A 70122-nucleotide genomic window follows, 5' to 3' on the forward strand; every position below is an offset into this window, starting at 1 on the left:
ATCTGTTTTAGTGATGTTGGTTGAGGGACAAATATTGGCCAGGACCCCGGAGGAGAACTCCCCTGCTCTTCTTTGAAATAGTGCCGCAGGATCTTTTCTGTCCACCTGAGGGGGCAGACGGGGCCTCAGTTTAACGTCTCATCCGAAAGACAGCACCTCCTACAGCGCAGCACTCCCTCAGTACTGCACTGGGAGTGTCAGCCTAGATCTTGTGCTCAAGTCTGGCGTGGGACTTGAACCCACAACCTTCTGACAGAGAGGGGAGAGTGCAAGTGCCAACTGAGCCATGGCCGACTATAGCCAGCATGAGTTCGCCCCTTCAATTATCGGAGGGAGATGTAACAGAAAATATGGTGGCAGTAAAATAGGCAAAAGATTTACACATTAAAAGGAAAAGAGGAACGTTGGCTGGAAGTAAGTGAGGTAGGTTGGGTACTTGTGGGTCTGCCACTGGGCCTGGGCAAGGTAGCCATCCACAGGTCCAGGTTGGATGCAACCCATGGGGGTAGCCCGCCTCTCTTCCGCGAACTTGTCCACGCCCAGGTGGCCCTGGAGAAGGAGCACATGGTGTCTGCCGGTACGCTTGAAGCATTCCACGACGATGGGTACTGCATGGACTGGAGGGGGCCTGGTGGCTAATGTGAATAGCATTATCATTTAAGTTCATAAGTTTCCTTTGTTTTAGCTGAACGGAGCAGATAAAGCATTTTGGACAGAAAGCAAAGAAATGGCTCCTACAGTTGTTCAACCACTGTCTGGCAACACACAAGCTACCTAATATCTGGCAGAAGGCACATGTAATAGCACTATTAAAGCCTGGAAAAGATCCCGCCGATCCTAAGAGTTTTCGGCCAATTTCACTGCTTTGCCACACCTATAAGCTGTTTGAACGTCTGATACTCAATAGGATAGCACCAACTGTAGATGAGAAGATCATTCCAGAGCAAGCAGGTTTCCGCCCCGGCAAATCAACAACAAGCCAACTGCTCAACCTCACACAACACATCGAAGATGGTTTTGAGCAAGGGATGGTAACAGGTGCTGTTTTTGTAGACCTGTCAGCAGCATACGATACAGTGAACCATAGATGTCTCCTCTGCAAGCTTCTAGAGATGACAAAAGACATTCACTTAACAGAGCTGTTAGAAAGCATACTTCAGAATCGCCGGTTCTATGTTGAACTAGGTGGGAAGCGCAGCAGGTGGCGTATTCAGAAGAATGGTCTTCCTCAGGGAAGCGTGCTTGCACCGCTGCTGTACAACATCTACACGAATAACCAACCTATAGACGGTGCCACACGCCGTTTTATATATGCTGATGACTTATGTGTCACTGCCCAAAGCACTGATTTTAACACCATGGAGAAAACGCTTTCTGAGGCCTTGGAGGGACTAAAATCCTACTATGAAGAAAACATCTTCGCGCAAATCCATCAAAGACGCAAGTTTGTGCATTCCACCTCCGAAACCGTGATGCCAAACGCCAGCTGAAAGTAACCTGGTGTGGAGCAACACTGACGCATTGCGAGCACCCTATCTACTTAGGAGTCACCCTTGACCGATGCCTCACCTTCAAGAACCACATCGAGAGGACAAAGGCAAAAGTGAGCGTACGAAACAACATCCTGAATAAGCTCACTAACACAAGATGGGGAACAAGCCCGAAAACATTGCGAACCAGTGCACTTGCTCTTTGCTATTCCACTGCCGAATATGCCTGCCCTGCATGGGAAAGGTCTACTCATGCCAAGAAGATGGATGCCGTTCTGAATGCAAGCTGCCGATTTATCACAGGTTGCTTAAAACCAACAAACACCAACAGCCTATATATCCTGGCGGGTATCGCTCCCCCTGATATAAGAACGGTAGCCAGCAAGAAAGAACGACTCCGTCAAACATCAGATGAGAGACACCCTCTGCATTGTCATACACCTACACCCAGCCGCCTAAAGTCAAGAAAGAGCTTCATGAACAGTGTTGTTCCATTACAATCAACCTCATCTGAAGCCCGCATCGCCTTGTGGAAAGACCGGCTCGCCAGTCTTGAACAACCCCCAGCGATGGAAATTTTACTTGATGAAAGCCTTCCCCCAGGAGCTAATTGCAACTGGGCAATCTGGAAGTGCCTTAACAGACTTAGGACCGGTGTAGGTTGCTCAAAGGTGTCACTAAGCAAATGGGGATATTCAACCAGCCCGACAACTTGTGAATGTGGAACTGAGGCACAGACTATGCAACATCTCCTGCAATGCCCATCGTTAGAGGAACCCTGCACTGTTGCAGATCTTGCCGAATTCAACAACAAGGCGCAAAAATGTGTCCAGTTCTGGCTGGGCTATGTATAGGCTGTCCGTGGACACGATAAGAAGAAGAAGCTGAAGTTCTTTATTGGTTGTGTCCTCCAAGGTGGTGGGGTGGGGGGGACTTTTGTTAAGTTTTTTTTTGTTTGATAGCACTGGGGTAACCCCAAGTGCCTCCAGGTAGATGGAATGGGAGGAGACACTTTTTAATTTGTTTCTGGGATGTGGGCATCGCTGGCAAGGCCAGCATTTATTGCCCATCCCTAATTGCCCTTGAGAAGGTGGTGGTGAGCCGCCGCCTTGAACCGCTGCAGTCCGTGTGGTGAAGGTACTCCCACAGTGCTGTTAGGGAGGGAGTTCCAGGATTTTGACCCAGCGACGATGAAGGAACGGCCGATATATTTTCAAGTCAGGATGATGTGTAACTTGGAGGTGGTGGTGTTCCCATGCGCCTGCTGCCCTTGTCCTTCTAGGTGGAAGAGGTCGCGGGTTTGGGAGGTGCTGCCGAAGAAGCCTTTGGCGAGTTGCTGCAGTGCATCTTGTAGATGGTGTACACACTGCAGCCACGGTACGTCGGTGGTGGAGGGAGTGAATATTTAAGGTGGTAGACCAGGCTGCCAAGAGAAGACAGGATATGCTCTCACTGCAGTCAGGGAGTAGTTGAGACAGAGATGCACTTCCTCACAGCCTGTGGAAAATATCAGGGCATCAGAGAGAATTTCTATCAAAAATTCTCACAAATATGCCCTGAATTCGGAAATCTGACTGACAACCAAAAACTCCCATTCCTACTGGGGGAGGAGAGAAGCTGTGTAACACTGGCGGCACACTATGTTACAGCTTGCCATGAACAGAGGGACAACCAGTAAACTAAGACAAGAGTATATATAAACAAGGCGAAAATATATTTATAAACTCAGGGATATACCTGTTTATACACTGTATGAATGGAACCGCGTTTATGTGTTCAACCATAAATGTATTTTGATGCTTTGGCAACATAAGATGTACCTTATCATGCCAATAAAGCGATTTGTATTGTATTATTGTATTGGATGGGGTGCCAATCAAGCCGGCTGCTTTGTCCTGGATGGTGTGGAGCTTCTTGAGTGTTGTTGGAGCTGCACTCATCCAGGCAAGTGGAGAGTATTCCATCACACTCCTGACTTGTGCCTTGTAGATGGTGGAAAGGCTTTGGGGAGTCAGGAGGTGAGACAAGCGCTGCAGATGAGGTGCCAATCAAGCAGCAGCACAGATTAGCTGGGCCGAATGGCCTGTTTCTGGCGTTGTCTGTTGGATTGTCATTGAGAAAAGGCCCACGTGGTGCCGACTCCGGATCGGCAACATTGGGAGATTGTAACCACTGAGTGACCAATGGGCGAACTCCCCGTCACCACGGCAACGCGCCACAACAATGAGCCGGCGCAGCTTCTGTGAAACAAAGGGAGGCACCGTCGGCCCATCCAACCGGGCAGAGGATCTATTATTGTTCTGGATATTACTAGTGGTGTTTAAAGTTTACAGTGTGCAGCGACTACTGTGGCGGCGGGGTGAGGGGTGCTGGAAGTGTTCAGACAGCAGGCGGGCGGCGCACCATGAGCCGGAGAGAGGAGGAGGAGACGGGCAGTAATGTCACCCAGGGCAAGGATGACCAGGAGAGTTATACCCAGGTGGAGCAGGACAGCTCAGGTAACATGGGGGTTAGTGAGGGGTGTTTGGATGGGGTGGGGGGGTTAGTGGGGTGTTTGGATGGGGTGGGGGGGGTTAGTGGGGTGTTTGGATGGGGTGGGGGGGTTAGTGGGGGGTTTGGATGGGGTGGGGGGGTTAGTGGGGGGTTTGGATGGGGCGGGGGGGTTAGTGGGGGGTTTGGATGGGGTGGGGGGTTTGGATGGGGGTGGGGGGTTTGGATGGGGGTGGGGGGTTTGGATGGGGTGGGGGGGTTAGTGGGGGGTTTGGATGGGGTGGGGGGGTTAGTGGGGGGTTTGGATGGGGTGGGGGGGTTAGTGGGGGGTTTGGATGGGGTGGGGGGGTTAGTGGGGGGTTTGGATGGGGTGGGGGCGTTAGTGGGGGGTTTGGATGGGGTGGGGGCGTTAGTGGGGGGTTTGGATGGGGTGGGGGGTTTGGATGGGGTGGGGGGGTTAGTGGGGGGTTTGGATGGGGTGGGGGGGGTTAGTGGGGGGTTTGGATGGGGCGGGGGGGTTTGGATGGGGGTGGGGGGTTTGGATGGGGTGGGGGGGTTTGGATGGGGGTGGGGGGTTTGGATGGGGTGGGGGGTTTGGATGGGGTGGGGGGTTTGGATGGGGTGGGGGGGTTAGTGGGGGGTTTGGATGGGGTGGGGGGTTAGTGGGGGTTGGATGGGGTGGGGGGGTTTGGATGGGGTGGGGGGTTTGGATGGGGGGTAGGGGGATTATTGGGGGTTTGGATGGGGTGGGGGGTTAGTGGGGGGTTTGGATGGGGTGGGGGGGTTTGGATGGGGTGGGGGGTTGGATGGGGTGGGGGGGGTTAGTGGGGGGTTTGGATGGGGTGGGGGGGTTTGGATGGGGTGGGGGGTTGGATGGGGTGGGGGGGTTAGTGGGGGGTTTGGATGGGGTGGGGGGGTTAGTGGGGGGTTTGGATGGGGTGGGGGGGGTTAGTGGGGGGTTTGGATGGGGCGGGGGGGTTAGTGGGGGGTTTGGATGGGGCGGGGGGGTTAGTGGGGGGTTTGGATGGGGTGGGGGGGTTAGTGGGGGGTTTGGATGGGGTGGGGGGGGTTAGTGGGGGGTTTGGATGGGGCGGGGGGGTTAGTGGGGGGTTTGGATGGGGTGGGGGGGGTTAGTGGGGGGTTTGGATGGGGCGGGGGGGTTAGTGGGGGGTTTGGATGGGGCGGGGGGGTTAGTGGGGGGTTTGGATGGGGTGGGGGGGTTAGTGGGGGGTTTGGATGGGGTGGGGGGGGTTAGTGGGGGGTTTGGATGGGGCGGGGGGGTTAGTGGGGGGTTTGGATGGGGCGGGGGGGTTAGTGGGGGGTTTGGATGGGGCGGGGGGGTTAGTGGGGGGTTTGGATGGGGTGGGGGGGTTAGTGGGGGGTTTGGATGGGGTGGGGGGTTTGGATGGGGTGGGGGGGTTAGTGGGGGGTTTGGATGGGGTGGGGGGGTTAGTGGGGGGTTTGGGTGGGGTGGGGGGGTTAGTGGGGGGTTTGGATGGGGTGGGGGCGTTAGTGGGGGGTTTGGATGGGGTGGGGGGGGTTAGTGGGGGGTTTGGATGGGGTGGGGGGGTTAGTGGGGGGTTTGGGTGGGGTGGGGGGGTTAGTGGGGGGTTTGGATGGGGTGGGGGGGGTTAGTGGGGGGTTTGGATGGGGTGGGGGGGGTTAGTGGGGGGTTTGGATGGGGTGGGGGGGTTAGTGGGGGGTTTGGATGGGGTGGGGGGGGTTAGTGGGGGGTTTGGATGGGGTGGGGGGGTTAGTGGGGGGTTTGGGTGGGGTGGGGGGGTTAGTGGGGGGTTTGGATGGGGTGGGGGCGTTAGTGGGGGGTTTGGATGGGGTGGGGGGGTTAGTGGGGGGTTTGGATGGGGTGGGGGGGTTAGTGGGGGGGTTGGATGGGGGGTAGGGGGATTAGTGGGGGGTTTGGATGGGGTGGGGGGTTAGTGGGGGTTGGATGGGGTGGGGGGGTTAGTGGGGGGTTTGGATGGGGTGGGGGGGTTAGTGGGGGGTTTGGATGGGGTGGGGGGTTTGGATGGGGTGGGGGGGTTAGTGGGGGGTTTGGATGGGGTGGGGGGTTTGGATGGGTGGGGGGATTAGTGGGGGGTTTGGATGGGGTGGGGGGATTAGTGGGGGGTTTGGATGGGGGGTAGGGGGATTAGTGGGGGGTTTGGATGGGGTGGGGGGGTTAGTGGGGGGGTTTGGATGGGTGGGGGGATTAGTGGGGGGTTTGGATGGGGTGGGGGGGTTAGTGGGGGGGTTTGGATGGGGTGGGGGGGTTTGGATGGGGATTGTTTAGTTTGGATGGGGGCGGTGGGGGGGCTGTTTGGATGGAGGTTGGTTGGGGGGGTTTGGATGGGGGTTGTTTGGGGGTTTGGATGGGGGTTGTTTGGGGGGGTTGGATGGGGGTTGTTTGGTTTGGGAGGGTTGGATGGGGTGGTCGGGGGTTTGGATGGGGTGGGGGGATTAGTGGGGGGTGTTGGAGTGGGGGGCAATGTCCCCTGTAATTTTTTTGGGGGGGGAGCGCGGCTCCTTTAACGGACTGCGCGGCCCATTCAAATTTCCGCCCACGTGTGTCTTTCCCATTCAAAAGCAGTCTAGTTTCTTATTGAGATTGCCCATCAGTGGCCATATCTGACCACTTTATCTACTACAGTTTTTTTTTCTTCTTCAGGTTCTTCTGGTTTTCCAAGTATATTAAAAAGCTTCACACGGGAGGGATCTACAACTTTCTGTAGTCTTGATGTTGGGTAAGAATACAAGAGCAGGAGATATTACTTTGATATTCAAATTAAATTCTAGACAGAAAATTCTGGAAATTCACAGCAGGCCAGTCAGGATCTGAAAGGGAGAAGGCAGGTTAATTCTTAATCAGTCTCCCTGCAGTATTAACTGGTAGTGTCAGCTGTGGCTCAGTGGGTACCACTCTCGCCTCTGAGTCAGAAGGTTGTGGGTTCCAAGTCCCACTCCAGAGACTTGAGCACAAAATCTGGGCTGACACTCCAGTGCAGTACTGAGGGAGTGCTGCACAGTCGGAGGTGCCGTCTCCCGGATGAGATGTTAAACCGAGGCCCTGTCTGCTCTCTCAGGTGGATGTAATAGATCCTATGGCCACTATTTCGAAGACGACCAGGGGAGTTCTCCCTGATGTCCTGGCCAATTTATCCCTCAATCAACATCACTTAAAACAGATTATCTGGTCATTATCTCATTGCTGTTTGAGGAAGCTTGCTGTGCACAAATTGGCTGCCGTGTTTCCTACATTACAACAGTGACTACACTTCAAAAAGTACTTCATTGGCTGTAAAGCGCTTTAGGATGTCCTGAGATCGTGAAAGGTGCTATAGAAGCATCCAGGAAGGCGCCGAACACTTCGAGTCCCTTCGCCGGGAGCAAGCGGAAGCCTGGATCAATGGGTCTGCTTCTGGGGAAGGTGGGACCTGTACAAGTCGGACGGGTTGTACCTGAACCAGAACGGGACCAACATCCTTGCGGGGAGGTTTGCTAGCACTGTTGTGGGTGGGGGGGGGGGTTTAAACTAACTTGGCAGGGGGATGGGCTACGGAGTGGAGCTATAGTAGGGGGTGATGCACAGCCAAATATAGAGGAAAAACCAAGTCAGCCTGGAAGGCAGAGCAAATATGTAATGGCACAAGGGAGTACGGCAAGGCTGGATGGCATTTATTTTAATGCTAGGAGTCTTGCGAGTAAGGCAGAGGAATTGAAGGTGTTGATGAGCTCATGGGAGTATGATATTGTTGCTATCACAGCGACATGGTTGAGGGCGGGGCAGGACTCGCAGCTCAATATTCCGGGGTATAGAATCTTCAGGCAAGACAGAGGGGGGTGTAAAAGAGGAGGGGGTGTCACAATATTAATCAAGGAGCCAATTACTGCTGTAAGGAGGGATGATATCTTAGCAGGTTCCTCTAATGAGGCCATATGGGTAGAACTTAAAAACAAAAAGGGGGCAAGCACTTTGCTGGGAGTGTACTATAGGCCCCCAAACAGTCAGGGGGAGATAGAGGAACCGATATGTAGGCAAATCTCAAAGAAGTGTAAAAATAATAGGGTAATAATAGTTGGGGATTTCAACTTCCCCAATATTAACTGGGATAGTCAGAGTGTGAAAGGCTTAGCGGGTGTAGAATTCTTAAAGTGCATCCAGGAAAGCTTTTTGAGCCAGCATGTAGAAAGTCCTACAAGAGAGGGGGCGGTACTGGACCTAATTCTAGGGAATGTAGCCGGGCAAGTGGTAGAAGTGTCAGTAGGAGAGCATTTTGGTGACAGTGACCATAATATAGTGAGATTTAAGGTAGTCATGGAAAAGGACAAAGATGGACCAGAAATAAAGGTTCTAAATTGAGGGAAGGCCGATTTTAATATGATAAGGCAGGATCTGCCCAAAGTGGACTGGGATCAGCTACTTGTAGGAAAATCCACATCAGAGCAGTGGGAGTCTTTCAGAAAGGAAATAGAGTACAACGCTAACATGTTCCCGTAAAAGTCAAGGGTGGGACCAACAAGCCCAGGGAACCCTGGATGTCAAGCGATATACAAGAATAGATTAGGGAAAAAAGGGAGGCTTTTGGCAGATACAAAAGACTAAAAACAGTGGAAGCCCTAGAGGAGTATAGAAAGTGCAGGGGGGTACTTAAAAAAAGAAATTAGGAGAGCGAAGAGAGGGCTTGAAAAAACACTGGCGGGCAAAATAAAGGAAAATCCCAAGGTGTTTTATAAGTATATTAAGGGCAAGAGGATAACCAGGGAAAGAGTAGGGCCCATTAGGGACCAAAGTGGCAATCTGTGTGTAGAGCCAGAAGATGTAGGTGAAGTTTTAAATGAATATTTTGCATCTGTGTTCACTATGGAGAAGGACGATGTAGGCATAGAAATCAGGCAGGGGGATTGTGATATAACTGAACAAATTAGTATTGAGAGGGAGGAGGTACTAGCGGTTTTAGCGGGCTTAAAAGTGGATAAATCCCCAGGCCCAGATGAGATGTATCCCAGGCTGCTGTGTGAGGCAAGGGAGGAGATTGCAGGGGCTCTGACACAAATTTTCAGAACCTCTCTGGCCACAGGGGAGGTGCCAGAGGACTGGAGAACAGCTAACGTAGTACCATTATTCAAGAAGGGTAGTAGGGATAAACCAGGGAATTACAGGCCAGTGAGCCTAACATCAGTGGTAGGGAAATTATTGGAAACAAATCTGAGGGACAGAATTAGTCTCCACTTGGAGAGGCAAGGCTTAATCAGGGATAGTCAGCATAGCTTTGTCAGGGGAGATCATGTCTAACTAATTTGATTGAATTTTCGAGGGGGTGACTAGGTGTGTGGATGAGGGTACTGCAGTTGATGTAGTCTACATGGACTTCAGTGAAAGGTAAGAGCCCATGGGATCCAGGGCAATTTGGCACATTGGATCCAAAATTGGCTTAGCGGCAAGAGGCAGAGGGTGATGGTCGAAGGTTGTTTTTGTGACTGGAAGCCTGTGTCCAGTGGTGTACCACAGGGATCGGTGCTGGGTCCTTTGCTGTTTGTAGTGTACATTAATGATTTAGATATGAATGTAGGAGGTATGATCAGTAAGTTCGCAGATGACACGAAAATTGGTGGAGTGGTAAATAGCGAGGAGGGAAACCTCAGGCTACAGGACGATATAGATGGGTTGGTTAGATGGGCAGAACAGTGGCAAATGGAATTTAACCCTGAAAAGTGTGAGGTGATGCATTTTGGGAGGACTAACAAGGCAAGGGAATACACAATGAATGGTAGGACCCTAGGAAGGACAGAGGATCAGAGGGACCTTGGTGTGCATGTCCATAGATCCCTGAAGGCAGCAGGACAGGTAGATAAGGTGGTTAAAAAGGCATATGGGATACTTGCCTTCATTAGCCGAGGCATAGAATATAAGAGCAGGGAGGTTATGATGGAGCTGTACAAAACGCTAGTTAGGCCACAGCTGGAATACTGTGTGCAGTTCTGGTCGCCACACTATAGGAAGGATGTGATTTCATTGGAGAGGGTGCAGAGGAGATTCACTAGGATGTTACCTGGGCTGGAGCGCTTCAGCTATGAAGAGAGACTGGACAGGCTGGGGTTGTTTTCCTTAGAGCAGAGAAGGCTGAGGGGGGACCTGATTGAGGTGTACAAAATTATGAGGGGCATAGATAGGGTAGATAGAAAGGAACTTTTCCCCTTAGTAAAGGGGTCAATAACCAGGGGGCATAGTTTCAATGTAAGGGGCAGGAGGTTTAGAGGGGATTTGAGGAAAAAAAAATTCACCCAGAGGGTGGTTGGAATCTGGAACTCACTGCCGGAAAGGGTGGTAGAGGCAGGAACCCTCAACATTCAAGAAGCATTTAGATGAGCACTTGAAACGCCATAGCATACAAGGCTACGGACCAAGTGCTGGAAAATGGGATTAGAATAGACAGGGCTTGATGGCCGGTGCAGACACGATGGGCCGAAGGGCCTCTTTCTGTGCTGTATGACTCTATGACTCTATCAGCAAGGCGCGCACGTCAACCCAAGCAACCCACCCGCCCGCCCTTTCAACCACCGTCTGCCCCACATGTGACAGAGACTGTAGGTCCCGCATTGGACTCATCAGTCACCTGCGGACTCATTTTTAGTGTGGAAGCAAGTCATCCTCGGTTCCGAGGGACTGCCTAAGAAGAAGAAGATAGACGTGCATGCTTTTTCTTTCTTTCTTTGCCCCATTCAGATGCTGACTAAATGGCCATGTCTTTCTGCTATTCTCTGTTTTTAATTTCAGACTTTCAGCATTACATTTTTTTCCTGTTTTATCTGTACAGTTGATGAATGTGGGATTGGATTGGTAATTCGTACCAACTAGGCAAACAAACAAATAATAAACAGATAATGTTTGAATTGCAGAGCAGTTCAGTCAGCATCCGTAAAGAGAAAGGCCAGGTTATGATGTTTTGGGTGTGTACGTTCTGAAGAACAGTTTTGCTGATGGGTAAACCACAACAACAATGACACCGACAAAAGAAACTTTCATTTATATAGAAGGAGATTTTAGAAGTGGTGCCTAAAAGCTTTATAGAATCATAGAATGGTTACAGCACAGGAGGAGGCCATTCGGCCCGTCGAGCTCTGCAAGAGCACTTCAGCTCATCCCACTCCCTCGCCCCTTTCCCCATAGCCCTGCAGATTTTTTTCCTTCAGGTACTTATCCAATTCCCTTTTCAAAGCCACGATTGAATCTGCCTCCACCACCCTCAGGCAGTGCATTCCAGATCCTAACCTTTTGTACTCTATGCCTCTATTTATGAAGCCCAGGATCTCAAATGCTTTTTTATTCACTTTCTCAACCTGCCCTGCCACCTTCAATGATTTGTGCACATATACCCCCAGGTCTCTCTGGTCATTCACCCCCTTTAGAATTGTACCCTTTAGTTTATATTGCCTGTCCTCGTTCTTCCTACCAAAATGTATCACTTCGCACTTTTCTGCGTTAAATTTCATCTGCCACGTGTCCGTCCATTCCACCAGCCTGTCTATGTCCTCTTGAAGTCTTATCACTGTCCTCCTCACTGTTCATTATACTTCCAAGTTTTGTGTCATCTGCAAATTTTGAAATTGTGCCCTGTACACCCACATCCAAGTCATTAATATATATCAAGAAAAGTAGTGGTCCTGGTACTGACCCCTGGGGAACACCAGTCTGAAAATCAACCACTACTCTCAGTTTCCTGTCACTTAGCCAATTTCGTATCCATGCTGCCGCTGTCCCTTTTATTCCATGGGCTTCAACTTTGCTGGCAAGCCTATTATGTGGCACTTTATCAAACGCCTGTATCAAAGAGCTGGGTTTTAAGGAGGATCTTGAAGGAAGTGAGGGAGGCGGAGATGTTTATGGAGAGAATGGCAGAGCTGACCTGCCCGAAGCCAGCCATCTGTCTCCTTCCCCCGCGCTTCGGGCAGGCAGCTGGCCGACGGCATGTACATGAGGCCCAGGCGTTAAAATAGGCCAGGCCGCAAGCCGATGACATCAGACAGGTTGGACGCTTGACCCCTCGCCTCCCCTTCCACCCGTCTGAGACTCGCTCCCTGTTAAAACCCTTCCCCTACCCCCGCATTTTGGACATTTTAATGGGGATCCCTGGGAATGTATCATTATTTGCAGGGCATTATGCCCGGCACTAAGCTCATGGTCTACAGAGCAGGAGTGACACCCACCCTGCTGTATGCCTCAGAGACATGGACCATGTACAGCAGGCACCTCAAAGCACTGGAGAGGTGCCACCAACGCTGGCTCCGCAAGATCCTGCAAATCCATTGGCAGGATAGGCGCACCGACGTCAGTGTTCTCGCACAGGCCAACATCCCCAGCATCGAAGCTTTGACCACGCTCGATCAGCTCCGATGGATGGGTCACATCGTCCGCATGCCCGATACGAGACTCCCAAAACAAGCGCTCTACTCGGAGCTCCGGCACGGCAAGAGAGCCCCAGGTGGGCAGAGGAAACGCTTCAAGGACACCCTCAAAGCCTCCTTGAAAAAGTGTAACATCCCCACCGACACCTGGGAATCCCTGGCCCAAGACCGCACAAAGTGGAGGAGAAGCATCCGGGAAGGCGCCGAACACCTCGAGTCTCTTCGCCGGGAGCAAGCGGAAGCCAAGCGCAGGCAGCGCAAGGAGCGCACGTCAACCCAAGCACCCCACCCACCCACCCCTTCAACCACCGTCTGCCCCACCTGTGACAGAGACTGTAGGTCCCGCATTGGACTCATCAGTCACCTGAGAACTCATTTTTAATGTGGAAGCAAGTCATCCTCGGTTCCGAGGGACTGCCTAAGAAGAATTCCCAGGATTGTGTCAATATTTTTAACGGGTCCCAAAGAGTGTCAATTTTTGCTGTGGGTTCCTAGAAGTGTTTGCAGTTTTTGAGTTATTAGAAACCATCAATATTTGCAAGGGGTTGGCAGATAGTTGCTATGGTTCCCCGGGAGCTTATCAATATTTCAAGGACCCTCCCCTCACACAGATACGTTTTAAAACCACCACAGCACAAGGTATTAGTCTGTGAATTCCGTACAACAGAAGATTTGCTCTTTAAGTTCCGAGTCAGTTTGCGATACGCAATTGTTAACTCACATTTTCATCAATCAGGACCGACGAAACCAGTGAGTACCTTTTGGCCCCTCCGTCTGCCGAAAGCCTTGGTATTTACGAGCCCCTACTAATGCCGGCGCTAACACAGACGGATTCCAGCTGGCTTCTTAGTCACAGTCTCAAGAAAACTGGTAAGATGCTACGCTGTTTCTGAGAGCAAAGACTGGAAAATGACAGTGAAAAGCAAACAACTGTGTTCACCTGAATTGCCGCGTTGTCCTCAATGTAACGGAGGAGTGCATCGCCCCAAAAAATACAGAGGCAAATGACAATTGAGAAACCCTGTTAAGTGAACAGATTTCCCTCCTCTGTAACATTTCGGACAAAGTGGCGATTCAGGTGAACACAGTTCTTTTGCTTTTCTCTGCTATTTTCCAATACATTCCCTTGTGTGTACTTGTAATTCCTACTGTATTCGGCACTATTATGATACACTTTTCATGTGGATCTCTCAAAAAGATAGGGTTACAAATGATGATCGGTGACAAATTGGTCTCATTATATCCCCAATTGCTTCTTTGCACATTTGTTTATAAACCTGACACAATGTCCCTGTAAGACACACCCAATCAAACTTCAACTGGCATTTATACAGCGCCTTTAACAGAGTAAAACGTTCCCAAGGCGCTTCACAGGATTGTTAATCAGACAACATTTGACACCGAGCCACAGAAGGAGATATTAAGACAGGGCTTGGTCAGAGAGGTAGGTTTTAAGAAGCGGCTTAACATAGAAACATAGAAGATAGGAGCAGGAGTAGGCCATTCGGCCCCTCGAGCCTGTTCCGCCATTTAATGAGATCATGGCTGATCATCCAAATTCAGTACCCTGTCCCTGCTTTCTCCCCATATCCCTTGATCCCTTTAGCCTTAAGAAATATATCTAACTCCTTCTTGAATATATTTAATAAGTTGGCCTCAACTGCCTTCTGTGGTAGAGAATTCCACAGGTTCACCACTCTCTGGGTGAAGAAATTCCTCCTCATCTCTGTCCTAAATGACTTACCCCTTATCCTTAGACTGTGACCCCTGGTTCTGGACTCCTCCACCATCGGGAACATCCTTCCTGCATCTAATCAGTCTAGAAGGTGGAGACAGAGGTAGAGAGGCGGAGAGGTTTAGGGAGGGAATTCCAGAGCTCAGGGTCTAGGCAGCTGAAGGCACGGCTGCCAGTGGTGGAGCAATTAACATCGGGGATGCGCAAGAGGCCAGAATTGGAGGAGCGCAGAGATCTAGTAGGGCTGGAGGAGGTTAGAGAGATAGGGAGGGGTGCGGCCATTTAAACACAAGGATGAACATTTTAAAATCCTATGTTACAGCAGTGACTGCACATCAAAAGTACTTCATTGGCTGTAAAGCGCTTTGGGATGACCTGAGGTTGTGAAAGGCGCTATATAAATGCAAGTCTTTCTTTACTGGAGTATAATTGCAGGCAGTATCAAGCTGTTGCAGGGTTTTTTTTTACAAGCACATTTTTAGAATGTATCTGCTCCCACCTGCACTCTCTCTCTACATTCACAATTTACCATCTGGGAGTGCAGCCACACAGGCATAGAGCTTTCTCACGGCAGCAGGACTGCCGTATAACATTGGTGCTGTCGGATGCAAACCACTCTCAGCTACTAGCTCCCCTGCGCCCCAAACATGGACACCAACATAAGGGAGATGCAGCGGGGGATGAGGGGATTCTCGTATTTCCCTCATCCCTGGCACGGTAATAGTGTCAGCCGTGGCTCAGTGGGCAGCACACCCTCCTCTGAGTCAGAAGGTTGTGGGTTCAAGTCCCACTCCAGGGACCTGAGCACATAAAGCTAGGCTGACACTCCAGTGCAGTACTGAGGGAGTGCTGCACTGTCGGAGGTGCCATCTTTCGGATGAGACATTAAACCGAGGCCCCGGCTGCTAGTTCAGGTGGACGTAAAAGATCCCATGGCACTATTTCGAAGAAGAACAGAGGAGTTATCCCTGGTGTCCTGGGGCCAATATTTATTCCTCAATCAACATCACTAAAACAGTTTATCTGGTTATTATCACATTGCTGTTTGTGGGAACTTGCTGTGCGCAAATTGGCTGCCACGTTTCCCACATTACAACAGTGACTCCACTTCAAAAATACTTCATTGGCTGTAAAGCGCTTTGGGACGTCCAGTGGTCATGAAAGCTATAGAAATACAAGTCTTTCTTTCTAGAGCGGCTAGCCCGTACACTGTGTGAGAGCAGGTGTAATGGCCTGCTAATCCGCATTACTGTATATGGGACCACCTGAGGGTTCGGCCCTGCCTGGGGGGGGGGCCTTAACCCTCAAAGATCTGGAAAAAAACAAAGGGGGTTATTTATTTGCCCCCTTACAAAGGGGTCAACATGAGGGTCTTTTTGTACCGGGTACTTTGTGCCGCATTTCCCACCCTCTCCCACCCAGGTGGACCCCAAGTGGCTCTGGGTCCCTGCCAGGCACACTTAAATTAGGTGATCTTCCCCTCCCCCCCCCCCCCCCCCCGACCCCACTCACTATGGCAGGGTCAGCACCTGCCACTCGCTGATGGATGGATCCTGGTACTTATACTGGGATCACTGGCCCACAGATTTTCAGCCACATATTAGCAAATACTCAAGGATATGATTGGTTTAGTGCAATTTTCTGGCATGCTTCCTCAAAGGAGCGATTTTTTTTTATGCAAAGATTTATTGCCCTTAGATAGTCTGCTTAAAATCTAAAATATGCATAGTTGGTAAAATATATGTAAGTCCCAGATCCTTTAACTAAAAGCTAGGTGTGCTCTGGTATTTTATCCTTAAATTGTATTCTGTTTCCAGAAAGGGTTTAGAGGAAACAGAGCTTGAGCTAAGCAGGGAATTTGACCTGAGTATAATGCAGTAATTACTTCCTACAGAATCTGTTTTCTGGCCTCTTAATATAGTTTGACGTATTGTTCACTTGAATCTCATCCATGTTTTATCATCACGCCTCAAGAAGGAGGCGAACCTGCACAAGGATTAGAGAGGAAAGTCCAAAGCCAGCTATCGACAAGCTCGGGGGCCTCAGGTACTTCTATTGATATAAGTTAATATTTCGGCTGGGGTTGACCGATTAAATGGGGCTGTGATACAACCCTCCCTAGCACCCCATCCGCCAGCCCCGCAACCGCATCCCCCCCATCCCCCCCACCCTCCAATGTGGCGTTATACAGCATCAGCTATCACCCAGCATCAAATCGGGGTCACTACAGTACACACCTGGCTGTTTATGTACCCTCTAAGACTGTCTGCAGCGTGATGATCACTAACCTAACCATCTATATTATATTACATGTTTACAGCACAGAAACAGGCCATTCGGCCCAACTGGTCTGTGCCGGTGTTTATGCTCCACACGAGCCTCCTCCCGCCCTACTTCACCTCACCGTATCGGAATAGCCTTCTATTCCTTTCTCCCTCATGTGCTTATCTAGCTCCCCCTTAAATGCATCTATGCTATTCGCCGCAACCACTCCCCGTGGTAGCGAGTTCCACATTCTCACCACTCTCTGGGTAAAGAAGTTTATCCTAAATGCCTTATTAGATTTATTAATGACCCCTTACATTTCTATTTGTGACTCCTAGTTTTGGATTCCCCCACAAGTGGAAACATCTTCTCTGTATCTACCCTACCAAAGCCCTTCATAATTTTAATGACCTCTATTCGGTCACTCCGCAGCCTTCTCTTTTCCAGAGAACAGAGGCCCAGCCTGTTCAGCCTTTCCTGATAGTTATAACCTCTCGGTTCTGGCCTCATCCTTGTAAATCATTTTTATAAATTCTCTAGTGCCGCTATATCCATTTTTTTGTTATATGGAGACCAGAACTGACCTTAAATTGGCAATGTACGTTGCACAGTCCTTATTTGGGCATCACTGTTCTGTGACACACAGTCACACCTGCAGTGGCACGCACCTACCACTACAGGAAACTCTTTCTTATCCGGCACCGACGGGACCGTCGTGCTGCTGGTTGATCAAAAAGTCCGGATTACAGAGGGGTATACTTACTAAGGTATGAGAGCCCCGTACACGGCCACAGATCCAGGCATCCCTGTTGCATGGCAACAGGCGCAGGAACCCCGGTTACATGGCCACAGATCCAGGCGTCCCTGTTGCATGGCAACAGGTGCAGGAACCCCGGTTACACGGCCACAGATCCAGGCGTCCCTGTTGCATGGCAACAGGTGCAGGAACCCCGGTTACACGGCCACAGATCCAGGCGTCCCTGTTGCATGGCAACAGGTGCAGGAACCCCGGTTACACAGCCACAGATCCAGGCGTCCCTGTTGCATGGCAACAGGTGCAGGAACCCCGGTTACACGGCCACAGATCCAGGCGTCCCTGTTGCATGGCAACAGGTGCAGGAACCCCGGTTACACGGCCACAGATCCAGGAACCCCGGTTACACGGCCACTAATATGAAGTAAAACTTAACTGAACCTACTCCTGAATTTTGCCAGTTAAGAGAGATTTCTGGTTATTTAGGTGCCGGTAAAAAGAGAGTTTCCTGTAGTTGGCGTTTCACTGGCTCGCAGAAGCTGCAGATCTCCATATCTGTGCCTGCAGCATCGCTAATGCACTCTGAGGGAAATCTGCTTTTTGTCCTGAATTTCCATGGGCAAAGCCTATCTGGTAGTTGCACCCAATTTGCCCAAATGGTTAGTGCCACTGGCACGGTAACCGGTCCATTCTTTGTGGGTGAGCATCGAACAAAAGCACAGACACATTTTCCAATAACAAAATAGTGTTAAATAGATTTGTACTAGTGATTCAGATGTGCACACTACAGTGGCACTTGCATACCTAAGGGCGCTGCCGTATTTCCAGACCCGTCATTAATCTCAACTGGGTGTGTAAAGAGGAGAAACATAGAAACATAGAAGATAGGAGCAGGAGTAGGCCATTCGGCCCCGCGAGCCTGCTCCGCCATTCAATGTGATCATGGCTGATCATCCAAATTCAGTACCCTGTCCCTGCCTTCTCCCCATATCCCTTGATCCCTTTAGGCTTAAGAAATATATCTAACTCCTTCTTGAATATAGTTAATGAATTGGCCTCAACTGCCTTCTGTGGTAGAGAATTCCACAGGCTCACCACTCTCTGGGTGAAGAAATTCCTCCTCATCTCTGTCCTAAATGGCTTACCTCTTATCCTTAGACTGTGACCCCTGGTTCTGGACTCCCCGGCCATCGGGAACATCCTTCCTGCATCTAGTCCGTCTAGTCCTGTTAGAATTTTATAAGTTTCAATGAGATCCCCTCTCATTCTTCTAAACTCCAGCGAGTATAAGCCCAATCGACCCAATCTCTCCTCATACGACATTCCTGCCATCCCAGGTATTAGTCTGGTGAACCTTCGCTGCACTCCCTCCATGACAAGAACATCCTTCCTCAGATAAGGCGACCAAAACTGCACACAATACTCAAGATGTGGTCTCACCAAGGCCCTGTACAACTGCAGCAAGACATCCTTGTTCCTGTACTCGAACCCTCTCGCTACGAAGGCCAACATACCATTTGCCTTCTTAACCGCCTGCTGCACCTGCATGCTTACCTTCAGCGACTGGTGCACAAGGACACCCAGGTCTCGTTGCACTTCCCCTTCTCCCAATCTATTGCCGTTCAGATAATAATCTGCCTTCCTGTTTTTGCCACCAAAGTGGATAACCTCGCATTTATCCACATTATACTGCATCTGCCATGCATCTGCCCAATCACCCAACCTATCCAGATCATACTGGAGTTTCTCGGAGGGAGGGAGCGTTGCTCCTGTTAGCTTGTGTGGTGATTACTGCAGTCGCAAACAGATTTTTAAAACACTTCTGCTTTTAGGTTTATACATAAATTAACTGAAGATTCAAGTGCAGCCGGACAGCCTCATTGAATTACGCTGCTCAAGATGTCGAATGCTAGTAAAACATATCCCAGGTCGGAGAGAAAAACGTTCCCTGGGAAACAGAGGTTGGACCACTTATTGTTCTGTATTGATTTCAGATAAAGAGACTGATTCAATCCTGGGAGATGACAGCAGTGACTCTACCTCAAAAGGGAGCCTTGGGGACCACATTGTTCGTTCTGAGGTATGGAATGTGACTGACTGCTGCTCGGCGCTTCAGGGTGTTTGCATAAAACTCTTGCAGAATAAAGGGATTTTGGATCCTTCTATCCTCAGTATAGTCCAGACTGCATCTGTGATGCACTCCTTCAGATTGATGCATCGATCCTCAGTATAGCGCAGGTTTTCACATGCTGTGCGCTCCTTCAGATCAACACATCTGACCTCCAATATAGTGCAGGCTGTCCACATTGTGCCCTTCAAATTAAGACATCTATCATCAGTATAGTGCAGGTTTTCACATGCTGTGCGCTCCTTCAGATCATTCCCTGACAGATTACAGAGTGCCAAAGCCATGAACTCCCTCAGATCAACCAGTCTTTCAATGCAACCTAGGCTCTATGTAGCATGAACTGATTCAGATATGCTCAATCCTCCCCCCGATACACTACAGGCTGCACATTCTATGGAGGGAGTTCTTGCCATGGAGGGAGTGCAGCGAAGATTCACCAGACTGATACCTGGGATGGCAGGAATGACGTATGAAGAGAGATTGGGTCGATTAGGCTTTTATTCGCTAGAGTTTAGAAGAATGAGAGGGGATCTCATTGAAACTTATAAAATTCTAACAGGACTGGACAGACTAGATGCAGGAAGGATGTTCCTGATGGTGGGGGAGTCCAGAACCAGGGGTCACAGTCTAAGGATAAGGGGTAAGTGTGGTGAAATAAGTCTTATAAGTATATACCTTATTCTACCTGTGTATAGTTTCCTATTGTAATCTATTGTAACCCTGCTGTTTTCTTGGTTGGCCAGGAATGCTGATGTACTGTATACCACTCTGCTGTGCCATTGATTGTCCTGATCTGATTTCGCCCCTGGCTCCGCCTCCTAGTTCACTTCTGAGAAGCTGGTCAGAAGGCTAACATGTGTGTTCTGTTCTGTCCAGTTCTAAGCTATTAAAAGCCAACTGTTTGAGTTATAACTACCAGTCTCTGTAGCTATTTAAGGTATATCAGTAAGCCATTTAGGACTGAGATGAGGAGGAATTTCTTCACCCAGAGAGTTGTGAACCTGTGGAATTCTCTACCACAGAAGGCAGTTGAGGCCAATTCATTAAATATATTCAAGAAGGCATTAGATATATTTCTTAAGGCTAAAGGGATCAAGGGATATGGGGAGACAGCAGGGACAGGGTACTGAATTTGGATGATCAGCCATGATCTCATTGAATGGCGGAGCAGGCTCGAGGGGCCGAATGGCCTACTCCTGCTCCTATCTTCTATGTTTCTATTACCTTTTTTCAGAATGGCCCATCTACCCTCAAATACCTACAGAGTGCTGTGGTAAACCACTTTTATCGTTCACTATCGTTACACTATGGTTATCACTGTTTACACTGTTGTGTCACTACACAAGGTCACCTCTTGTCACGCTGTTATACCTGGGCTGACCACAGCTGACTCCGCCCATGGCTCCGCCTGCTTGCCCAGGTATAAAGGTGGTCGACTGGCTGGTATTCCTCCTTGTTGGACCCGATCACCCACGTGGGTGGGCTCTGTTATTTAGCCAATAAAAACCTATAGTTACTATCTTAACTCGTCGCTTTTCATTGGATGAATTGATAGGTATATCAAGTGCCTACTACACGGTCCCCGCATTCAGATCTATCCACGTAGCCCCAGTTCCGTGACACGGGATTTCATCATTTTGTACTTAAAGATGCTCCAGAACTATGTCAGCAAAAAAAGGAAAAAAAACAACTGCTGGTCACTTTCCTTGTAATGAGATTTTCTGCAACATCTTCACTTGGCATCATTGGTCAAACGCCACCACCTCATTAATTATTCTCTGTGATCTGATTTTCTATCCAGGCCGACAGCCACGTTGAGCTGGTTAAATTTGAACTCCCCCCCACCCCCCCAGTGGCTCAGCCATACTGACCAGGAAGGCCGCAGGTTTAGTCCCTGGTCCGTGTTGAGTTAGCCTTTCCCAGCTGGGGCAGTGGAAGAGGTGTTACGGTTAGCACAAGCGCTCTCCGAGTAGGGAGGAGAAAGTCTTCCAAGGGTTTACATTACATTCCGAATCACTATCCGGCATTTCCAACAACAACAAACAAACAACAGCTTGTATTTTTTATAGCGCCTTTAACGTAGTAAAACGTCCAAAGGCGCTGCACAGGAGCGTTATCGAACAGAATTTGACGCTGAGCCACATTTTAAAAAATTCGTATTTGGGCGTCGCTGGCATTTATTGCCCATCCCTAATTGCCCTCGAGAAGGTGGTGGTGAGCCGCCTTCTTGAAGCGCTGCAGTCCGTGTGGTGAAGGTACTCCCACAGTGCTGTTAGGTAGGGAGTTCCAGGATTTTGACCCAGCGACGATGAAGGATCGGCGATATACTTCCAAGTCAGGACGGTGTGTGACTTGGAGGGGAACTTGGAGGTGATGGTGTTCCCATGCGCCTGCTGCTCTTGTCCTTCTAGGTGGAAGAGTTCGCGGGTTTGGGAGGTGCTGCCGAAGAACCTTTGGCGAGTTGCTGCAGTGCAACATAAGCAGATATTAGGGCAGATGACCAAAAGCTTGGTCAAAGAGTTAGGTTTTAAGGAGCGTCTTAAAAGAGGAAAGAGAGATAGCGAGGCGGAGAGGTTCAGGGAGGGAATTCCAGAGCTTAGGGCCCAGGCAACAGAAGGCACGGCCGCCAATGGTGGAACGATTAAAATCGGGGATGCTCAAGAGGCCAGAATTGGAGGAGCGCAGAGATCTCGGGGGGTTGTAGGGCTGGAGGAGGCTACAGAGATAGGGAGGGGAGAGGCGAGGCCATGGAGGGATTTGAAAACAAGGATGAGAATTTTAAAATCGAGGCGTTGCTTAACCGGGAGCCAATGTAGGTGAAGGGCCTACTCCTGCTCCTATCTTCTATGTTTCTATGTAACAGTACACACAGGGTTAATTGCAGTTTCTATGGGCAGTTTCTGCAGGGAAAATATGTATTTTGCTCTGGCTGGCAAAGGTCAATTAATGTGTGGCTGACTCTTAGGGGGCAAATTTACACTAACCTGCCTGTCGGGGAACGAAGAGATCGGGTACAATGCCAGTTTCACACCCCACCCAACTTTACTCTCCATAAAGTCAATGGGGAGCAATATTGGGCGGGGTGTAAAACCAGCGTTCCACCCGATCCCATGGGATTCCCGCCCAATGTGCTCGGTTAAAATTGCTCCCTTAGTTTCTGTCAGACAAAGGGAGGATAATATGCTAATGTTGATTGATTGTAGAGTCACTGGTAGGGATCTATAATCCTATTTTGAAAGGCCCTTGCAAATTTAACCCTTTTCCCACGTAAAACACTCCTGGTGGGAAACACGAATGTGAAACCTGGCGGGAGCACTATTGGATTGCCGACTATCAACTGCAGGTCAACCATTAAAGAGGAGATTTGATCAGCCATCATTTGCAGGTGGCAGGACTTAGTGGTCTCAGGTCTGGGGCAACTTTTAGAAGACTTAACCACACCTGTGGAAGGTTGGAGCCTCACACCCATCTCCAGTGTGGCTTCCTGGGAAACCCCTCTCGCCACCTTCACTCAGCGCTTCCTCAACTGAGGCATATACCAGAAGCATGGGAGCCATTTACTTCCTTCCCATCTGGGCATTAGAGGAGCTCAAGCACCAGCCGCGGCACCAGCAGAACCAGGAACAGCAGCAGCACCAGCAACAGCAGCAGGAGCGCCAGGCTGCTGCTCACTCACCTGAGGCTGCACAGGCCAGAAGGGGCCGGCGCCTGGAAGCCCGTCGGCGCAGGAGATACCCCCCAAACAGGGTCTACAGACGCAGGGTCACCTATCTCAACATGTTTGAGCAGCAGTGCCAAAGGCGGCTCCGACTTTTGCGAGAGGCAGTGACTGACATTTGCGCAATGCCACAGCAAGACCTGCTGCCCAGAGGACCAGGTGGACAAGCATTACCAGTGGCCGTCAAAGTCACCACCGCACTCAACTTTTTTGCCTCAGGCTCATTCCAGGGATCAGAAGCAGACATCAGCGGCATCTCCCAGGCGGCCGCACACAGTTGCATCACGTAGGTAACCGATGCCCTCTTTGCCCTCGCGCACAATCACATCCATTTCGCCAAGGATCGAGCAAGTGTCATGGTGCGAGCAGTTGGATTAGCTCATCTGGCAGGCTTTCCAAGGGTGCAGGGCGTCGTTGACTGCACACATATGGCCCTTACGGCACCCCATCGCAATCCAGGTATTTTTGTCAACCGCAAGGGCTTCCACTCCCTTAACGTTCAGCTGGTGTGTGACCACAAGAAGGAAATTTTGCATGTTTGTGCCATGTACCCTGGCAGTTGCCATGACTTCTTCATACTGCGCCAGTCTAGTGTGCCTCCACTATTCAGTCCGCCAGACCAACTTAACGGATGGCTACTTGGAGACAAGGGCTATCCCCTTAGGACGTGGCTGATGACGCCATTGAGGAGACCATCCAACGAAGCTGAGGAGAGCTACAACTCCAGCCACATGTCCACCAGAGCCATAATCGAGCAAACCATCGGTTTGCTGAAGATGCGCTTCAGATACCTGGATAGATCAGGTGGAGCCCTGCAGTAATCAGCAGCCAGGGTCTCCAGAATCGTCGTGGTTTGCTGTGCACTTCACAACATGGCACAGCGTCGTGGCTTGCAGATTCCTGAGGACCAAATGGCTCCTCACATATCCTCCTCAGATGAGGAGGAGGAGGAGGAGGGCGAAAACGAACATCCTGCAGAGGCCCATCAACCAGCGGCAGCATTACGCGAGAACATTGCTGCCCGGGATGCAAGGAACGCACTCATCCTGGCCAGATTTGCTTAGCCTAGTCAATCAAACACTTTTGCCTCGCAGCTTCTTACCAGAGCATTGACAATGTCCAAGAACCAGAGGATTCCTAGCACCCCGACCACCATACTGACAGTTGCAAGTATTCCTAAGGCCTCAATGTGGAAGTCCCAATAGCGAAATGACAGACGCCACAACTGCAACATTTGCCATCAGAATTTTTATGTACAATTATGACGTGATGGCATTTTTACACTAAACACAAAATTTTACCCAAGTGACTACCCTTGTGACTACTTGTGCTTTATCTTCCTCTTACGCGTGCTCCTACGTAGTGCTTCCCCTGTGGCTTCAGCAGATGTGGAGGCCCCTTGCTCACTTTCCTGCTGCTCCTGTCTCGACACCTTTGGCAGGCGTCCTCTGGGGTTGCGAGCCTGTGAGGGCTTGTCAACAGTCTGCTGCTCGTGCGGCTGTGCAGGGGTTGAGACGTCTATCTCACTTGGGTGTGGACTCCGGTGGGGCTCTGTCCGAGAGCTCTGCAGTGGCTTGGAGAGGAGCTCCCACTTCCTTGAGGTATGCCACCAACCTCCCTCTCATGGGTCATAAGAACATAAGAACATAAGAAATAGGAGCAGGAGTAGGCCAATCGGCCCCTCGAGCCTGCTCCGCCATTCAATAAGATCATGGCTGATCTGATCCTAACCGCCAATCCACTATCACAGAGCCATCTCCTGAATCTAACAGAATTAGACACACGAAATAGGAGCAGGATCAGGCTACACGGCCCCTGGGCCCGCTCCGCTACCCACAGGGCCATGACCGATCCGAACCTAGACTCATGTCCAAATTCCTGCCCGCTCCCCGTAACCCTTAATTCCCTTTACTTCTAGGAAACTGTCTATTTCTGTTTTAAATTTATGTAATGATGTAGCTTCTACAGCTTTTTGGGGCAGCATATTCCATGGACCTACCACCCTCTGAGTGAAGTAGTTCCTCCTCATCTCAGTTTTGAAAGAGCAGCCCCTTATTCTAAGACTATGCCCCCTAGTTCTAGTTTCACCCATCATCGGGAACATCTTCCCTGCATCCACCCGATCCAACCCCTTCACAATCTTATATGTTTCAATAAGATCGCCTCTCATTCTTCTGAACTCCAATGAGTAGAGTCCCAATCTACTCAACCTCTCCTCATATGTCCATCCCCTCATCCCCGAGATTAACCGAGTGAACCTTCTTTGTACTGACTCGAGAGCAAGTATGTCCTTTCTCAAGTATGGATACCAAAACTGTACGCAGTATTCCAGGTGCGGTCTCACCAATACCTTGTACAACTGAAGCAATACCTCCCTATTTTTATATTCTATCCCCCTAGCAATGAAAGCCAACATTCCATTGGCCTTCTTAATCACTTGCTGCACCTGCATACTAACCTTTTGAGTTTCGTGCACCAGGACCCCCAGATCCCTTTGTACTTCAGTACTTTCAATGACCATGTTTTCCATACCCTGGCGACTAAGCTCCTCCATGGCCGTAGCCCTCCTCTCCTCTACTGTAGCCATCCTCTCCTGTACGGTAGCCAGCCTTACCACGGAGGTAGCAATCGTTTCCACAGAGGTAGCCATCCTTTCCGCGGTGATGCGTTCATGCGCCAATGACTCCACAAAGGATCTGCTCATGTTCGCTATGGACTCCTCCGTTCGCTCCACACTCGCCGCGACCCTAGAGACAAAACCTGCCAGAGACTCCTGCATCTGTGCCTGGATTCCATCACCTCTGATCTTATGGATGGACCCAGAGGCAGAGGGTCGACATGCTGCTGAGCCAAGCTGGCAGAGTCCTGCGCCCTCCGACTAGGACTCTTCACTGCTGCCCCTGTCTCCACAATCTGCTGATGCTCACTTGTGAGCTGTGATATACCAGGTGACAACACTACTCTATGTCCCGAAGGTCCCACCGAGGTGTGAATGTCTGCGCTGGTGCTGGGTGCGCTGAATTCTGGTGACGCTGCGCCCTCAGAGGTTGCAGCTTCCTCTGAGGAGTCTGGCTGCTCAGCCTCTTCTTCCTGGCTAGGGGGGACGGATGCTTGTGATGGTCCTGTGGGGGAGTAAAGGAAGGAGTCAGAGATGTGATGCAAAGGCTACATACACATAACCTTTTGCAGATGCTCATAAGTCCATCTGTTACAGCTTCACAATCATTATCAGCGACTCATGCAATGTCAAAGAGAGAGATGGGAAACTTTTCTGTCACCAGCTTGCTGTGTTGCACCCGTCTGTCCGTCCCCCATGCGCGAATCATCCTCAATGCCCATAATTTCCAGGACAGCCTCCTCCCAGGGGGTGAGGTGGGCTAATGAGGCTGTCCCTCCTCCTGTCCTGGCTCGCTCTCTTTTGTTGTGAGCTCTCTTTTCCTGCAATGAGGGAGACAAGTGGAGGTTGAGTGAGAATGAAGGAGTGAGTGTAGAGATTGCATAGCACAGATACTTAGAAGGAGACAAAGATGGCGTGAGGTTGCAAGACCAAGGGCCCTCCCTGTGTGTTGTCAGTTGTGTTCCAAGCATCAGAGTGATAGGGAGTGTGAGGGCTGCATGGTGGAATAGTTATGTGAATGTGAGCATAGAGAGAGAGGGAATGGGTAAGGGTGCATGGATGTCAGTGTCAAGTGGGATGTGGAGGAAGAGATTGCTAAAGCTGAGTGCTGGTGAGGAAAGGCAATGGAGATCAGATTGAGGGTGATGGGAAATTTATACTCACTTTTCCAGTGCGCTGAAGGTCATGAAATCTTTTCCTGCACTGTATCCAGGTTCTGCGGGTGACTCCCAAGGAGTTGACCTTCTCAGCCATCTGCATCCACACTGCCTTGGTCTGAGTGGGAGGCCACTTCCTCCCTGATGAAGGGAACAGCACCTCCCTGTTGGCCCTAGCCCCATCCACTAATGCCTGCAGTGCCGCCTCGTCAAAGCGAGGAGCTGATCTTGCCCTCCCGCTTGTCATTTTTGCTGCAGCTCCCTCACACTGCACAGTCAAGAAGCTTGTCAGTCTGCAGAAGAAGCAAGGCTTGCTGTAGACCTTAAATGCAGCAGCAATGATGATGTCATCGGAGGGGACTTTCAGTCATGAAAAACCCATTTGCAAAGGCATCCCACACGCTGGAAATCAATTGGCCAATTGAGTTAAAATTGCATCAATCTCCCACATCCATTTAGATTCGTGTGGGAAACATGAAATTCGGATAACACGACACCATCCCACACCTGAGTTAAAATCCAGCCCACAGTCTCTGTCGCAGGTGGGGCAGATGGTGGTTGGGTTGAAGGGGTAGGTGGGTGGGTGCTTGGGTTGACGTGCGCTCCTTGCGCTGCTTGCTCCCGGCGAAGAGACTCGAGGTGTTTTGTGCCTTCCCGGATGCTTCTCCTCCACTTTGTACGGTCTTGGGCCAGGGATTCCCAGGTGTCGGTGCGGATGTTGCACTTTTTCAAGGAGGCTTTGAGGGTGTCCTTGAAGCGTTTCCTCTGCCCACCTGGGGCTCTCTTGCTGTGTCAGAGCTCCGAGTAGAGCGCTTGTTTTGGGAGTCTTGTATCGAGCATGCGGACAATGTGACCCGTCCATCGGAGCTGATCGAGCGTGGTCAAAGCTTCAATGCTGGGGATATTGGCCTGAGCGAGAACACTGACGTTGGTGCGCCTATCCTGCCAATGGATTTGCAGGATCTTGCGGAGGCAAGATCAAGTTTTACAGTGACATAAAGTCATGCCTATTTATTATTATGCATTGGCCAAAGACATGAGCTGTTAATTTGCTTTGTAGTCTCTTTGTGTGCTTTTTCCTGATAGTAACTGTTGTCTCTTTATTTAAGTTTACAGACGATATGAAATCTGGGAAGTTGTTTGGATCTACCCTTTACACGCTGCCCAGTGTTGGACCACCTACTATTCTGGCTTATAAACAAGAGTCCAAAGAGAAACCGGTTAACTACAAAGCTATGAGTCCAAAGGTACTTTCTTTATGATCTTTCATGATCGTCCCGGCAATACATTCTGCATTGAATTATACTTTGGGATTATGATGTTCCCTAGCGCCTGAGGCTATAGCCGATGAACCGAATGCGAGAAATTTAATTCCTTATATGTAAAAGAAAGAAAGACTTGAATTTTATATAGTCAGGACGTCCCAAGGCGCTTTACAACCAATTTTTTTGGAGTGTAGTCACTGTTGTCATGTAGGAAACGCAGCAGCCAATGTGCGCACAGCAAGATCCCACAAACAGCAACCAGATAATGACCAGATCATTTGTTTTTAGTGATGTTGATTGAGGGATAACTATTAGGGACACAGGGGAGAACACCCCTGCTCTTCTTCGACTTTTTTATTCATGTCCGCCTGAGGGCACTTCCTTAGTTCTACACTGGAGCATCAGCCTAGACTTTGCTCTCAAGTGGGACTTGAACCCACAACCTTCTTGACTCAGAGGCGAGAGTGCTACCTCCGAGCCATGACTGACACCTGTTATAATATTGGCCCAGAAATTCGGGTCCCCACGGGTGAGTACACACGGGGTACTCACGCGTAGGCCCAACGAAAGTGCCGGTTCCGTGCATGCACTGCGCATGCGCGGGAAACCGACACTTCCGTTCCCCTGAAAGAAGGGGTTCAGTGGTCGAACGCGTGCGCCGGAGAGGCAGCGCGTGCGCATCGAACTCCCAGTTTTTTTGCAGGTTTCTCCGGGAGGGTAAGTCTCCAGGAGTTACACTTTTAAAAAGCAGGCGCAAGGCCTGCTTTTAGCAAGGTAAGTGGTGAATTAATTAAAATTAAAACATTTTTTCTACAGGTTTATTATTTTTAAATAAATACTTTAAAGAAAGGTAAGTTTATTTTTAGCCCCGTTAGAAAATGTAATTAATTTTTTCACAAATTTAAATTATTGTTTAAAATAATTACTTAATGTAATTTATAATTTATTTTAAAAATGTGATTTTTTTTAAAAATTATTTGCGGTTTTAGTGATGTTTTGGGGCTTATAGTATTTATAGGTTTGACAGCTCTTCCTGTCAAACTTATGAATGAAGCATTCCCTGCTACCATTGGCTCTCCATGGCCCACGTGATCCCAGGGGATGCATCGAACTAACTGCGCCCCTGGGATACGCAAGCACTGCACACCGGCAGCTGGAGCAGGCCCAGGATCGGAATCCCACGCGGGCCCACAGCTCAACAGCCGGCGCGGTAGGTAAGTGCAGGTCGGGGGCTTGCACACCCGCGGGAAGCCTCCGACCCGAATTTCTGGGCCATTTATCGTTGTATAACGCGCACAAAGCTGAACTGCTGCTTCCAATACCATTTGTGAATCACCTCCCCCAAACCCTAGGCAAATTTATTAGACAAGTGATCTTGTTTTTTTTGCACCACCTTGGCCATCTGAGATACTTTGTAGTTGTTGCTTTCTGACAGGGGAACACCAAGCACAGTTTCCCTCTGGACAGAGAATATAATAGGTAATAAAGTATTCACGGGTCCTATTCATGGGCACTGATGGGGCATAATTGATGTGAGTATGAAGCTCCAAAAACATCTCGCTTCCTTGCCCAGGTGAAACTGGCAATTTCTGCGTCTTAAATATTGCCGGGTAGAGTTTCTGCTGCAGGTGCACTCAGCCACCCGGGTGCAAATTGCATTCAAAATTGCGCTAGTTACATAGAAACATAGAAGATAGGAGCAGGAGTAGGCCATTCGGCCCTTCGAGCCTGCTCCGCCATTCAACGAGATCATGGCTGATCATCCAAATTCTCGCACCCGGTCCCTACACCGACAGCCATCCCACCCAAGCCCTATCCCTGTAACCCCACGTATTTAATCCCCCCTAACACTAAGGGTCAATTTTTATCATGGCCAATCAACCTAACCCGCACATCTTTGGACTGTGGGAGGAAACCGGAGCACCCGGAGAAAACCCACGCAAACACGGGGAGAATGTGCAAACTCCACACAGACAGTCACCCGAGGCCGGATTCGAACCCAGGTCCCTGGCGCTGTGAGACAACAGTGCTAACCACTATGCCACCGTGCTGTGAGAACCGAAAGTTGTGAGAACTTTCTTTTTCTCAAGTTTCCGCTCAAAAGCATTTGCATATCGCCGAAGGTAAAAATCTGCCACAAACCAGTGCAACCGGGCAGTGCTTTAGAACGTAATTTAGAAAAAAAAATGTTTTGCTTTAAAAAATATTCCTTGATATATTTAAGCGTGGTAACTTGGTGCAGTTTGATTAATGCAGCTGAAAATGGGTTTATCGCAAAAAAATCAGCATTTTCAATCAGAGTGTCTAGCCCAACACCTGCGAGTAACCCGATTTTAAACAACTGAAAATGACTTTAAAAACTATACAGAACCATTTGCTAGTTATATTGGGGTACAGTAGCCAGTTTCTTAGTAAATTTTAAATAAACATATATTCAAAAGCTTTTAAAAGGTGCCTATTAGTGTCCTTGTGCCCAAAAAGAGCCTCCTCGAAGGCCCGCAAATGGGCGCAATGAGCGGAAACGCAGCATGGTGATTAACTCGATCTGGGGGGCGTGGCCAGTTTTGTGGGCGGGGCCGGCTTCTAGCCCGATGATTTATAAACTAGCGCCAAAGATCGCGGAAACTCGATTCGTGCTGGACGTAATTGCCGCTTAAAATTCCACGTCTCTCGCGCTGGTTTGGCCGATTCTGGGCGAATTGCGCCGAAGGAAAACAGCGCCACCTAGCGGAAACTCACAGGTCGCATTTCACACCCAGACAATAAAAAGGAATGCGACTCCTGAAAGTCCCAAGGGATGACTTGCTTCCTTCGATCTAAAACAGCGGAATTTCGAAGCCATTTACAATGTGTATTATTACTCACACCATTTCAGAGAATATTGTCAGAAATGGTCGAGGAACCACTGCTCCGAGTAGAACATGATCCAGAATCCGATACACTCGGCCCGGAGTTATCTAACGTTGGGGGACTGGACATTTTCAGCTGCATTGAATTAGTTGCAACTTTGCCAGGTGTCAGTTTATAAAATACAGAAACAATGTTAAAAAAACCCACAATTTAAAAGAATTTCCAAACTTACCAAAGAAACAAAATAGTGCTGTAAAAAGGTTATGAGGGGTTGAAAGCATTTAATAGTTTCACTGATGTCAGCCTTCCCGAACCAGCGCAATCGGCCGAAAACTTGCAATTTTGATCTGGGGGCGTGGCCAGTTTTGTGGGTTGCCTGATTCAGGATGTTCTTGCCATGGGGGGAGTGCAGCGAAGATCCACCAAGGAACGCCCCAGTTTAAACACGTGATGGGGCAACGTTTCAAATTGCATCGTACTACACATGAGGGGCAATTGCATGACCCCGCGCTCCCAGCAGTGGGGGGGAGCCGTACTCACATGGAGCGCGGGGCGGAAACTAAGGGCGACAACGCTCTAATCCCAATTCTCCCACCTGCGCTCTCTGCGAGGATGGTCCCTTCCAGGATCGCTGAATCGCCCTGTGCAGTTATTGAACACAGGCTCAGCCACCCACCTTTCTCCCATCGCTCGTGGTTTGGCTGTCAAACGAGGCCCCAGTCGAGGTTAGGCACTTGGCCAGGGAGGGAAAGTTGGCGACTAAGTTACTGAGCCCACTTTTGGATTGTGTACCTCCTAGCAGCTAGGGATAACGGACTCGCAATAAGTTACTTAGTCCAGGAATACTGCCTTAGTCTAAGCAGGGGGAGAAAATAACACACAGGGAACTGGCAATTTAAAACAAAAACCACAATGTTTATTTAAATTCATAATAATATCATGTCCCTGTCTTAAATTTAGGTAAACAATGTCTGGTTTCAAAATCTTAGGGAACTTCATGATGTTAAGGAGTATTGGCAGTGGACCACGAACAGAGCAGTAAGTATGGTGGCTCCTGATCCTAACACTGAATGCAACTGTTTCACTACAAGCTCATCTCAGCACTGGCTCATCTCCGCACTGGCTCATCTCAGCACTGGCTCAGCTCAGCACTGGCTCATCTCCGCACTGGCTCATCTCCGCACCTGAGTACCAGCATATCCCACTACCAGCATATCCCACTACCAGCATATCCCACTACCAGCATGTCCCACTACCAGCATATCCCACTACCAGCATGTCCCACTACCAGCATGTCCCACTACCAGCATGTCCCACTACCAGCATATCCCACTACCAGCATGTCCCACTACCAGCATGTCCCACTACCAGCATGTCCCACTACCAGCATGTCCCACTACCAGCATGTCCCACTACCAGCATATCCCACTACCAGCATATCCCACTACCAGCATATCCCACTACCAGCATGTCCCACTACCAGCATGTCCCACTACCAGCATGTCCCACTACCAGCATGTCCCACTACCAGCATGTCCCACTACCAGCATGTCCCACTACCAGCATGTCCCACTACCAGTATGTTCCACTACCAGCATATCCCACTACCAGTATGTTCCACTACCAGCATATCCCACTGCCAGCATATCCCACTACCAGCATATCCCACTACCAGCATATCCCACTACCAGCATATCCCACTACCAGCATATCTCACTACCAGCATATCCCACTACCAGCATGTCCCACTACCAGCATGTCCCACTACCAGCATGTCCCACTACCAGCATATCCCATTACCAGCATGTCCCACTACCAGCATATCCCACTACCAGTATGTCCCACTACCAGCATATCCCACTATCAGTATTTCCCACTACCAGCATATCCCATTACCAGCATATCCCACTACCAGCATGTCCCACTACCAGCATGTCCCACTACCAGCATGTCCCACTACCAGCATGTCCCACTACCAGCATATTCCACTACCAGCATATCCCACTACCAGCATGTCCCACTACCAGCATATTCCACTACCAGCATATCCCACTACCAGCATGTCCCACTACCAGCATGTCCCACTACCAGCATATTCCACTACCAGCACGTCCCACTACCAGCACGTCCCACTACCAGCACGTCCCACTACCAGCACGTCCCACTACCAGCATGTCCCACTACCAGCATATTCCACTACCAGCATGTCCCACTACCAGCATGTCCCACTACCAGCACGTCCCACTGCCAGCACGTCCCACTACCAGCACGTCCCACTACCAGCACGTCCCACTACCAGCATGTCCCACTACCAGTTCATCCCACTACCAGCATGTCCCACTACCAGTTCATCCCACTACCAGCACGTCCCACTACCAGCATATTTCAGTACTAGTTAACATTGCTCCCAGTCAGGAGTGGATATTGAAAGCTATTATCCCACTAAGTAGGGATGGAACTCTTAAGGATTCCCACTTTGAAGTTTGAACTCTGTGTGTTTGCCAAGGTATTTGAAGACAACAGCTGGCCTCACATTTCATGACAGAATGTTTAGTCCAGCTCAGAGAAAGTGCACGAGGGAGGCAGGTGTGGGAGATGGAACGATCACATTGCCCGGGACGGGCTTGTCTTCTGTTGTAAGGGTAGAGGAGGTTTATTGGAGGGAATGGACGCACGAATGTTCCATTCTCCAGTAGTGACAATCCTCACAGTGACATTAAACCCCCTGCTCTCCCCCCCCCCCCCCCCCACCCCCCACAGAATAAAGTGATTAAAATGCCGCTGAGTTGGCATGTGCGCTGTTTTGTATATTGTGCAACAGGACAGAGTGTTTGAACTGGGTTCATGCTCATCATTTCCTTACAGGGTGAGATCCTCATCTCAGTCAAAGGAAGGTGTAAGCGGAGGCAAGCCTTAGGGCGGGGGGGGGGGGCAATTTTAATCTAACCCGCCATCGGGAAACTGACGCGATCGGGTGCAACGCTGGTTTTACATTCCGCTCGATTTTACCCTCTATTGACTCCAACGAAGATTAATATTGCGGGGTGGGTGGGGGTGGAGGGGGAGGAGTGGTAAATCTGGCGTTCCATGGGATTCCCGATGGCCGGGTTAGGGTAAAATGTCCCCCTTTCCTGCAGGCTGCTCTTGTGCGCCCCCCTGGTGGCCGCTTACAGTCTCGGCAGAGGCCTGGCAGCAGACCACACCCCCACTTGTTAGTGGGGAGGGGTGTGGGAGAATATTGGGGAAATGATGACATTAGGGAAAATGGGACTGAGTGCCTGGTCGGGGCAGCGAAACAGAGCATTCCGAGAGCCAGTCTTCGAACCAGAGACGAGCTGCATTCAGCCTGAGACACACACACCCACCAGTCAGCCTTCCACGTCAGTTTTCAAAAATTCGCACAGCGAGGTCACAAGGCCGGCTGGTGTGGGAAGTGGAAACGTTAAGCTGATGTATTGGCGGGGACTCTACTGCTAAGAGCAGTGGTTTCAGGTTTTTCTGCAGATGTCGGCCGGAGAATGCGTAAAAGTGTTCCACGGATGCGGTAGCATAGTGGCTATGTTACCTGACGCTAGTAATCCAGAGGCCTGGACTAATGATCCGCGAGACGCGAGTTCAAATCCCACCACGGCAGCCGAGGAATTTAAATTCAATTAAATAAATCTGGAATAAAAAGCTAGTGTCAGTAATGGTGATCCTTGAAACTATCGGATTGTCGTAAAAACCCATCTGGTTCACTAATGACCTTTAGGGAAGGAAATCTGCCGCCCTTACCCGGTCTGGCCGATATGTGACTCCAGACCCACAGTAATGTGGTTGACTCTTAACTGCCCTCTGAAATGGCCTAGCGAGCCACTCAGTTGTATTCAAGAAGGCAGCTCACCTTCTTGAGGGCAATTAGGGATGTTCAATAAATACTGGCCTTGCCGGCGATGTCCCGTGAATGAGTAAAAAAAAAACCTTCCAGTACGAGCACAACAATGAGCAGCACCTGTGCCAATCCCAAGAAAAAGGAGAAAATATTAGTGATTACAAATGGTGGTTGGATATCACGGTGCGTTGTTCCAAAATCTTGTGTAACTATTTTAAAAAGATGGTAGAGAGAAAACGGGGAATTATAGACCGGTAGGCCTGACATCGGTAGTGGGGAAAATGCTAGAGTCCATTATAAAAGATGTAATAGCAGAGCACTTGGTAAACAGTGACAGGATCGGACAAAGTCAACATGGATTTACAAAAGGTAAATCGTGCTTGACTAATCTACTGGAATTTTTTGAGGATGTAACTGGTAGAATAGATCAGGGAGAACCAGTGGATGTGGTGTATTTGGACTTTCAGAAGGCTTTCGATAAGGTCCCACATAAGAGATTAGCGTGCAAAATTAAGGCACATGGGATTGGGGGCAAGGTATTGACTTGATACCCGTAACCGAACAAAATCTATCGATCACAGTCTTGAAAATTTCAATCAAACCCCCCTCCCCCCCAGCATCCGCAGACTTCTCGGGGAGAGAGAGATTCCGATTTCCACTCCCCTTTGTGCGTGGAAAAAGTGCTTCCTGACTTCTCAACGGATAAAAGAACAGAGGAAACCTGGGTGGTGGAGGGGGTTGGATTTTGTTTCAGGTACACTTCCACCATTACTAACAGGAGCATCTTCCCTCCCTAGGATAAGGCACATCTTCTGAAACTTAATGGCGAGCACAAGTGGAAGCAGTTTAGAGAATCTGTGGTAAGTACAGGTTCCCTCGGTAGAGACACAATGCAATTTCTCACATCCAGCAACAGCAGGACTGATTATTAAAATACCTTATTGTGTAAACTGAATGATTTCAAAAACAGGGAGAGCAGACTTCAGATATACCGCTCCATGCGAGCTTTCGAAACCTCAGGACCAAAGGCAAACCTTTAATGTCACACATGTTATTCCTGAGACATCGACTACCTTCCCATCAAGGTACCCCCTAATGGCTCGGCCATCCAGATAAGTGGCTCTGTCTCCTCTTGCAAAGGTTATCTGAGGTATTCGCCAAAACAGCCTTGACCTGGTGAGGTGCTACCTGCAGGCAATCCATAAACAGAGACAGGTAGCTCTCCTCTGAAACTCATAGCTAACTCCAAACAGCACTGTGTGTTGCTCACCGGCACGTCGTTAAGGCAATACACAAAGAATTCCTTTAACAAACAGCTGACAGAATTACATTTAAAATTCACAATGCTTGGCCTAAGTAAAAATTTCATATGAAAAGATATAACTTCAGAGTTTGTGTCCTGCTTCTGTCATAGGACCCTCAACAACAACAACAACGTGTATTTATATAGCGCCTTTAATGTAGTAAAATGTCCCAAGGTGCTTCACAGGAGCGTTACCAAACTGAATTTGACACCGAGCCACATAAGGAGATATTACAGCAGGTTGGTCACAGAGCTAGGTCTTACGGAGCGTCTTAAAGGAGGAAAGAGAGGTAGCGAGGCGGAGAGGTTTAGGGAGGGAATTCCAGAGCTTGGGGCCCAGGCAGCTGAAGGCACGGCCCTGAATGCTACACCCTTATTTATTTAGAGTAACTAAGGAGAAACTGTTTCCACTGGCAGGACAGTCGGTAACCAGAGGACACAGATTTAAGATGATTGGCAAAAGTACCAGAGGGGAGATGAGGAGAAATTTTTTTTACGCAGCGAGTTGTTGTGATCTGGAATGCGCTGCCTGAAAGGGCGGGGGACGCAGATTCAATCGTTACTTTCAAAAGGGAATTGGAGAAATACTTGAAAAGGAAAAATTTGCAGGACTACGGGGAAAGAGCAGGGGGGGGGGTGGGACTAATTGGAGAGCTCTACCAAAGAGCCGGCACAGGCACAATGGGCCGAATGACGACCTCCTGCGCTCTACGATCCAGGTGTAAACTCTCTGCAGTACAGAACGGCAGAGTTCCAATGTGCTGCATTAACCTTACTCTGCTGTACATGCTTCAGCCTGTTACAGAATTCAACGGGCTGTGTAAGAATTGGGATTTGCCACTGTGATTTCTTTTGTAGGTATCAATTGGATTTGATTTGTGCCAATTTTGTGGTAAAAGCTTAAAGCCCTTACCTACCCACAAACAACTGAGTGCAGGACCATCTGAAATGGTGAGTACATTTGGTCTTACAGTTTCCCCTACAGCGAAGATTCACCAGGCTGATACCTGGGATGGCAGGAATGACGTATGAGGCGAGATTGGGTCGATTGGGCTTATACTCGCTGGAGTTTAGAAGAATGAGAGGGGATCTCATTCAAACTTATAAAATTCTAACAGGACTAGACAGACTAGATGCGGGAAGGATGTTCCCGATGGCGGGCGAGTCCAGAACCAGGGGTCACAGTCTAAGGATAAGGGGTAAGCCATTTAGGACAGAGATGAGGAGGAATTTCTTCACCCAGAGAGTGGTGAACCTGTGGAATTCTCTGCCACAGAAGGCAGTTGAGGCCAATTCATTAAATATATTCAAGAAGGAGTTGGATATATTTCTTAAGGCTAAAGGGATCAAGGGATATGGGGAGAAGGCAGGGACAGGGTACTGAATTTGGATGATCAGCCATGATCTCATTGAATGGCGGAGCAGGCTCGAGGGGCCGAATGGCCTACTCCTGCTCCTATCTTCTATGTTTCTATTCCCGTTTTTTCATTTATTTCCCCATGACCTCCAATTTGTACTTTACTGAATGCGATCATTCAGGTGTCATATAGCCTGGCTGCCCTCCAGCACTGAACCCAAGTAACCATTCTTTGTACGTGAGCCTACACAGTGAGCGTCGGCAGGCTATCTGACCCTCGTACTTGCCTCTGTCACCTCCAAAATCGACTACGTCAGTGCTCTCCCTGCCGTCTACTCTTTTCCATAAATTTCAGCTCCTCCGAAACTCTGGTGCCCATATCCTCTCCCGCGCCCATCACCTCGCTGCCCTACATTGTCAGGGTTCCAGCTGCGCTTTCCTCTGCCGGCCGCCAGAGGGCGGTTTAGGATGCCTCAGTACACTGTTGCCGTGCCTCACCTGTGTCTCATCAGAGAAATCAGGCCCGCCAGTTAAGCTGGCTATTTCTGGCCCCAGTGTCTTCTGGGTAATCAGGCTTGTTATTTAAGCTTCCTGTTTCCTGTCCTCTGGGCCCAGTCTTGAGTTCTCATGCTTGTAAGTCACAGTTCTTTGCTCGGCCTGTGTTTGAGGAAACTCCTGGAGAAGCTACTTTTGGGTTTTGCTCGCTCTCGGGTCTCACCCTGTGTTTTGGTAACTCTTCTGAGAAGCTACTTTTGGGTTTTGCTCAATCTTGGGTCTCACCCTGTGTTTTGGGAAACCTTCTGAGAAGCTACTTTTGGGTTTTGCTCAATCTTGGGTCTCACCTTGTGTTTGTGGAGCCTTCTGAAGAAGCATCTTTTGAGTTTTACGCCATCTGAAGCCTCCGGTTGTCTGCCTGCACTTGGGTCCATCATCGTACCATAACATACATTGGCTCCTGGTCTCTCAATGCCTCACATTTAAAAATTCTCACCTTTGCATTTGAATCCCTTCAAGGTCTTGCCTTTCCCTATCTCTATAACCTTCTCCCAAACCCTCCAATCTTCTGGCTCCAGCTCCTGTGCATCCTCCTCTCTGCTTTTGCCCCACCAATGATACATTTTGGTAGAAAGAATGAAGAGAGGAAATACAAACTAAAGGGGATGCATGAACAGAGAGACCTGGGGGTATGTGTGCACAAATCGTTGAAGGTGGCAGGGCAGGTTGAAAAAGCAGCTAAAAAAGCTTACGGGATCCTGGGCTTCATGAATAGAGGTACAGAGTACAGAAGCATGGAAATTATGATGAACCTGCATAAAACACTGGTTCGGCCTCAACGGGAGTATTGTGTCCAATTCCGGGCACCGCACTTTAGGAAGGGTAGGAAGGGTGTGAAGGCCTTAGAGAGGGTGCAGAAAAGATTTACGAGAATGATTCCAGGAATGAGGGGCTTCAGTTATGTGGATAGACTGGAGAAACTGGGGTTGTTCTCCTTGGAGCAGAGAAGAGTGAGAGGAGATTTGATGAAATCACGAGGAGTCTGGACAGAGTAGATAGAGAGAAACTGTTCCCATTGGTGGAAGGGTCAAGAACCAGAGGACACAGATTTAAGGTGATTGGCAAAAGAACCAAAGGCGACGTAAGAAAAGTCTTTTACGCAGCGAGTGGTTAGGATCTGGAATGCGCTGCCTGATAGGGTGGCGGAGGCAGATTCAATCACGGCTTTCAAAAGGGAGTTGGATAAGTACCTGAAGGAAAAAAATTGCAGGGCTCCGGGGAAAGGGCGGGAGAGTGGGACTAGCTGAAGTGCTCTTGCAGAGAGCCGGCACGGGCTCGACGGGCCGAATAGCCTTCTTCTGTGCTGTAACCATTCTATGATTAGTTCCCATTCTCTGGAATTCCCTCTCTAAACACCTCCACACTTCCCTCTCCACCATTAAGGCCCTCCTTAAATTCCACCTCTCTGACCTCCCGTGTCCCGTGACTTGCGACGTGACGTCATCGCGTCATCGCGTTGGGGCGGTCACGTGACTCGCGTGATGGCATTATCACGTTTACCCGGCACCCGGCATTGGAACTGGCCGTTGCGGCCGAAGTCGCGGGAGCAGGAGGCCGAGCTGGGCCGGCGATTACCGCGGGAGCGGGAGGCCGAGCTGAGCCGGCTCGAGTTCTTAAAGGGGCAACGGCCCGAACAGGTAAACTGTATATATATATATATACATCGCTAAGTTAAAGGGAATTATGTATAATAAGTAAGGGACACTCGGTGGTACCGCTACAACGCTTTGATTTGCGGGGTATTTTTTTTGTTGTAAATACAATAGTTTTACATCCAAGTGTCAGGCAGCATCTGTGGAGAGAGAAATGGAGTTAAAGATTCCGGTCGATGAGTTTGTACCAGAACTGGAAAATGCTACAGATAAATACTTGAAGGGAAAACATTTGCAGGGCTATGGGGAAAGAGCGGGGGAGTGGGATTAATTGGACAGCTCTACCAAAGAGCCGGCACAGGCACGATGGGCCGAATGGCCTCTGTAATTCTTCTCTGATTCTATGTACAGGAAACTCTTTATTATCCGGCACCGATGGGACCGGCGTGGTGCCGGTTTATCAAAAAGTCCGGATTACAGAGAGGTATAGTTAAAAGGTACAAGAGCTCCGTACACAGCAACAAATCCAGGCTTCCCTGTTGCTTAGCAACATGTGCAGAAACTCCGGCCACAGACCAAGCATCCCTGTTGCTTAGCAACAAGTGCAGGAACCCCAGTTACACAGCCACAGATCCAGGAACTGCCACTAATATGAAGTAAAACTTACCTGAACCTACTCCTGAATTTTGCCGGTTAACAGAGATTTCCGGTTATTTAGGTGCCGGTAAATCGAGAGTTTCCAGGTTTGAGGCAAGAAAAGTGGGGGAGGGGAGGAAAGAGCAAAAGGGAAGGCCTGTGATAGGGTGGAAGGCCGGAGTGATTACATGACAAAATGGATGGTGGTGAAAGGCAAAAGGGGACGGGAATGGGACAAGTAAAGAAACAAAAGATGGGCCTATGTAATGATCAATAACATGTCATTCTATAGTGGAAACTAGGTGGAGCCGTAGAGCTGTGTAGAGCTGTATATAGCTGTATGTATAAGACTACACTACCCAGCTGTATATATATTAAGACTACATTACCCACAAGGCAACAGTCAAGATGGAAGCCTCTACAGATACTGTACCTAGTCCACATGTGCTCAATAAAGTAACTAGCAAAAGCTAGCTGTGTTCATAATAAGAATGTCTATTTATTAATGAACATAAGATTTTTTTTTTTTTTACTGATATTATCTTTATTGTTTTCTTGAAAGTTGATTGATATTGATTTTGTTAAACCTCAAAGAAAGGGGGATGTAATGATCAATAACATGTCATTCTATAGTGGACACTAGGTGGAGCCGTAGAGCTGTGTAAAGCTGTACATAGCTGTATGTATAAGACTACACTACCCAGCTGTATATATATTAAGACTACATTACCCATGAGGCTAGGCTACCCACAAGGCAACAGTCAAGATGGCAGCCTCTACAGATACTGTACCTAGTCCACATGGGCTCAATAAAGTAACTAGCAAAAGCTAGCTGTGTTCATAATAAGAATGTCTATTAATTAAAGAACATAAGAGAGAGGAGGAGCAGAATCATTACCAGCGCCTGATGTCACTACATCTAATATGTGCTGATGCTTTCAAGCCTTTAATGGTGCGTGATTTTTTTTATTTTTGCAGCTCTTTTGCTGTAAGCAGTATCGGGACTTGTTTGAGTTCCTCGTGAGAGAAGACGAGCTCATGAGATTGAAAGCTGGTTTGGAAATGATCGACGTCTCACCTCACCTTCCGTACAGCAGTTTACACGAAAGAGAACAAGCCAAGGAGAAAGCAGCAATGAGGTAATACACTGCTTCTAGTATTGGATTTAGTTTGGTTTTGGGTGCAAACCACTTGAAGTTCGGCTTGGAGCAACGTTCTTTATCGCCCTTGGTATAGCACCCTGTCAATAAAACACACAACAATCAGGCTGATCACATGCTTCGCTGCAGCCAATTAGATTGCCCGAAAGTGGCACGACTAGAATGGCTACTTATAGAATCGTAGAAGTTTGCAGCACAGAAGGAGGCCATTCGGCCCACTCTGTCCGCGCCGGCTGAAAAAGAGCCACCCAGCCTAATCCCACTTTCCAGCTCTTTTTCCATAGCCCTGCAGCTTACGACACTTCAAGTGCATATCCAAGTACTTTTTAAATGTGGTGAGGGTTTCTGCCTCTACCACCTCCACTTGATAACTATTGGTTGGCTAATGAATTTGCTCACAAGGGTCTTTTTTTTAACGTTCATGAATGTAGATTAGTCGATCTCCCGTGGTTTTTTAACAGAGTGATTCAGGAACTACTGGATCATGTACAGCAGGCACCTCAAAGCACTGGAGAGGTACCACCAACGCTGCCTCCGCAAGATCCTGCAAATCCATTGGCAGGATAGACGCACCAACGTCAGTGTTCTTGCTCAGGCCAACATCCCCAGCATCGAAGCTTTGACCACGCTCGATCAGCTCCGATGGACGGGTCACATTGTCCGTGATGTGCCTCAATAATTCCGAGACCCGATGTTAGCGAAACAAAATAAGGCTTTTATTAACTTAGAAAGTAACACGTAAGAGAGAGAGATATCTTCCTTCTGGAGACTGAGGCCAGACTGAGCTAGCTTACAAAAGGGGCCCAGGTATGGGCGGAGCCCTACACACAGCACATTCCAATAAACAATACAATGAGGACTGGGGGAAGGGAAATGACACTGAAACCGACCACAGTCACAGGCAGTGATGAATGGAATATTTCATCACAGTCCGCATGCCCGATACGAGACTCCCAAAACAAGCGCTCTACTCGGAGCTCCGGCACGGCAAGAGAGCCCCAGGTGGGCAGAGGAAACGCTTCAAGGACACCCTCAAAGCCTCCTTGAAAAAGTGTAACATCCCCATCGACACCTGGGAATCCCTGGCCCAAGACCGCACAACGTGGAGGAGAAGCATCCGGGAAGTCACCGGGCTTCCTGATCCGCTCGCATTTTTCCAGGACTTAACGCTAATCCTATGTTTAGTTCACCTGCACAGGGAGGACCAGTTTCAAAACCAGTGGGAGCGATTTTAACCCTACTCGCTCAGCAGGAACCTGACGGGTGGGCAGTTAAAATCACCCTGGCTCTTACCTCTCCGAAAACCGCCATGATCACAACCTCTGCGATTTTAACCCGCTCTCCTGAGCAGGCAGCAGGGACACGCGCCTAGAGCCAATCGGGGTCCTTCTTTACATGCGCATGTTGCGGCCCGATGACATCATTGAGACCCGACTGTGATTTTAACTGAGCGGGGAAATCCACCTGGAGTTAAAATTGGGGCTGAATCCCTTGCTCAGTGCAGCTTTGAAAGGATTAGTTAGCTCTTCAAGGCTTTTGTTTTGCTTTGCCAGGTTACGTGACCGAGCAATGGAAAAATATTTCAAGTCAACAAAGGAATCTCAACGCAAATATACTATCTGTAAGTTTTTCTTCTCGTGGTCTAAATGTTTCATTTTGTTTGTATATTTTCACCTTGTGCCTCCGATGAGCCAAACAGCTTGGTGGTTTATCAGTTGCTGCTGACTCTACATCGCAGTGTAAAATGGGCTGGGTTCCAGAGCACTGGGAGATCCAGGACACCAAGGACCATTTTCAGTTGGACCGTCCTTATAAAGGCATTTCTGAGAGGCCGGTGCTCTCAGCACCGAGCCTCACTACTTGGGAATGCCGGGGCTGAAGTTAGGGCCTTGATTTTCATTGACCCGTGGAGTCAGGATTGGAGGCGTGCGGAGGGTTAAAGTCCCAAATTCGGGGGTCCTGACACCATCCTGCCCCCAACCCACCTCCATGTAAGTTTCAAAGGAGGCAGGTACCCGTCCCGCACTGGGACCCACCTACCCGAGGCGGGAAGGGGATTAGTGACAATTAACTGCCTGTTAACAGGTAGTTAACAGGCAGTTTTTAGCCTAATCCCTATTTTTAATCTTGAACTGTGGGATTCCCGACGGCTCCAAACCACGCCAAGTTAGAGGAGTCGGGCCGTCGGGTTGAAGGACTTGGAGGGGTCGAGATGTTGGTGTTCAGGTGAGTGATGGGTGCATGAGTGCAAAGGTAAGTGTGTTTGTTGTGTCTAAAGTGTGTAAATAAGTTTAAATTACCTGTACTTACCTTTACAGCCTTCCTTCCTCTAGGTTTCGGGAGTCCATCATCTCACCGGCACAGAAAGCAGAATGGCTGTGAACTGTCAAAAGTGACAGCCTGCAGCTTTCTTTGCCGGTGAGTGTGGTAAACCACGTTCACTATCGTTAGCACTGTTCACCACTGTTCGTTATAACTGTATCACTGACCACTATTGTATCACGGTACGAGGTCGCCTCTTGCCACACTGCTATACCTGGGATGACCACTGCCGACTCCGCCTTGGCTCCACCCACCAGGCCAGGTATAAAGGTGAGCGACTGGCTGGTATTCCTCCTGCTTGGATCGGATCACCCACGAGAGTGGGCTGTTATTTAGTCAATAAAAACCTTTAGTCACCTTCGTAACTCTTCGCCTTTTATTGGAGGAATTGATAGGTATATCAATTTTATTGACTAAATTTAATGATGTCCGACAACGAGTCACAACCGGCGGAGGAGCCACCAGCGCAGCTCCCAGGAGCACAGCCACACCAGCCAGCTTGGCTGCGAGCCCTCAGACCGCCGTACCTGGACCTGAACCCACGAGCAGCAAACTCAGCCGCAGACTTTAAACACTGGCTGGTCTGCTTCGAATCATACCTGAGAGAATCCAGCGTCCCTCAGGCATCCAAACTAAGTGTCCTGCAGGCACAACTGAGCCCGAGAGTATACACTCTCATCGAGGACATGACTACCTACGAGACCGCCATCAACCTGCTGAAACAGAAGTACCGGACCCCGGTAAACTACATGTACGCTAGGCACCTCCTAAGATCACGGCCGCAACAGCCAGGAGAATCAGTAGCCGAATTCTCACAGGCGCTATATGCACTCGCCAGGAACTGTGACTTTAAATCGGTGTCGGCAGCCGAAAATACTGAAGATAATATCCGCGACGCATTCCTGAAAGGCCTACGGTCCGAGTACTCACGGCAAAGACTGCTGGAAGCTAAAGACCTCAGCATGGAAAAAGCTGAAGCCCTCGCTATCTCCCTGGAAGTGGCCCACCAAGATCAGGAAGCATTCACCAGGTACTGCTCGCGACCCTGGGACTCGGGCCCGACCCCTACCACAGCACCCTTCCCAGCGCCGCCCCCGGGACCTACCTCTGCGTCGGCGTCCCGGACCCGACCGGCCCCGCCACCCCCGGCACCGGCCCCGACATCGGGCATCCGCGATCGGGCCGCCGGCTGTTTTTTTTGTGGCCAGGAGAAGCACCCGAGGTCGCGCTGCCCAGCCAAGAACTCCATATGTAGAACCTGCCTGAAGAAAGGCCACTTCTCCAAGGCCTGCAGGAGCGGATCCTCAGAGGCCAGCAGTGCCGCATGCGAACTATGGGGGCGGCCATCTTCGTTTAGGGCAACTGAGGCCAGCATCCCCACACATGAGTCATGGGGGCGGCCATCTTTGTTTAGGGCAACTGAGGCCAGCATCCCCACACATGAGTCATGGGGGCGGCCATCTTTGATTAAGGCAACCGACCCCAATAGTGCCTCATGGGGCCCTACCTCGTGGGAGACGCCATTTTACTCACCACGCCCGACCGCCTCGCCCGCAGATGACAACGACTCGCTCAGCTACACACTAGCTTCCGTCACCCTGGACCAAGCCCGCCCGCACCATCTGTCCAAGTCAATGATGGACATCAAAGTGAACGGCCACGCCACGACCTGCCTGTTCGACAGCGGAAGCACGGAGAGCTTCATCCACCCAGACACGGTGAGCCACTACTCCCTCTCTGTCCTACCAACGCGCAGCCGAATCTCGATGGCATCGAGGTCCCACGCCACGGACATCAGCGGCTACTGTGTCGTGACCCTGTCGGTTAAGGGCACGGAGTATAAAAACTTTAAACTCCTCGTCCTCCCCCATCTCTGCGCTGCCGTCCTACTAGGGCTGGACTTCCAATCCCACCTCCAAAGCGTAACCCTAGCATACGGTGGACCCCTCCCCCCACTCACAGTCAACAACCAGCAAACGTTAAACCGCCCACCGCGTAACACCTGCAGCCTCTCCACCCTCAAGGTCCCGCCACCCTCTCTGTTTGCTAACCTTACCCCTGACTGCAAACCCGTCGCTACCAAAAGCAGGCGGTATAGCGCCGGGGACAGAGCCTTCATTAGCTCTGAGGTGCGGCGCCTCCTGAAAGAGGGCATTATCGAGGGGAGCAGCAGCCCCTGGCGTGCCCAGGTCGTAGTCGTAAAGACCGGCGATAAAAACCGCCTGGTCATCGACTACAGCCAGACCATAAACAGATATACCCAGCTGGACGCATACCCCCTCCCCCGCATATCTGACATGGTCAATCAGATTGCACAGTATAAAGTATTCTCGACCATCGACCTGAAGTCGGCCTACCACCAACTCCCTATCCACCCTGAGGACCGCCAGTATACCGCCTTCGAGGCGAATGGGCGCCTATACCACTTCCTTAGGGTCCCCTTCGGTGTCACTAATGGGGTCTCGGTCTTCCAAAGGGAGATGGACCAGATGGTTGACCAGAACGAACTGCAGGCTACATTCCCCTACCTAGATAACGTCACTATCTGCGGCCGCGACCAGCAGGAACATGACGCGAATCTGGAGAAATTCCTCCGTACGGCCCAACGGCTGAACCTCACCTACAATAAGGAGAAATGCGTGTTTAACACCACGCGCCTTGCCATCCTCGGCTGCGTAGTGGAGAACGGAATCATCGGCCCCGACCCAGAAAGAATGCGCCCCCTCATGGAGCTACCCCTCCCCCACTGCCCTAAAGCACTTAGGAGAACCCTGGGGCTTTTCGCCTACTATGCCCAATGGGTACCCAATTACGCGGACAAAGCCAGACCCCTCCTGAAAGCCACTTCCTTCCCCCTCACGGAGGAGGCGTGCGCGGCCTTCTCCCTCATTAAGGGAGACATAGCCAAGGCCACGATGCACGCAGTGGACGAGTCCATCCCCTTTCAGGTGGAGAGCGACGCCTCCGACTTCGCCTTAGCCGCCACCCTAAACCAGGAGGGGAGGCCAGTGGCCTTCTTCTCAAGGACCCTACAGGGCCCCGAGATCCGACATTCGTCGGTCGAGAAAGAGGCCCAGGCGATCGTGGAGGCAGTACGGCGCTGGAGGCACTACCTGGCAGGCAAACGATTTACCCTCCTCACCGACCAGCGTTCGGTGGCTTTCATGTTTAATAACAAGCTGAAGGGCAAAATCAAGAATGACAAGATTTTGAGATGGAGAATCGAGCTCTCCACCTACGATTATGAGATCTTGTACCGGCCAGGCAAGCTGAATGAATCCCCTGATGCCCTTTCACGAATGACATGCGCCAGCGCGCATATCGATAGGCTTCAGACCCTCCACGACCAGCTCTGCCACCCCGGAGTCACCAGACTCTACCATTTCATTAAGGCCCGCAACCTGACCTACTCCATCGAGGAGGTCAGGACCATGACCAGGAACTGCCAGACCTGTGCGGAGTGCAAACCGCACTTCTATAGGCCGGACCGAGCAAGCCTGATCAAGGCCACCCGCCCCTTCGAGCGCCTGAGCATCGACTTTAAGGGGCCCCTCCCGTCCTCTGACCGTAATGTGTACTTCCTCAACATCGTTGATGAGTACTCCCGTTTCCCCTTTGCCTTCCCCTGCCCCGACATGACCAGTAGCACGGTCATTAAGTGCCTGAATGCCCTCTTCGCCTTGTTCGGGTTCCCGAACTATATACACAGCGACCGGGGCTCCTCCTTCATGAGCGAGGAACTCCGGCAATTCCTCCTAGAGAGAGGTATTGCAGCAAGCAGGACCACCAGCTACAACCCCAGAGGTAACGGTCAGGTGGAAAGAGAGAACGCGACGGTATGGAAGGCCGTCCTCTTAGCCTTAAAGTCTAAGGGCCTCCCAACCTCCCGCTGGCAAGAAGTCCTCCCGACAGCGCTGCACTCCATCCGGTCATTACTTTGCACGGCCACTAACACCACCCCCCATGAACGAATGTTCGTTTTCCCCAGGAAGTCGACTACGGGAACCACTCTACCAACCTGGCTGACCGCCCCGGGGCCGGTCTGGCTGCGGAAACACGTGAGGACCCATAAAACGGACCCCCTGGTCGAGAGGGTGAACCTCCTGCACGCCAACCCCCAGTACGCCTACGTGGCGTACCCAGACGGGCGGGAGGACACTGTCTCCCTACGAGACCTCGCACCCTCAGCCGATCCGGAAACACCGCCACCACCCCCCCCAACCTCAGTCCAGGTAGACGGCATGCCGGAACCCCACGAGCCCTCGCCGACCACGCAAACACCAGCATCAACACCGGATAAGGCACCAGCACCGGATAAGGCAACACCACCGCTGCGGCGATCGGAGAGGCTTACGAAGCCTCCGGACAGACTGACCTACCAGAATTGGTAGTACACTTCACCCCGCCGGACTTAATTCTAAACAAGGGGTGAATGTGGTAAACCACGTTCACTATCGTTAGCACTGTTCACCACTGTTCGTTATAACTGTATCACTGACCACTATTGTATCACGGTACGAGGTCGCCTCTTGCCACACTGCTATACCTGGGATGACCACTGCCGACTCCGCCTTGGCTCCACCCACCAGGCCAGGTATAAAGGTGAGCGACTGGCTGGTATTCCTCCTGCTTGGATCGGATCACCCACGAGAGTGGGCTGTTATTTAGTCAATAAAAACCTTTAGTCACCTTCGTAACTCTTCGCCTTTTATTGGAGGAATTGATAGGTATATCAGTGAGATTTCTAACTGAGTCTGTGTAGAAGAACTCAGGTTAGAAGTTAGACTGTCAGTGTTTGACAGCTTCAAAAAGCTGTGAAACACTGATATTTCATCTGTCAAAACGTCTTGACAGCTGAAATATCAATCTGTGACGTCGCCGGGTGGCCCTTAATTGGCCTGCTGAGCCCGCTGGGTGGGCTCAACAAGGTCAATCAAGTTAAAATCGCATGGATTGGCCGCATCGCGATGGAGGCGGGACTACAACCCCGAAAGTTGCAGTCCCGCCTCCTTCCCGACTTCTGAGTGAAAAATCACCCCCTAGGAGTATGACACTCCAGAAGCACAACCCTCACTGGACTTGCCTTACAAGGCGGCGATCCCACAATTTGGCGCTTCCACTGGGAACGGCGCCTTGCAGGGAGAGAACCTCAGGGAATCACGAGTGCGCAGCGCATGATCTTCCACCCAAGGAAATCACGAGCTGTGCACCCACGTTGCGCTTCCTGTGAGGGCTGCTTCCCGCTGGGAGCACTCCTATTACTGTTTGACTAGAAATGGGAGTAGAAATGAGTTGCGTGTTGTATGCTTGAAATGTTGGCAATTTTGAATGGTCTCTAAAAATCGAATTTCTTTTCTCTTTCTGTTTCTCACCTCCCCCCCCCCCCCCCCACCCCCCCACCACCACCTTCTTAAATCAAGCACCAAGAAAACTCACTACAATCGCTTTTCAGTTATCAACGTCATTGGACTTTGTAACAATAAAAGAGCCGCACAAGGAAGATGATGAATGGGATAATATTTTTACAGAACTAGGGGATGATACATTCAGTTGGCACAAGGTATGTGTAGAGGTGTTTTGTCAGTTTTAGCATATTAATATGTTTATTTACCTAGAATTACATAGAATGTACAGCACAGAGTTCGGCCCCACTGGTCCATGCTGGTGTTTATGCTCCACACGAGCCTCTTCCCACTGCTTGGAGTAGAGAAATTGGTCCTTTCAAAACTGTATGAACAGGGGCTCCAACAAACGCATATTTAACATCGATTGTCATGTTGGAATAGCAGCAACGGGTCTTATGGCAGAGGCACGGTCTCTTACTGATATTGCAAGGGAGGAAGCTTTCAAATTTAGATCCAACTACGGATACGATGTTCCACTGAGGCATCTGGCAGACAGAGTAGCAATGCACATCCACACATACATATTTATACTAGCTGAAGTGCCCGGCGGTGCCGAGGGATTTTTGAGGGCATGTTGTTGTTGGAAGAGAGAGAGCGACTGGGGGGAAGAGAGCGCGCGACTTGGGGGAAGAGAGAGAGCAACTGGGGGGAAGAGAGAGAGCGACTGGGGGGAAGAGAGAGCGCGACTGGGGGGAAGGTGGGGGGAAGGGGGGAAGGGAAAGGGGGGAAGGGAGGGGGGAAAGGAGAGGGAGGGGGAGGGGAGGGAGGGGGAGGGAGAGAGGGAGGGGAGGAAGGGGGGAGGAGGGGGGGAGGGAAGGGGAGGGGGAGGGAAGGGGAGGGGGAGAGGAGGAGGGGAGGGGGAGAGGAGGGGAGGGGTGGGGAGGTGGGGGAAGGAGGGGAGGAGAAAGGGAGGGGGGAGCCAGCAGACCCTCTCCCCTCTGCCGGCGATAGCTCCGCTGAGCTCCGTGCCGTCCCACGCACTGACATGCCAAGCGCAGCCCCCCGATCAGCCCGAGCCCCGCCCTCTCAAGGCCGGGCCTGAGGCGGCTTGAGACGGCCGATTGCGGCTGGCCGGGCCCGGTTGCCTTGGTAACCCTCCTCCCCTCTCCGCCTCCCGATCTCCGGGACCGGGCCTGGGCCTGAGCGGCTTGAGACGGCCGATTGCGGCTGGCGAGCCCGGTCGCCGGGGTAACCCTCTCTGCTCCCCCTCCCCTCCCGAGCCCCGCCCCCCCGCTAACCTGCTCGCTTCCCTCTGGCCGCGCTCTGTGTGGAGGTGCGCCGTGCAGCGCAAGCGCGAGGAGCTTGCAGTGAGCCGAGCCAGCCTTTACCAAGATGGCTGGCTGCTGGTTCGGAATCGGGCCCAGCAGGGGGGGGTGGGGGGTGAGGGGTGGGAGGAACTTGCCACAAAACAATTGCCTAGGGTCCAGCATGGCTGGCAACAGACGCCCAGGCTTCGAGGCCTACCTGCAAAAACGGGGAAAGGTAGGAAAATTAATGAGATTAGATAAAAGATTTAGAAAGTAATTAACTTTTTTTTAAAACAATAAAAGCAACTTTTTTTTTAAAGACGCAGAAAGCGGGAAAAAGAAATGAAAAGTTTGGAATCAAGATGGCGGCGACTCACCTCGGTTCAGAACGATAAGGCCCGCCCACACATGCACCGATTGGTCGACCGTCAGGTCACCAAAGCGTAGGATTGGTCAATCGTCCTGTCACTCGACTCTAGGAGGGCCCGCCTGCACGCGCCAGGAACCCGCGCCAGGAACCCGCCCCCGCCACACAGCGATTGGTCGACCGTTGGGTCGCTCGACCGTACGATTGGTCGACCTCGACGTCACTCAATGCTAATGAGCAGATAATGAGCGGAATTTTGAACATTTTTGGGATACCGTGGGCGCAATTTTTGTCTCACTGAAACGTAAATACGCTTACGACCGTTCTGGAATCGTAAGCTTTCTTTTGATGTAACACACGTGTAGGTATGCTCTATAACTTTTGATTGTATAGCCGGACAGAGAGACAGAAAGACAGACAGAGAGACATACCATTTTTATATATATAGATAGTGCTGTGAGGCCGTTTGGAAGCAGCTTTATTATGGGGTCTTATGCCGAGAACGATGGAGCTCAGATGTACATGATTGACCCTCCAGGAGTGTCCCACGCTCTAACAAAAGACCCAGAATTTTCCTGCTTGTTTTCCTATTTTTTTTTTCCTCCCCCTCGCTTTTGGATATTCTTGGCCGAAGTGGAAAGTAGGCGACTTAATTGTGGCTGTTAGGGCAGCATGGCGTTTGGTCAGACTTTGTTCTCCAAGTGGAAAAAGCCCCAAAACTTTGCTGTCCTTGCTTTAAGTGTGGCATATTCTATTGAACGGTATGTACTGCAGTCTGATTAGAAAGAGGTGAAATATTTTTTTTTAAGTCTCTGTTAGAAGTACTTGTTAGGAGGAACATAGACATACAATAGTCCCCTCCATACGATGCGACACATTCGCGCTTAACTTGAAAGAGGTTGTCAAGACGATAGAATTATAGAACTGCTCCATCACCCATGCATTTCCAAAGCCAGGGAGCATAGATTAAAGACCAGGAAAAGGCAAGTAAATAGGTGGGTCATACAGAACTTCCTTAGCTTAAAGGGGTGAGGACAATGTGCAACAAACTGCCAGGGAGGGGTTCAAGGTTTCAAAAACTGGAATAGGCAGCTTCCTGCTCCTGAAGGGAATGACGGTTATGAAATAAAAACAGAAAATGCTGGAAACACTCAGCAGGTCAGGCAGTGTTTGTGGAGAGAGAAACAGAGTTAACGTTTCAGGTCGATGACCCTTCGTCAGAACTGGAAAAAGCTGGAGATGGAACAGATTTTTAAGCAAGTGCAGGGGCCGGGAAAGGGGGGAGGGGAGGAAAGAACAAAAGGGAAGGTCTGTGATAGGGTGGAAGGCAGGAGAGATTAAGAGACAAAAGGGATGATGGTGCAAGGCAAAAGGAGATGGTAATGGGGCAAGTTAAGAAACAAAAGATGGCTCTAGATGAGGTGTAAATGGCAATGGCAGAATGATCGACAGCGGCCATGGTTATGAAACAGTTATGAAATGTTGTGAATGATATAGAAATATCTCACCGGAAAGACGGGATAATTTGACTGGCAGTGATGGTCTTCTGCCTGAAATTCCATTACTATGTTACTCTGGGCCAGAAATTATGCTGTGGAATGCTAACACGCAAACGTTGAACCTGTTTCTTTACAAACCCTCCCTCTGCCAAGTTAGTGGAGCCTTTAAACTGTTTAAAAATAATAGGAATAACACCTTCTCCAAAATAGCGGGGAGACGAGTTTTCAAACGAACCGACCGACCATTCATTCGCTGCCATCCCTCTGTGTAGCTTCGGGGCAGACGTAGCGACTGCGAAACTTTCACCATTGTTTCCTCTTTACCCGTTTGTAAAGGATTTTCTGCCCTCTTTCCTGGTGAAGTACTACAGGAACGGGAATAAGTTTCTCACAACCTTTCCGGACGGAACAGCTCAGATATTGTATCCTTTGTGCGAAGTTGCTGAAATTAAATTGCATTGGATGCAGGCTGAACTTCATTAGGAAGATCGACATGCAGTAGTCAGTCCCCTCCATGTGATGCAACACATTTGTGTTTAATTTCCTCTGGCAAACATTTAGATACAATTATTTGTGCGCTGTTTTAATGCAGTTGTTAACTTGTTTATTTTAAACAGATATTTCTCCCCACTTTCCCTTGGGGGTGAAATTGGCCTACACCAGTAGTCTTCTTCTTAGGCAGTCCCTTGGAACCGAGGATGACTTGCTTCCACACTAAAAATGAGTTCTCAGGTGACTGAGTCCAATGTGGGACCTACAGTCTCTGTCACAGGTAGGGCAGACAGTGGTTGAAGGGGCGGGTGGCTGGGGCGCTTGGGTTGACGTGCGCTCCTTCTGCTGTTTGCGCATGGCTTCCGCTTGCTCCCGGCGAAGAGACGCAAGGTGTTCGGCACCTTCCCGGATGCTTCTCCTCCACTTTGTGCGGTCTTGGGCCAGGGATTCCCAGGTATCGGTGGGGATGTTGCACTTTTTCAAGGAAGCTTTGAGGGTGTCCTTGAAGCATTTCCTCTGCCCACCTGCGGCTCTCTTGCCGTGTCGGAGCTCCGAGTAGAGCACTTGTTTTGGGAGCCTTGTATAGGGCTGACGGAATAAAACTCACTACACACTTGGTTTGAGCATAAAGCAAGGCTTTAATCAACTTGTTTCAGAACATGGAGGTCTAGTTGTACTTCACTAGTTCCTGTCTTACAAAATGTCCCTGGAAAGCTGGGGCCGACGCCCGAGTATTTATACTCCTTGGACGGCGCCACCAGCTGGCCGTCCAGCGTTATTTCACGAGTAGTTTCTTGATGAATGATGAGATTTATAACAGGGCATGCGGACGATGTGGCCCGTCCATCGGAGCTGATCGAGCGTGGTCAAAGCTTCGATGCTGGGGATGTTGGCCTGAGCGAGAACACTGACTACACCGGTAGTAACAAAACAGGCGCAGGACAAATCTGCAGCCTGTTTTTTTACACTGCGTCCGATTTTCTTTTCCGCTGACCTCAATGGTGAAGAAAATCGGGCACTTCCACAAGCATCTGCCCAAGTGCTACCTCTCACCGGAGTGCGTGGACGCAGACAGTAGGAGACACAGCATGAACCCAATTCTGTCCTCAACCACCATCCACAAACACACACTTTCCAGCAAGACTCACTTAGACAGCAGTCAGAACTGGGAACCCTGGCTGAATTTTCCCCCTCCCTAGACAATGGACACTGATTGTAGCACCACTCCTGCTGTCCTGAGCGTGGCTGACTTACCCCAGATTGAGGACCAAACCTGGTCTGTGTGGCTCTGTAACCACACCAGGTGGTGTATTTACCTGCTAGCCCTGTCCAAGAGTTCCATTTCTTTGTTTCAGAGCAAACACCTGTTTGTTACCTTAAAATTTGATTGCCGCGGTGTTTCCTTAACAACAATAAGTTACCCCTCTGGGAATCTGGCAGTCCTGGTGTTTACTGACCAGAAGAAGATTACCTGCATAGTGCAGGAGGACAGAGCTGCAGATCCGACAATCCGAGCAGTATTTAGCTCCTATGGGAGGTGCACCTGCTATCATCCAAATGGCGTGGTCTGGTAGGTCACTTTATCCTTATGATTAAACCGCACTCAAAACCTTATCCTTTCTAAAGATGGACACAATCTTTGATTAGAAATAGAAACAGAAAATGGTGGAAGTACTCAGCATCTGTGGAGAGAGAAACAGAGTTAATGTTTCAGGTCGATGACCCTTCGTCAGAACTGGAAAAAGTTAGAGATGTAAGGGTCATCGACCTGACGAAAGGTCATCGACCTGATGAAGGGTCATCAACCTGAAACGTTAACTCTATTTCTCTCTCCACAGATGCTGCCTGGCCTGCTGAGTATTTCCAGCATTTTTCTGTTTCTGTTTCGGATTTCCAGCATCCACAGTATTTTGATTTTGTACAATCTTTGATTAGTTATCCGCCCCAGATGGGCAGGCATGCCGCGGCACATAGTTTCCAACACTGCTCTGATAGAATAGTTAGTTTAACCCATGGTCGCAAATGAGATATCAAACTATTCATCATGGTTTATAATTCAGATTGTGTCTCCATTCCAAATAAAATATGTATTATGTTTCCAAAGCAATTGATGGTCATGTGGACCTGTGTGCTTTTTGGCCAGTAAATGTATGATTTAAACACCATCCTAACTCTTCTTTCTATATCCCATCCATCTCTTTCATGCTCAGCGACAAACTTTTGGCAACTGCCAATTTTCCTTGTTTTTTGCCCTCTAACCTTTCACCATTCCCCCATCAGATTCCTACTTTACCACCCACTCACCACCACTAACCTCTTTCCCACTCATCACCGCCAACCTCTCTGTACCTGCATTCTTTCCTACTGCTCCCTCCCTTGATGTTTTATGCTGCCCCATCATTAGGAACATAAGAACAGTAGGAGGCCATTCAGCCCCTTGAGCCCATTCCGCCATTCAAATAGATCCTGGCTGATCTGTATCTTAACTGCATCTCCCCGTCTTGGTTCTATTGGTTCCTTGCTAATGTTATACCAATATTCAAGAAAGGGGAGAGGGATAAACCAGGAAACTACAGGCCAGTCCGCCTACCATCGGTGGCGGGGAAGTTATTGGAAACCATTACCAGGGACAAAATAAACTTTCACTTGGAAAGGCATGGGTTAATCAAGGAGAGTCAGCATGGATTTGTTAAAGGCAAATTGTGTCTGACTAACTTGATTGAATTCTTCGATGTGGTAACAGAGAACGTTGATCAAGGTAGTGCAGTAGATGTAAATATGGACCTTTTGGAAAGCATTCGACAGAGTGCCACACAGGAGGCTTATTAAGAGGGTGGAAGCCCATGGAATTAAGGGGAACGTGGTGGTATGGACACAAAATTGGCTCAGAGACAGGAAAAAGTGGTGGATGGATGTTTTTCAGACTGGGAGATGGTTTGCAGTGCTGTTCCCCAAAGGCCAGTTTTGGGTCCATTACTTGTTTCAATTTTTCTAAACAATCTAGACTCGGGTGTAGGGAGCAGCATTATAAAGTTTGCCGTTGATATGAAACTTGACAAAATAGTAGATAGTGATGAGGATAGTTATAGGCTTCAGGATGACATAGACAAGATGGTGAAATGGTCAGAAGCATGGCAGATGGAGTTCAATGCAGAGACGTGTGAAGTGATGCACTTTGGGAGGACTAATACACTATAAATGCCATGATTCTGAAAAGTGTAGAGCAGAGAGACCTTGGTGTCCATATCGACAAATCCTTACAGGTGGCAGGGCAAGTTGATAAGATGGTTAAAAAGCATATGGGTTCCTTGGGTTTATAAAGGCAAAGAGATCATGCTAGAACTTTATAAATCACTGGTTAGGCCTCAGCTGGTGTATTGTGGACTATTCTGACGAAGGGTCATCGACCTGAAACGTTAACTCTGTTTCTCTCTCCACTGATGCTGCCTGACCTGCTGAGTTTTTCCAGCATTTTCTGTTGTTACTTCAAAAGTACTTCATTGGCTGTAAAGCGCTTTGGGATGTCCTGAGGTCATGAAAGACGCTATAGAAATGCAAGTTCTGTCTTTCTTTACCATGAGGAGTGGCACAGGTAACCTGCTAGTAATGAATATCTGTGAAGGTCTAACGTGTAGCGATGCCTGATGAATGTGTCGATAGGTGACAACCCCCTGTGCCTCTTGTTTTATACACAGGATAAACATTAATGTTTTGGGCGGCCACTATTCGGATAAGCATGGCACCCGAGTGAAGCGATGGTACTGGCGAGACCGTTTGTCCCCTCTTATCATCATACCTTTTAAACCAATTTTCATATCATTAAATGAAAACATCGGTGTCAGGATTATAGCACAAGAACGGATTTTTATTACTTTTCTGGCTATGGGGAAGCAAGCAAAATTCAACGTGGGAACGAAACTGAAGGTAAAATAGTCAGCACGTTTAATCTGCTTGTATAACTTTCATCCCCCATGTTTATTTCTCCCAGTCCCTTATTCCAAACCCTCACTCACTCCAATGATTTGATAATTGGAAGTCCAGTGACTTGGCAATAAAGGTTGCAAAGAAGTTTACAAATGATTTAATTAACTCGTGTGGCGATTCCTCAATCCATTGATTCTGACAGGGAGCCTCACCCGCAGGTCTCTGCAAATCCCAGGTGTCCTCCACACGATTTTCCACTCATTGATTTTGATGGATGGAAAACCACAGGCTGCCACCCGTAATTTCCCCAAGATACGCTCATTGCAAGCAGTAGCCCCCCCACCGGGACTGCCAGATCGTGGAATTGCCCGTGTCGTCCCATCCCACACTGTAAACATGGAAAGATTATTTCCTGTAGTCCAATCTCAGCCAGGATGGAGGGGCTGAGGAGAGACTGGGCTGTTCCCCGCTGAACAAATTGGAAGACAAGTCACTCAGAGCTGCTGCTTTGCACCTCCCAGCAAATGTGTCTGAAGAGAGAAGACTGCTCGGGTTCAACTTAAGATAATTGGCAAAAGATCCAGCGGGGCGACGAGGAGACACTTTGTCAGGCAGTGAGTTGCTATGACCTGGAACACACTATCTGACAAGGTGTTGGAAGCAAATTCAATAGTAGCTTTCAAATGGGAATAGGATATATGTAATACTATGTGTAATATACTGTACTTGAAAAGGAAAAATCTGCAGGGCTGTGGGGAAAGAGTGGGCGATTGGGACTAATTGGATAGCTCTTCCAAAGAGCCGGCACAGGCACGATGGGCCGAATGGTCTCCTACTGTGCTGTATGATTCTATGTACCCGCCCTGCTGTATGCCTCAGAGACATGGACCATGTACAGCAGGCACCTCAAAGCACTGGAGAGGTACCACCAACGCTGCCTCCGCAAGATCCTGCAAATCCATTGGCAGGATAGGTGCACCAACGTCACTGTTCTTGCTCAGGCCAACATCCCCAGCATTGAAGCTTTGACCACGCTCGATCAGCTCCGATGGACCGGTCACATTGTCTGCATGTCCGATACAAGACACCCCAAAACAAGTGCTCTACTTGGAGCTCCGGCACGGCAAGAGAACCCCAGGTGGGCAGAGGAAACGCTTCAAGGACACCCTCAAAGCCTCCTTGAAAAAGTGTAACATCCCCACCGACATCTGGGAATCCCTGGCCCAAGACCGCACAAAGTGGAAGAGAAGCATCCGGGAAGGCGCCGAACACCTCGAGTCTCTTCGCCGGGAGCATGCGGAAGCCAAGCACAGGCAGCGCAAGGAGCGCACGTCAACCCAAGCAACCCACCCACCCGCCCCTTCAACCACCGTCTGCCCCACCTGTGACAGAGACTGTAGGTCCTGCATTGGACTCATCAGTCACCTGAGAACTCATTTTTAATGTGGAAGCAAGTCATCCTCGGTTCCGAGGGACTGCCTAAGAAGAAGAAGAAGAGGAAGATTCTATGAATTCCAAATGTGTAGTGAATTAGCAGATTTCAGCTAGGGCGCCAGTTAGAGGAGCTACAATTGGCCTCAGCTCCTGTGGATGAAGGGGTGCCCGCTCCTCATCCCTGTCCAGCAACCCTGGCTGGAATGGTGGTGGTTGAGGGATGACAGGATCAGGCTTGGTTGTGAGCAAAGCCTCCTGTGCCTCCCCCTGCCCCCACCCTCACCCCAGCACCCCCACCTCCCATCCTCAGCAACCCCACCTCCCGTCCCCAGCACCACTTGCAGCTGAATGATCCATTGACATTGTCAAGTTTCACACGTACAAATAAATGGCCACTTGGGGCAAGGAGGCAGCCAGCACCTTATCCCAGCAAGAGGCAGATCCTTAAGGAGAAGAAAGGAAAAAAAAATCAGTGCATTTTTTTTTCCCTAAAAAGATGTTGAAGGTAGATCTCCGGGAGCAGTAGTGCCCCAGCCTGTGTCTTGACTGACACATGAAAAAAATTCCAATGTATTACAAGCCAAATGAATGTTGAGTGTTTAAATGTCTTAATCCAAATGTACACTCTCGGGAGCCGCAAGCCTACATTTCGTTGTACTGCACTTGTGCACTAACAATGACAATAAAGTTGATTATTATTATTATTATTATTTAAGCAAAATGCAACATCCTCAACTTTTATAATCATCTTCGTCTACTTGTTCCATTAATTGAATTTTATTGCTTTTTTCCCCCCTCAACAGTTTAAAAAAGCATCAAAAAAATTCCTTACAAACACTTGCATAACGGAGGACGATCTTTTCCTTCAGGCCAGCCGGTTAAAAGTTCAAACCATAATCAACAAATTGTGCATTGCCCTGAACTTTCCAAGCAACGACCCAGAGAAAATTGCACTTCCGCTTTATCTTGCGTCCCAACAACAGAGGCTCTCCCGGCTCTATGCCAATACTAAAATGGAAGAAAGCGTTGAGGGGGAAAAGGTCGCCTGAAGGGCTACAGAAGAATAGAAGTCGGAATTAGCTGAGTACAATTTCTATGTGTGTGTGGAGGGGGGCGCGGGGGGAGAATTGGTGGTTTTATATATACATGAAATAAGCTCTTGAATTTTGATTTGACCTAAAGGATTTTTCAAAATGAAAATATGTTCAAGCAACCTTCCCAGTATTGGACCTGTGCGAGTAACACTGGCTCAAGTATGAACACTTTGGCTTTGGATTGAAGATCCTGGCCTCCGTTTCCAAGTTAGGTCCACAACAGTTTTTGATTTTACAGAGTGGATCTATACCAGTGTGACTGAAAACTGCAGCAGAAGGATGGGACTGGTAAATCGAGTGTCCATCTCTTCCCACTATAAGGTAAACAAGTGTTGTCTTAGCTGAGTGGTCCCACCTTGTGTGCTGTTATTCTATAGTCTATTAGATGAAAGTCTTTATTACCAAGATAATGACAATTTATTCTTCAAACTATTTTTGGATCTGTATGTTAATCTAATGCTAAATGCTTGTTCGTCAATTTTAAACAAAAGATAATAAAGTTCAGCATCTTTCTAATGTTGATTATAAAAATGTTCTGTTCGTAGTATTCCACCTTCTGAGTCTCAGAGTATCATCAGGGGAAGGCACTGGGAGAAGGGAAGGAGAAGAATTGGCAGCAGTGTCACCCACTGGCCACTGACTAATGGCTGGATTAATACTACCATCAGCAGAGGCACGGGAGTGGATCAGTTGCAGTGGGGAATATTTCTAAAAAAAAAAAATGAAGATGAGCAAGGCATCTGAGGGTTGAATTGAAGGCGTATAAAAGTGCCCTCATACTAACCATCAATTATTTCAATTTCAGTAAATTAGGTGTTTTAATTGTTTGTACATTTCCACTGTAAATGCCATCAGATCCCCTCGCCAGTCTGTCTTGACCTTAAACTTACCATGAAGTACTGGTTCCCTCAATCCTCAATCCGCACCCCCCACACAACTCCAAACTGTTTTTCCCTCCTTCTAAAGGCAGTAACTCAAGCTAGGGTACAGTTATAACACACTGGGTGCTCTCTCTTATCTCACCAAATGGCCAAACTTCATAGGTTTAATCTAGGCAGTGGATGTCACTGGCTATTTAACCATGGGTGGGCCGGGGGACATCATGGCTGAGCCACTGAAGTGTCCAAACAACAGCAAAATACTGCGGATGCTGGAAATCAGGAATAAAAACAGAAAATGCTGGAAATACTCAGCAGGTCAGGAAGCATCTGTAGAGAGAGAAACAGAGTTAACGTTTCAGGTCGATGACCCTTCGTCAGAACTGACAAAGACCTGAAACGTTGGCCCAGAAATTCGGGTTGGAGGCTTCCCGCGGGTGCAAGCCCCCGACCTGCACTTACCAAGCGCCGGCTGTTGAGCTGTGGGCCCGCGTGGGATTCCGATCCTGGGCCTCCTCCAACTGCCGGCGCGCAGTGCTTGCGTATCCCAGGGGCGCAGTTAGTTCGATGCGTCCCCTGGGATCACGTGGGCCATGGAGAGCCAATGGTAGCAGGGAATCTGTATTCATAGATTTGACAGGAAGAGCTGTCATAACCATAAATACTATAAGCCCCAAAACATCACTAAAACTTCAAATAAATTTTAAAAAACATCACATTTTTAAAATAACTATAAATTATATAAAATAACTATTTTAAACAATAATTTAAATTTTTGAAAAAATTAATTACATTTTCTAACAGGGCTAAAAATAAACTTACCTTTCTTTAAAGTATTTAAAAATAATAAACCTGTGGAAAAAATGTTTTAATTTTAATTAATTCACCACTTACCTTGTTAAAAGCAGGCCTTGCACCTTTTTATATGTGTAACTCCTGGAGACTTACCCTCCCGGAAAAAATACGTAAGTTCAATGCGCACGCGCTGCCTCTCCGGCGCACGCGTTCGACCACTGAACCCCTTCTTTCAAGGGAAATGGAAGTTCCGGTTTCCCGCGCATGTGCAGTGCATGCACGAAACAGGCACTTCCATTGGGCTTACGGGTGAGTACCCCATGCGTACTCATCCGTGGAGACCCAAATTTCTGGGCCGTTCGTTAACTCTGTTTCTCTCTCTACAAATGCTGCCTGACCTGCTGAGTATTTCCAGCATTTTCTGTTTTTATGCCCAAACATCCTGGTTGATAGCAATTAACTCAACATGCTGGACAGTGCATTTGCCAACTAAGACATTGCTGGAGCCCCTTAAAGAACTAGTTGTCATATCCAAAGAAAATTAGTATTCATTCAACAGAGCAAGAGTTAACTTTGCTTATCGAACACTTTGACAGCAACAGCTGCAATAATGACTCCTGTACCATATGTGTATTTTTATGAATGAAGTTGCGAGTTTTAGCTGTTTTTAAAGTTGCGAGATTAGGTTGGATCAGCACGTCCTCGCGGAGGAATTAGGTTTCCAACCTATTCGATGGAATTCACTTTTTGTTTTCCCGTGCAACTTGACGCTGGCATTGTTGGAGCAAAGGTTCACGTTTCTTCCAAGAAGCTTGAAAATTTTCTGAAAGTTTACTCCGATATTCCTGCCAGAAAAAAAAAAGCATAGGGTGAGAGGTTTGAGGAGCGAGTTGGTTTCCCCGAGGAGAAAACAAGGGATCCTTCAGAAAGTTTCGGAGCTCACAACTCATGCAGATCCCTTGAACTATCCCCGTGATATGGTAGGGTCCCAGGACAAGGGCACGGTGAAACAGGCAATCACAAAATGAGAACAGTCAGTACAGCTTTAAAGAGAAAGCAAAACTGTTAGGAGGTTTGGATATAAGACACAGTAATGTATTTTTATTTATATTTTCTGGTGAAATATTGTACCCCTAAATGGCGGTCCCCTGCATGTATTCAAGTGGGTGTAAAAGATCTCACGGCACTATGTAAAAAAAAAGCAGTTTTCTCCCAGTCCTTTGGCCAACATTCCTCCCACAACCAACACCCCCAATAAAAACAAGTTAGCTGATCATTCGGCTCCTCTGCTGTCTGTGGAACTTTACTGAGCACAGTTGTGCTGCCTTTCAGATGAGGTGTTAAATCAGGTGGATGTAAGAGATCCCCCCAGCCGTTTGTGGGAGCTTGCTGGCTGCCGCATTTGAGCACAAAAATCTAGGCCCACTCCCAGTGCAGTACTGAGGGAGTGCTGCACTGTCGGAGGTGCCATCTTTCGGATGAAACGTCTGCCTTCCCAGGTGGACCTTAAAGATCCCATGGCACAATGTCGAAGAAGAGCAGGGGAGTTCTCCCCGGTGTCCTGGGGCCGATATTAATCCCTCAATCAACATCGCTAAAACAGATTATCCAGTCATTATCGCATTGCTGTTTCTGGGAGCTTGCTGTGCGCAAATTGGCTGCCGCATTTCCTACATTATAACAGCGACTACACTTCAAAAAGTACTTCATTGGCTGTAAAGCAATTTGGGACATCCGGTGGCTGTGAAAGGCGCTATAGAAATGCAAGTCTTTCTTTTTTCCTACATTCCAATAGTGACTAAACTTCAAAAAAGTACATAATTGGCCGTAAAGTACGTTGGGGTGTCCTGAGGTTGTGAAAGGTGCTGTATAAATGCAAGTCTTTCTTTTCTTCTTGCTAAAATCTAGCTCCCTTGTCCCGGTAGTAGAATACACTCCGCCTGATATTCAAAGAAGCTGAATATTGGCCGGGCCTATAACAGGCGGCTCATGCAACACCGCCCATATTGCGCTACTGCCCACGATGAATTTGTACCCCAGCTATCTCTTTCTGTTTGAGATCCACAACATGGGGGGAAGGGAAGGAATTGCGACCCCCATAGCCCACCACGAGAGTGCGCTGCAAGCTGGGGCTCCAACACCAGTAAAAAGATGCTTCGTGTGAATGGAGTGGTCTCGCCTTTGAAATCTCACACGTGGACGAGTCGTCCAACAGACGGGGCTGCGGCCCAGCCTTGCCTCACCCTGATCCAGTTGATCTGTAATGAGCAAAGGCAACTCTGCCCAGGGCCGAGTGGAGGCAAATGAGGATCGAGGAAGAGGGCAGGAAAACGCTGCAGCCGATAATGTAGCGATTTTCCCCTTAGGCAGCATAGAGCAGCCTGCTGAAGCCGGTGTAGCTCCCCTGGCGCAAGGCAGGGACCACCAATGGGAGATGTCCCATGAAGAAGGACAGAGCCCATAGAGTTACTAGTATCAGGGCCACACGAGGGGTGGACATCAGCTTTCTGTAGTACAAGCTCAGGCTGACGACCAAGTACCTATAACAACATAAGAAATAGGAGCAGGAGTTGGCCATTCGGCCCCTCGAGCCTGCTCCGCTATTCAATAAAATTATGGCTGATCTTCTACCTCAACTCCACCTTCCCGCACTATCCCTTAGTATCCCAAATCTATCAATCTCTGTCTTGAATATATTCAACGACTGAGCATCTACAGCCCTCTGGGGTAGAGAATTCCAAAGAGTCACCACCCTCTGAGTGAAGACATTTCTCCTCATCTCCTCATTGTGGAGTGACTCAATCTTTATTCTTTTTAATTATTTGTACCATCAATAATATGATCATCTTATCTGTAAATAAATCTATTACTTTTAGCCTGAACATAAATGGCTGACTCCTTATTCTGAGACTGTGACCCTTAGTTCTGGACTCCCCAGCCAGGAGCTTCAACTGTATAAAACACTAGTTAGACCTCAGCTAGAGTACTGCGTGCAGTTCTGGTCACCACATTACAGGAAAGATGTGATTGCACTAGAGAGGGTACAGAGGAGATTTACAAGGATGTTGCCGGGAGTAGAGAATCTTAGCTATGAGGAAAGACTGGATAGGCTGGGTCTGTATCCCTTGGAACAGAGGAGGCTGAGGGGAGACCTTATTGAGGTGTATAAAATTATGAGGAGCATAGATAAAGTGGATAGAAAGGACCTATTTCCCTTAGCAGAGGGGTCAAAAACCAGGGGCACAGATTTAAAGTAATTGATGGAAGGTTTAGAGGGGATTTGAGGGGAAATTTCTTCACCCAGAGGGTTGTGGGGGTCTGGAACTCACTGCCTGAAAGGGTGGTAGAGGCAGGAACCCGAACCACATTTAAAAAGTACTTGGATGTGCACTTGGGATGCTCTAACCTGCAGGGCTACAGACCAAGAGCTGGGAAGTGGGATTAGGCTGGATAGCTCTTTGTTGGCCGGCGCGGACACGATGGGCCGAAATGGCCTCCTTCCGTGCTGTAACTTTCTATGATTCTAAATAAGGCACAATCCTTGAAACTTTGTCATTTATTTCAATCCTGTTGGCGAGCTCAGCTATGTGTGTTAGCCATGGCTCAGTTGGTAGCACTCTCGCCTCTGAGTCAGAAGAGTATGCAGTTCACGCCTCACTCCAGGGACTTGCGCACAAAATCTATGGCTGACACGCCAGTGCAGCACTGAGGGAGTGCTGCACTGTCAGAGGTACTGGGCTAAAAATTCGGTTCCGCCGCGCCAGGTCTTCAGCGCCCGAAATTTAGCGCACGCCCGGATTCCCCTAGCGCCCGCCTGAAATTCAGTAGCGCCACCCCAAGACGGCGGCGGGCGCTATTGCAGGATTTGGACGCCTCGTTTGGGGCGAAGACTGTCAGTTTCCGCCGCCCAGCTGCCGCAACCGATGCGGTGCGGCAGGCTGGGGTACTGCAGGCCTCCTCCTTCTCTTAAGGAGGAGCTGCCTGCAGCCGTGAGATCGCCGATGGAATCCCCCAGCAAATGAGCCCAGCACCACGGAGAAGGGCCGGGCTCGCGGGAGTCACACACCAATGCCGCGGGGGGGTGGTGCAGGAGTCCGGGGAGGGAGCTGCGGCCAGGCGGCCGCCGGAAAAGCGGCCGGCCGCCGCTCCATCTTTATGCGCCGGCCTTTCGGAGCTGCAACGCACCGTTTTGCAAACGCTGTTTGCGGCTGCGATGGGCGAGGCAGCCGCAACTCAATTTGGCCATCGGGACGGTTTATCATTGGAACCGGGGCGCTGCGCACACCGATGACGTCATCAGTGCCGGCGCAGCGCTAACGGCTAACGCCGATGTTAGGGACGAACTCAATTTCGGGCGTTAAAAACTTACGGCGCAAACCCACTCTATAGCCAAAAAGTGGGCGCAAACGCAACTGAATTTCTAGGCCACTGTCTTTTGGATGAGATGTTAAATCTAGGCCCCCTCTGCCCTCTCAAGTGGATGTAAAAGATCCCATGGTACTATTTGAAGAAGAGCAGTGAGGTGTCCTGGCCAATATTTATCCCTCAACCAAAAAAACATATTATCTCATTGCTGTTTTTTTTATTTGTGCAGCATCTCCACACATAATTCTTGAGTTGCCATGCCTAATGACACAGTAAATGCATTTCTCGGGATTTCCTCTTCGGTATTTTTGCCAAATTATTAAATATTCTTTGCACGGGTTTAGGTCCTTTTAAACATGTTTAGATGATTTCAGTAGAAGTATCCGACAGCAGAAATCTTAACAAACATGTGACTACTCATCCGTGGTGGTACAGGTAAGCACCCATCAGGACAGACCATAACAAACTCAATGAGCAAGTAACCATCAGTACACTGCTACAGTTGTACAGGGCCTTGGTGAGACCGCACCTTGAGTATTGTGTGCTGTTTTGGTCACCTTACCTGAGGAAGGACGTTCTTGCCATGGAGGGAGTGCAGCGAAGATTCACCAGGCTGATACCTGGGATGGCAGGAATGACGTATGAAGAGAGATTGTGTCGATTGGGCTTATACTCACTGGAGTTTAGAAGATTGAGAGGGGATCTCATCGAAACCTATAAAATTCTGTCAGGTCTGGACAGACTAGATGCAGGAAGGATGTTTCTGATGGCCGGGGAGTCCAGAACCAGGGGTCATAGTCTAAGGATAAGGGGTAAGCCATTTAGGACAGAGATGAGGAGGAATTTCTTCACCCAGAGAGTGGTGAACCTGTGGAATTCTCTGCCACAGAGGGCGGTGGAGGCTAGTTCATTAAATATATTCAAGAAAGAGTTGGATATATTTCTTGAGGCTAAAGGGATCAAGGGATATGGGGAAAAGGCAGGGACAGGATACTGAGTTTGGATGATCAGCCATGATCGCATTGAATGGCGGAGCAGGCTCGAAGGGCCGAATGGCCTACTCCTGCTCCTATCTTCTATGTTTCTATGAATACTGTGTCACCATATACAAACACCACATTGATAAGTCTATGAAGGTCCATGTCCTCCAAGTGTCTTGCAGACTGCATAAGAAATAAGTTCTGAAGAAATTATTTTAACCCCTTGTGAAGTGACTCAATCTTTATTTTTAATTATTTGTACCATCAATAACTGTGTATTTTATGCTTTCATATCTGTAAATAAATCTATTACTTTTAGCCTGAACATAATAATTAGGCAGTGTGTTATTTACTGCCTTTCGGAGTAGATAGGAGAGTACGGTCTTTGAATCAAATAGCCTGCTGACGATCACTGCTAACTCGAGAATAACATCCATGTGTACAAGTCACTGGAGGGAACGCAACATCTATTTAACCATATCCCAGCAAAGAATCAACACCTTCAGCAAAGAATAAAGATATAAACCTGTTTTGGTAAATATGGTGAATGGAGTAGTGCAGTTAAAAGCATGCTTATCCATTCCCTTCACACTTAAGATATTGATTCACAGGAGGCTTGATCGGTTTATTTAAACTGCCTTTTTGCTGTAACACAAGTTAAAAATGTCAGGAGAAAGCCCAAATCACAAGTGTCTCTTGCACATCATGCCATGATGCGCAACTCTTTTAGACTTGCTAATGCAAATGTCTAACGATAAGATCCCTCACTAACTTTGCTTTTTTAGGATTAAAAGGATAAGAGGTTATGAAATATGACCAGTCAGATTTTCAGAAGTAGCTGACTTGAAATATTCTTTTATTGACACGGCCTGTGAGTACTTGTGTAAGCCCAGATCAATTCTCAGTCTCCAGTGATATAGATTACACCAAATCTGTCAGCTCAATAATCACTCCACGAGCCTTCGAAACAGTTACGTGGGATCATTTCATGATCCTCAGTGAGTCAACCACAGGAGTATCCAAATTAGCTTTATTCTGTCTGATCCAGATCAATCTAAGGCTTGTAAGAGATCGATAGATTTTTGAATATTAAGGGAATCAAGGAATATGGGGATAGTTCAGGAAAGTGGAGATGAGGTAGAAGATCAGCCATGATATTATTGACTGGCGGAGCAGGCTCAAAGGGCCAAATGGCCGACTCCTGCTCCTATTTCTTATGTTGTGCCTTTATTACCTTACACTAATTTTAAAAAATTCATTCACAGGATCGCAAGGCTAGCATTTATTGCCCATCCCCAATTGCCCGTGAGAAGGTGGTGGTGAGCCGCCTTCTTGAACCACTGCAGGCCGTGTGGTGAAAGTATTCCCACAGTGCTGTTAGGTAGGGAGTTCCAGGATTTTGATCCAGCGACAATGAAGGAACTGTGGTATATTTCCAACTCGGGATGGTGGGGTGCTTGGAGGTAGTGATGTTCCCACGTGCCTGCTGCCCTTGTCCTTCTAGGTGGTAGAGATCGCAGGTTTGGGAAGTGGTATCGAAGCCTTGGCGAGTTGCTGCATCGTGTAGATGGTACACACTGCAGCCACTGGTGGAGGGAGCGAATGTTTAAGGTGATGGATGGGGTGCCAATCAAGTGGGCTGCTTTGTCCTGGATGGTGTTGAGCGTCTTGTGTTGTTGGAGCTGCACTCATCCAGGCAAGTAGAGAGTATTCCATCACACTCCTGACTTATGCCTTGCAGATGGGGAGTCAGGAGGCGAGTTACTCACCACAGAATACCCAGCCTCTGACCTGCTCTTGTAACCAGCATGTATGTGGCTGATCCAGTTATGTTTCTGGTCAATGGTGACCCCCAGGATGTTGATGATGGGGGATTTAATGAGGGTAACTGTTGACTGTCATGGGGTGGTGGTTAGACTTTCTCTTGCTGGAGATGGGTCATTGCCAAGTGCTTGTGACACTCAAAATGTTACTTGCCACTCAGCCCAAGCCTGAATGTAATCCAGGTTTTGTTGCATGTGGGCACAGATAGCTTCATTATCTGAGTAGCAAATGAAACTGAACACTGCAATCATCACCGAACATCCCCACTTCTGACCTTACGTTGGAGAGGTCATTGATGAAGCAGCTGAAGATGGTTGGGCCTAGGACACTGCCCTGAGGAACTCCTCCAGCGATGTCCTGGGGCTGAGATGATGGGCCTGCAACAGCCACAACCATAATCCTTTGTGCTAGGTATGACTCCAACCAGTGGAGAGTTTTCCCCCCCCCCCCCGATTCCCTTTGACTTTAATTTTACTAGGGCTCCTTGATGCCACACTTGGTCAAATGCCTCACCTCAACTCTGAAATTCAGCTCTTTGCAATGTTTGGACCAAGGCTGTAATAAGTGGTTCAATGCTTGAAGGGAAAAATTTACAGGGCAATGAGGAAGAGCAGGGGAGTGGGACTAATTGGATAGCTTTCCAAGAGCCAACACATGCAAGATGGGCCGAATGGCCTCCTTCTGTGCTGAATTATTCTTACAAGTTCTCCCAGCAGCTTAGCAAGTTTGTCCAATCGTTGGCTGAATGATATAGACCAAGGTGGTCTGTGCGGAGTTACTGACATCAGCTGGCTTGGCAGTAGCTTAAAGTGCCCTCTGCACCACTAGATGAGAGGGGGGGGGGGGGGGGGGGAGAAATACAAGCAGACATCTTGCCCCTGAAGAGTGCTATGTACTGTGTCTAGGTTTAGTTGACAAGGCACAGGGAGAGGTAGAGGTAGAGGTAGTGCAGGAAAGAGTCACGAGGCTGATCCTGAGTGACGGGGGTTTCAGATACAAGACTGGAGACAGTCAGAGTTTTCAGCATAGAAAGGAAGTGTCTGAGAGACAATCTTACAGAGGGCTACAAGATAATAAATGAGAAACAATTAGATGCTTCAATGCAGGAACAGTAGGCTGCTTCTGGATGGATGAACTAATATGGTCTGATTGATAATTATCTTGTGACCTGCAAATAAATTTAAACAAATTAAAAACCTGGCTTCAGTTGCCAAGCCAATCTGTCATGATTTCATTGAATGGCGGAACAGGCTCGAGGGGCTAAATGGCCTACTCTTGTTCCTAGGTAGAGGGCAAGGTTAACAATAGAAGTCAGCTACAGATTCCTGAGAAGAGAGAACGATAATGACAACATTGATCAGGAGATAAAAGGGATATGCAGTATTGAAATTATGATAGACTTCAACAACTCAATATAAATGTGGGCCCCAGAGTGACCAGTGAACATCCCAAGTTTAATCACTGCTCTGTACTGAGTTAACTGATCTGTCAGGACAGCTGTAGGAATACAAACATAACTTCACGCATCTCCATCCATCTCCATTACCATACACAGATCTCGTCATTAGCAGATACATCTAATATCCCCATATCTTTCTCGTTCCATGCAAGCCACCTCTCACTCGCATGCTAGTTTTTCTTGATGCTTATTTACATTTGATCATTTTATTTAACTCAGTTGTATATTTTGCACACACTTACTATTTGAAAGACAGCAAATAGATCGGTGTTTTTTCCCCCTCATTTGCAAATAAGTAAACTATTAATTTTTTTTACTGAATGTGATGGCAGAGGCGCATTGACTGGCTTTCAAAGTGGACAGAGGAACATGTTTCCCCCAAAAAAGTAGTTGATTGTGAAAAGATAATTCAACTCTGTTCTCCTATATTTTGGTTTTGGTAAGTTAAAATTTATTTGACAATTTATAAGCAAAAAAGGCACTGATCAGAACAGGCAGCTCTATTTCAGGGTGATATCAAGGATGTACACAGTCCCTTCCTGCAAATTCATCAGCGCCCTGGAACCACTGGACGGGTGCATGGATGCAAACATACAGCAACACAAAGACAGCCGGTAAATGATCCCTTTAGGCAAAAAGCTTTTAAGATATGCTGATTGTGGATAATGCAAAGCAGCCTCCTCTAATACACACA

The 70122-nt window shown here is 49.0% G+C and overlaps 1 protein-coding gene across 1 annotated transcript; it reads left to right on the top strand.

Moving 5' to 3' along the window:
- The first annotated feature begins 3596 nt into the window (after positions 1-3596).
- LOC147115516 (glutamate-rich protein 6-like) lies at positions 3597-59643 on the top strand. The gene is made up of 15 exons (XM_085989812.1): positions 3597-3988; positions 6646-6721; positions 13117-13250; positions 19129-19214; positions 27864-28001; positions 31830-31907; positions 35538-35600; positions 36902-36994; positions 41162-41322; positions 42897-42964; positions 49086-49225; positions 52520-52605; positions 54093-54245; positions 56371-56599; positions 58837-59643. The coding sequence occupies exons 1-15, from the start codon at positions 3895-3897 to the stop codon at positions 59080-59082; spliced, it is 1845 nt and encodes a 614-aa protein (XP_085845938.1). The 5' UTR covers positions 3597-3894; the 3' UTR covers positions 59083-59643.
- Positions 59644-70122: the final 10479 nt, after the last annotated feature.

Source organism: Somniosus microcephalus, chromosome 6, assembly GCF_052327205.1.
Source record: "Somniosus microcephalus isolate GS21.2 chromosome 6, FLI_Smic_1.0, whole genome shotgun sequence".
NCBI lineage: Eukaryota > Metazoa > Chordata > Chondrichthyes > Squaliformes > Somniosidae > Somniosus > Somniosus microcephalus.

What these genes read in the sequence shown, in the direction of transcription:
- LOC147115516 (XM_085989812.1), top strand. Translation starts at nt 3,895, where the DNA reads ATGAGCCGGAGAGAGGAGGAGGAGACGGGCAGTAATGTCACCCAGGGC. An exon ending in GGTGGAGCAGGACAGCTCAG is followed by an intron (nt 3,989 to 6,645) that starts GTAACATGGGGG and finishes TTTCTTCTTCAG; the next exon opens with GTTCTTCTGGTTTTCCAAGT. An exon ending in GTGCAGGACCATCTGAAATG is followed by an intron (nt 36,995 to 41,161) that starts GTGAGTACATTT and finishes TTATTTTTGCAG; the next exon opens with CTCTTTTGCTGTAAGCAGTA.